At 37.6% G+C, this 60,948-nt stretch overlaps 3 protein-coding genes across 4 annotated transcripts; all 3 read right to left on the bottom strand.

The window, feature by feature from the left end:
- Positions 1 to 10,970: 10,970 nt before the first annotated feature.
- LOC109076261 (gastrula zinc finger protein XlCGF8.2DB-like) lies at positions 10,971 to 22,631 on the bottom strand. The gene is made up of 3 exons (XM_019091992.2): positions 22,462 to 22,631; positions 21,927 to 22,072; positions 10,971 to 13,013 (listed from the first exon to the last, which is right to left on the bottom strand). Exons 2-3 carry the CDS (start codon positions 22,009 to 22,011, stop codon positions 11,929 to 11,931), a joined length of 1,170 nt encoding a protein of 389 aa, XP_018947537.2. The 5' UTR covers positions 22,012 to 22,072; positions 22,462 to 22,631; the 3' UTR covers positions 10,971 to 11,928.
- Positions 22,632 to 23,538: 907 nt separating this feature from the next.
- Positions 23,539 to 29,408, bottom strand: LOC109076260. Of its 2 annotated transcripts, XM_019091991.2 has the most exons (12): positions 29,331 to 29,408; positions 28,408 to 28,814; positions 27,880 to 27,994; positions 27,535 to 27,739; positions 27,158 to 27,434; positions 26,865 to 27,042; positions 25,547 to 25,614; positions 25,200 to 25,380; positions 24,778 to 25,026; positions 24,482 to 24,653; positions 24,225 to 24,373; positions 23,539 to 24,000 (listed from the first exon to the last, which is right to left on the bottom strand). In XM_019091991.2, exons 2-12 carry the CDS (start codon positions 28,690 to 28,692, stop codon positions 23,822 to 23,824), a joined length of 2,058 nt encoding a protein of 685 aa, XP_018947536.2. In that variant the 5' UTR covers positions 28,693 to 28,814; positions 29,331 to 29,408; the 3' UTR covers positions 23,539 to 23,821. The 2 variants fall into 2 exon arrangements, with proteins under 2 accessions (XP_018947536.2, XP_042578764.1); XM_042722830.1 differs by lacking the exons at positions 28,408 to 28,814; positions 29,331 to 29,408 and having other exon boundaries at positions 27,822 to 27,961.
- A 10,767-nt stretch (positions 29,409 to 40,175) lies between these two features.
- On the bottom strand, positions 40,176 to 48,342 carry LOC109076257 (gastrula zinc finger protein XlCGF8.2DB-like). The gene is made up of 3 exons (XM_042722988.1): positions 48,240 to 48,342; positions 43,817 to 43,970; positions 40,176 to 41,266 (listed from the first exon to the last, which is right to left on the bottom strand). Exons 2-3 carry the CDS (start codon positions 43,899 to 43,901, stop codon positions 40,176 to 40,178), a joined length of 1,176 nt encoding a protein of 391 aa, XP_042578922.1. The 5' UTR covers positions 43,902 to 43,970; positions 48,240 to 48,342.
- Positions 48,343 to 60,948: the final 12,606 nt, after the last annotated feature.

Below are 60,948 nucleotides of genomic sequence, written 5' to 3' on the forward strand. Positions count from 1 at the left end.
GTGGCACTCTTTGAAAAGTGACCTGCACTGCAACCTGTCTAACTACGCCTGTGTCCAAAGCTCTTTGTGACATATACGACACTCCAGGAAACACTTCTTCAACTGGCAGAATAAAGTTGCCCGACTGAGTGAAGTATTTAATTTGCTTGACATGAGTTTGAGATCTTTAAATGGTTCAGAGGCTATATTAAATTCCTCTCTGAGGACTTTTACCTCTGGAAGATCTTCCTGTCCTATCCTTAGTCCAGACTTAGTTTTGTTTTTCAGATCTGTCACAATGTCATGAATCAAAGATGAGGTTTCCTGAACCACATAATTTACAGAACTAAACGAGATGACCTGGGCCTCAAACAGTCCAAGAATGTGGCAACCCTGTTCGTGACCCCTTCAGGGCCAAGGTCATCCCAATTATCATCTGGACCATCTTCACCTGCGTCCAAAACAGCATGCTCTGCTGGAGTTCTGAGCTGTTCAATTATAGGAGCACTAGGCCCATCTTTGTTACTACACATCTCATGCTGCAAAAGATGTTTGTATGACCTCATATAATAAAATGTCCTTCTGCGTCCCTGCTCAACACACTTAAAATGTGTACATGAAAAGGATGTTTAAATCGCCTTGTCATGGGCGTCGGACTGGGGGTAAAACCAGTTCACCCCATTTTGAAAGCATGTGTATTTTACCCAGGGGGGGCATGGGGAAGTCCGACTTTTGGTATGAGCCCCTGCTCTTCGTGGTACTTTAGGAACTTGACACGAAGTCCGACTTTTGGTATGAGGCTCGTGATTGTACAGTTATCGAGTAGCATGAAACTTTCCTCATCAATTTTTTCATCTAAGAAAAAAAGAATAATACAATTTAAAACAGACAGAGCAGTAGAGCAAAATCTAAAATCTGCATTAAAGTTAAGAATTTAAGGGTAAAATCTGTTAATATATAATTTGTAGTTGTTATGCTCCTACACCTTTGGCGAGTCCAAACAAAAATTTTCAATCTATCACAACATATAAACGTCACTATCAACAGTGCTACCAAGTAAAAAAGTTAATTTTGACCCCTGATACATACATTATATTTAGATGTTTTAGCCTAACGTTACTCATAATTGTTTAAACTTTGGATTAATTAATTAATTTTTGTTTTGCCATTTCTATCATTTATTATTTATTGCTATTTATTCAAGTCTGCCCTTTCCATGGGAAAAAAAAATCTGATCTATGATGAAAGGAATATAAAACCATTTTTTGATTACCTGAAGTTTATTGGTGTTGCTCTCTTATTCAAATTATAAATGATATAACTAAACAAATTAATAATTAATTAGGTGAAGAAGCTGTGCACTTGAATATGTCATCGGATTCTCCTGTGCAGTGTGGTAAATTATATTGCTCATTGTCTATAGGCTATTTTAGTAATTTAAATAAGGTGTTATCTTAATGTATCGATTAATGACACTATTATAATATTACACCACCCAAATATGTATTTACCTCCATCTAATTCTCTTTGTCAGTGCAGGCTTGTTTAGCTTATATTGATGGTAATGAAAAGTGATTAGTGTAGCCTTGAACATAAAATAACAGGACAACGAATATAGTAGATGACTAGACATAATAATTTCATGACTTTAGACATTTCTTTGTGAAGACAGTGGCATAATACAGTGAAATAATCCATAACAAAACAATATCAAAATCAGTATTTAAATACTTACCCAAAATCTGACCCACATTCAGCATTAAATCAAGTAATTTAGCAGAGGCTTTTGTCCAAAGCGACTTACAAATGAGGACAATGGAAGCAATCAAAATCAACAAAAGAGCAATGATATACAAGTGCTATAACAAGTCTCAGTTAGCTTAACGCAGTAAACATAGCAAGAGCTTTTTAAATAATATAATAAATAAAAAGAAAACAGATAGAATAGAAAAAGAATAGAGCAAGCTAGTGTTAGATTAGTGTTAGGTTTTAGGTATACAGCGGACCCTAGTGGTTCTAGTGTTAAAATAGGTCAAATAAAAACACTTAAGAGGTGTACCATTGTAATTTAGGACAAGTTAAAACATGATTTGGAAAATGGATTCATGATGTATTAGCTCATTTTATAAATTCTGTACATTCTGAACACAAAACACTTACACAATAGCATACAGCTTTAACTAACGTTACAGCACGAAACAAATTTATGTGTTTAAGTTACGTGAGGCTGAATTGATTTTCACAGACCCAGACAATCAATCATGTATGTAAAAGCTGTAAAAAGTATAATAAACATGAACTTGACGTTAAATGTCTCGAGGAGACTGGGTAACTGCCACTCGACGAGTTTTCCCCTCACAAATGCATCCATGTGCTTTTCTGACTAGAAAAAAAAAGGACATTTTGAATTACATTACTTAAAACCTTAATTTATGTGCGTAAAAAGACATTATAAATCACACATCAAATCACCTCATGTAACACGTTATTCATTTACTCGAGGCCCTGAGAAGTCGATTCCTTTCCGGCGCGAATCACTTTGTTCGAGAATTGATGAACCGGTTCATTTGTTTGTCGTTTCAATTAAACCCGAGACATTTTACGTACTTTGTATCAGATTTACATGTTGATATGGACAATTGTAGGCATTTTACATTAGAGCTGTGAAAGTCATTGTGAAATACTCCTCACTTTTTTAATTCATTTGACTCACATTGTTCAATTCACTTTTCGGTGACAGAAACAACACTTTCCTCTATTTTCACAGTTATTCACACTTATTAACACGACTATACGAGTACATGTAGAATAGCCTTCTGAAGTAAACTGTTTGTCATTTTACATAACTAATGGCTTGTATAAGTTTAACAAAATTGTTGCCGTGAAAAATGTTATAATTCTGCCAATTTAAAACAATTATTAATGAAAACATTTTATAAACGTACCTTAAAACAGTTGAAACCAGTGGCTTCGCCCCTTTGTCCTTCCAAAATGACAGTTGGGGAGCAATTTAAACATCTTCTAGGCGCGTTAAATAACCCAACGTTGGCCTGAAACAACCCAGTGTTGCAACCCAGCAGGTTTAACTCAGGTTTATCTCAACACCTGGTAAATTGAAACTACCCAAAAGTGTTTAAAAAGTAATAAAATAACCCAACAAAATGACACAACAGACTCAACCCAGCATTTTGGGTTAAAAAACAACCCAGCTGTTTTTAGAGTGTAAAAAAAGTTTGAAAATGAATAGTCTGTTAAGTGTAAATATTTAAGTATTTGCCGCTGTGATGAACATCATAGCAAATCCACAAATCTGAATGGCTGTTTAAATCTAATTAAATACGTTTTAGAAAGTAGTGCAGCTGCTTTATTTATGGGGTTTCCAGGGTAAGGGCTGCAGTTTAGCGCCATCTGCTGTCAGAGAGTGAATGTGCTTTCATTCAGCGCGTTTCTCACGCATTCCTCCAAGTGCTTCTCATGCGTGCTTGTTTACATCAGAGCACACACGCGTCTTTCAAGCAGCATACAGCGGTGTTGTGCATTTTGACCAGTTGATGGGAAAAGTATTCTTAAAGTCCCTGTAAACCAAAAATTAAATAAAATAACTGAGTTTGTCATTCCACAGAAAAATGTGTTATTAGCCACCCAGCAAAATTTGAATGATAAAAAAAGCCAGTAAGTATATAAAATAAGCTATCAAAATCTCGAAAAAATTAGCAGTAGTCTCAGCTCTCAAAAGCTGGGGGCGTGTCCGCTGGCTGCGCTGAAACCACGCCCACTCGCGGGAAAGCTGCAGTCGCCACACTCAACTGTCACCACTACAGCCGGAATGGATGCTCCTAACAGCTTAATTGGTTGTACAAAACCATATATGTTTGAGCCTCCAGAGTAAGTAACAGTATGACAAGAAAATCGCGGTTGAGCGGCGAACTGATGTGAATGTGCTCTATTTATACTGTTAGGTGCGGGCCAGGAGCTCAGGGGGACGCAGTGCGTCATCAATCCCCCGTTTTAACCCTGCCCAAAAAATCCGGATCACTGCAATGGTGAGAAACTGTTTAACGGTCTAACTCCACAATTCAGTGTTTTACAGTTCACAGTCTTTGTAATATGTTTTAGCAATACATTTCTAACATGTATAATGTGTTTATACATTTTTTTTTAAATTGCCTTTACAGGGACTTTAAAATGCATCCCAAATTCTGAATAATTTGTAATGTATAATTATTCACGGTATTTAGAAGTGCCCATGATAACAATATCGTGCATATTCATGACCGCGATATATCGCATTACCGAATACCGGCACATGTCTACTCTCATTTATATTTTACAGCATTAGTGGAGATTTTTTTTCCTTGAGAAAAATGATTCCAAAATAATTGATATTTAATTGAATCAGTAATCGAATTGAATTGAAAGCTTGTGAATGAGAATCGAATCGTGAAATTTGTCAAAACCCAGCCCTATTATTCACCACATCCAGCATCAAATGACAGTGACATTTATATTTCATTGTGTACAGTAATAGCTCTGCTGTAAAGCCATTCAAACCTTCATAATTTTTGCTGATAATATTCTTCTGTTTTATGCCTGCGGTAATTATGAGTGAAACATCACATCATGATTGTGTATCAAACAGTGCCACCTTGAGGAATAAAGATGCACTGCACATATTGAGTCATCAGATATGTAACTATAGCTGCAAAACATTTACATACCTCAGGTCTCTAGTGACCCTATACACTACAATACACAAAAAATTAATCAGAAAACAGGTATTCTTATAAATGTATTATTTTCTTTCTTGTTATATTAATTATAATGAATAGAATGAAGAATAATAAGAAAGTTTTAAAGTTGATGTCCAACTTAAAAAAAAATGGAGGGAGAGGTTAGTGAATGTCCCGGGTCCCTAAAGACCGGAATACTGTGTCGACTTTTATCGTTTCTGAGTTATTGGTTTTTTTTTGTTTAGTTTTTTCTGTTACACCCTTAAAATATGAAACAGTAAGTTCAAGACTGAGCAAATCCAAAACAAACAAAAGATACAACAGACTAAATCCACAACCACTATCTGACCTAGGTGAAATGTAAAGAAAATACATTAAAGTGGACTTCCCTGACTTCCTGTTTATACCAAACACAGGAGAAAAGTAATAATTGATAACAAAAAGGCAACCGGATCCCTACTGCGGTGGTGATAATATTTACACTATTTATAGTGAAATCAAAGAGCAACACACCTTCAAATAAATGAAGAAAGAAATAGGTCAGATAAAAAGATTGATTAAAAAAAAAAGACCGACATACAAAAACTAGAGAAAAAAATTAATCACTCCACACAAGAATGTAACAATTTGCTAACTTTTTCTACAACACACAGATTCACTAATTCAACTACGCCACCTCAACACTCTCCAGTTTCTGTGGAGCATTTCAAAGGACACCAGTCTTCAGATGAGAAATCATATAAAACTGTCCTCTCAGGTGAATCCTTGTGTGGTTATTAAGCGATATTTTACAAGTGAAACTATTTTCATACTGTTAGCAGGTGATAGATTTCTCTTCGGTGCGAGTTCTCATGTGGGCATTACGTGTAAAACTCCTTCCACACCGAGGGCATGTGTATGGCTTCTCTTGAGTATGAATTCTCATGTGGCTTTTAAGTCCCCCTTTTTGAATGAAACTATTTCCACACAGTTTGCAGGTGTAAGGTTTCTTTCAAGTATGAATTTCAATGTGCCTTTTAAGAGTTCCATTTTTTTTACTTTTTCCACATTGAGGGCAAGTGAAAGGCTTCTCTCCTGTATGAATTGTCATGTGGCTTTTAAGGCTTCCATTTTGACTAATACTGTTTCTACACAGTTTGCAGGTGTAAGGTTTCTCCCCAGTGTGAACTCTAGTGTGCCTTTTAAGGCTTTCTATATAAATGAAGGTCTTACCACATTGTTGGCAGGTGTAAGGCTTTTCCCCAGTGTGAATTTTCATATGGACTTCAAGATTTCCTTTTTTAGTGAAACGCTTTCCACACTGTTGGCAGTCTCTTGAGCTTTTTTTAGTGTTGTCATTTTAATCTGTGGGCAACTAAAATGTTCTCCAATTATGAAATCATGATATTTCTCATATTGAACTTTGTCTTCAATTTCATTCAGTTGTTGACTCTCCTCTTTCAGCGGCATCAGATCTAAAGAAAAAAAAGACCAATTCAAGTTAACCTAATTTAAATGGCACAAATTAACAGACATCTGCCAGTGCCAAATGAACTGAGAAAATATACAGGACAAAATAGTTCAGATTTAAGAATGAAAACAAACATTTTTGTTCAAGAGTGTCTTCATGTTTGACTCTGAATGCTTCTTCAATCCTTATATCTTCACTCTCCTCTTTAATAAACGCCATTCTGGGTATTTGCAGAATTTGTCCTGCTTAAGATCAAAGTAAAGCAAATCCCAACTAAATCTTGCAGATCTTCCCAATATAACAAGAAGAAAAAAAAGCATACACTTGATGTAAATAAGAGATTCATTGGGTAGTTAGTCATTGATTATATCAAGAATTTTCATGTGAGTGAGTTCGGTCAGCAAGTTTGAAGAAAAGTTTTGGTTGTCTAAGAGGACCCAACATCAGCAGAAACAAGTCTGTGTTGGCTGAAAATATTTAGCAGCTTCTACATTTAAAGATAAAATATGTAATGCATTATTATTTAAATTTATAATCCTACCACTAATAATTAACTTATTTCATTTTTAGTTAAGGAGTTAAGTATTTAAATAATTAACCCTTCTAGGGTGTTGGTTTCTGTGTTTATTTCTTTTTAAAATTACATCAACCTTGTGACTTCCTGCGCTTGCTATGCTTTATATTTCAGTACAGTAAAAATACTAACATTTGTTTTAATAGTCAATTTACAATAACTCCAAAAGCAAGATGTCAGAAAAACGGAGTGGAAATAGTAACTGAGCTGCTCCACTGCTACCATCTACTGGTTACACACTAAAAATGGTTTTAAGTCAGTTAATGTTGCCTTTTTTCTTTCTATTACTTTCATTTATTTTATCTGTATATTATGGGTATGCTGTGCTGATTTACAACTAGAAGTACTTACTTCAACAAGTAATACTACAAAACAAGTCCTATATCTCCAAAACATGAGTTCTCCTAGTGATGTTATAAGGCTCAGCTCCTGGAATGTCAAAGGGCTGAAATGTAATAAGAAAATGTCTAAACACTAAAATTGCTTTCCTCCAGGAAACTCATCTCCAACCTGCAGCTCACCTTAACATTTCACAAGGGATGGGTGAAAAAAATACTTTCTTCAGTCAATTTCTGACCGTGCTCCAGAGTTGTATGTCATCATGTCATCATATATATATTAGGGCTGTCAACATTAATGTGTTAACGCATGCGATTAATACAAAACCCTTATCGTGTTAAAATAATTTTACGCAAATGAAATATTGAAACACACAAAGGTGCATCATTAATGTAATTTGCGTCACGCAGTTGATACTGGGGGTCGGGAGTTTATCACTCTTAGCATCTACAATGGCGCCAGCACTAGTAACTCTGGTAGGTGGAAATTTCTCTTTTAAAAGAAAACTGGATGGCACTCTGGATAAACGCAAAGTTGTGTGCAAACACTGTAACGAAGAACGAAGCTCATCGAGTTTAAAATATAATTTAAAAGCAAAACACATCACAGGTTCTGCTAGCAAACCGATGAGTAGTGTGAAACAACCCACAGTGGATCAGTGTATACGGAGTGTGAGTAAACAAACGTCAACCAGGCTTACTACTTCCATAGCAAATTGGATTGCCAAGGACTGCCGTCCAGTCAACATCACTGCTGACCAGGGCCTGAAAGAAGTGATAAGGATTGCCACTTCCGACCCATCATTTGAGCTTTCGTCAAGATCAACAGTCATTTCCAGGATTCACGAACTGTACATTAATGAAAAGAAATGCAAAGTAGAGCTGCTATCACAAACAAAGAGTGTTACAGCTTTGGCTGGGAACCACTGGACATCGGTAAACTCACATAATTACTTTGGTACAACTGCACATCTCATCGATAAAGAGGCACATGCATTAATTTGTAAATTAGTCAGACATTTCAAACATAGCCCATCTAATATGATAGACCTGAAAGCACACCAAATTGCTCATGGCCTGGGCAAAGAGTCTCTAGTGCAAAACGTTCTCACAAGATGTCATTCCATCCTCGAGCTTGTCAGCCGGATACTACGCAACGAAGACCCCCTGATGGCAGCAAAACCACAAGCTATCCATTCTAACATCTGCAGTTTGATAAACTTGCCAGGCTGGAGAAACTACTGGAACCATGCAGGTTGATACTTCAGTTTATTTGGTGATGTTATTTTTTAGCCAGTATTTATTGGTTTTTATGATTGCTATTAAAACAAGTCCTGTATATATTTAAAATAGCTCATGTCAAATCCAACGTGTATGAGAGAGACCAAATAAGAAAGTAAAGCCGGAAAGAGAATAACACTTTACAATAAGGTTCTATTCATTAATATTATTGTGAGTAATGTTAACTAAGTAACTACAGTAATCAAATACTAGCAAACTAGTGTTTAGTGTATATTAATCTTTGATTATAGTTTAGAAAAAATAACTAATACTAGCAACATTAATTTTAAAAATGTATTAGTAAATGCTGGCATTAAAATGAAGACCTAGTAATAGGTCATTGTTAGCAAATGCAATCTTTTAATTGGATGTGTGTTTCTTATTCAGATATGTCATGAAACAACTTGGGGGCCGTTTAAGAAGATGACCCTGCGTATGTTGTGCGCTTTAAAGGGGTCATGAAATGAGAAACCAAATTTGCCTTGATCTTTTGGAATATAAGAGGTCTTTGTACCATTAAAACGTCCTGCAAGTTTCATAGCTTAAGACGTCCTCCCCATTATAAACGAGCCATTTATTTAATCAAGCTCTAAATACAGCTCGTTCTGGATCCATGGTAAGAACTGACGTCACGGTGCGAAGTGACGTTCCAACCATTTGCATATGACCGCCTCCAGCACAAGACAACTACGCTAATTTCGTATCGTTGTCGCGCTGCGCGCCTCACAAGTGTTCACTCGATGGACAGCGAGTGGGTCTGTGTACAGGAAAATTACAATGCCACGCAGCATGGCGTTATTTCCCTGTCAAATGTCGAGAGCGCATTATTGTAGCACGAAAGTACATTAATATAATGTGCGAGCGCGAATCTCTCTGCTCGCGCGCGGAATAAAGATGGCAAAACGCGAATCTCTCTGCTCGCGCGCGGGAACTGGTCGCGCGCTCTCAGATACACGTTGCTCTTGTAAGAATTTTCTCTGGGCTCGCTCAGAGAGTATGCCTGCACTTAAACCGTGTTCAGTGCAATCGCGAATCTCTCCTCTTCGTTTAAAGTAAGTGTGTATGTGCTTAGACTGTGTCCCGTGCGTTCGCGCATGGCCAAGTACACACTCTTCTCTTCGAATTCTTTCTCTTTGCTCTTGGCATAAACGCTGTCAAAACGACAACAACCAATCAGAAATAGGCTTCAACGACTGACCAATGAAAACGCGACATCGTACATGGAATCACCCGCTACTAAACAGTTACGCTCAATCCACAAATGTTCTGAATGGGGGTGTTAATAATTGATCCATAGGCACTGTCGTTAGCCAATCATAACAGTGGGCGTTAACACTGAACTCTTAAAGGGGAAACAACCCAAAAACAGACTGTTTGAATCAAAGGATGAGAAACAGGGTGGGAAAATGTCATAATTCACTACATTTTAAAAGTTTTTTTTCTTTTAAAAACTATAGTAATACTATAATTGCACCTAGGGAACCATAATAATAAAATAAAAAAACCCATGTCATGACCCCTTTAAGGATTCCATTGCATGGAAATATCTAGCAACTCCTGCTTCAACTATGCCATGTGAGAGACTATTTTCACTTACAAGACACAAGAAGAGGGCTGCTCTGGCACCTGAAAATGTTAACAACCTTATATCCCTTAGCAACTGGTTAAATGCTGACTAGAAAAATAAGCTTCTGTGTTCTGTTTTAGTTTGGCAAGCAGGAAATTGAATTGAGATTGAAACTCTTCTGATGGTTCTCTTTGCTGGGTATAGCAATTTTGTGAAATGATGACAAAAATAAACATGTTAAAAAATAAATAGTGTCTGTTTAATTTCACCATAAGTATGTGATTAATCACAGTTAATCACAAAAAGGGTGCGATTAATTGCAATAGAAAAATATATATATATGATGCGGTCTAGGAAAACCCACCACATGGTGAAATTTTACCTTTTTAAGTTTTGATACAATATGAAAGCTAGGTTCAAGGCTTTTCCAAAACTACGGCTATCTGAAGTTGGCTGATAGCTTTGATTTTCAGGAATGGAATTTTGAGAAAAACGGGTTTAAAGGTGAGGCAATGAAAATAGAAACACAACAGGCAAGTATCACAAGTAAAAGTCACTTTACTGTGGTAAAATAATTATTTTAGTCACTGTACATGATGTAAAAGATACAATATGACCTCAAGGAGCACAGAACACTTGCAAACATTTGAACTTTAAGTGTATATATCGGTTCATAAAACATCACAGATTACAGTGTGCAGGCTATCTCCAATTCTTCTCCTGTTTTACTCTGGACTTAATCCATAAGTAGACATAGTTCGGGATTGTAACTTGCAGTTTTGTGTTCTAAACTTGTAGTTTTAGTTCATGCTGTCACCATTTGAACTAAGTGGAAGTAATGCATAGCGATATGAAAATGGTGCTGGGGGCCCTTTAAAAACAAGAGCTGTATGTCAGGAGTGCTATACTGCATCATTACACAAACAGATTAACGTTACCCTGAAGAGGACAGTTGTCTGTTGTTTATCATGGGCATAGTTCTTTATTTCTTTTTTCCCCACCCTGATTGTGGAAATAACTGCTAAATAAATAATAAAAGAACCAAACAGGATCAGTTAAACAAAATTTTATTTCAATTTCTTTTAAATTCATGTAAGGAGTCAGTACCATAGACCTTCCATGTTAAAATGCTTAACTTTACAGCAGAGAAAAACTGTTTACAGCCTGGTACAAAAAGTGGTTTTGTTCTGTATAGCTAATTTTGCCTCTCGTCCATTTAAATTATATTAAGCCTTATGTTTCTGCATAATTAAGGGCGTGGCCACTTGAGTGACAGGTGGATTGCCTGCTTGTTGAGCTAGGCGAACGTTTTCAGCAACCAGGCACCTCAGCTCCACCCACATCCCAACTTTGTGCCCATTTTCGATTATGCAGTAGTGACACGTGGCCACAATAGCGATGGCCGGCTCCGCCCACTTTGGGCTTCAAAAAAATGCTCTTCACAAACCTTCGGGTAACATCCCAGACACTACGTCCATGTTTTTATACAGTCTATGGTATTTATGTGTTTTTGAAGCAATGAACAGTTTTTTAATCACAGACATATCTGCTGAGCACAAGAACACAATGGCCAATCAGAGGTGTTTAAGAATCTACTCAACAGTGCTCAAAATGTTATGGGGAAAGGCTGGTATTGTCACAATTTTTTTTTTTTTTCCTTAATTTCAGTGAATACTTGGTACCTGTTGGTACTTTTGACAACCTTATATTGACAACAGGAGGTTGTTTGAATTGTCAGTGTTGATATCAGATTTCTATTTAGAATTTCCATGACAAGTCAGGTCAGTCAAGTCACCATTATTTCTATAGAGCTGAGAAAAAAATCCACATTGATAACATTTAAAATTGTTCTCGCTTGAGCGAACTGCCATGTGTTACTTAAGGTTTCCTTTTCAGTTGAAACAATTTCACACTGTTGGCAGGCTGAAAGAGTTTCCTCCAGTGTGAATTCTCATGTGAATTTTTAGGTTTCCATGTTGAGCAAAACTCTCTCCACATTTATGGGATGTCTAAGGCTTCTCTTCAGTGTGAGTCCTCATGTGCCTATTAAGGCTTATTTTATGATTGAATCTTTGTCCACACTCCTGGCACATGAAGGGACTCTCTCCATTGTGTATTCTCATGTGGACTGTAAGGTTTCCATGTTGAATGAAACTTTTTCCACACTGAGGGCATGTGTAAGGCTTTTCTCCAGTGTGAATTCTCATGTGCCTTTTAAAACCTATTTTACGCGTGAAGCGTTTTCCACACAGCTGGCAGGAAAAAGGCTTCTCTCCATTGTGTATTCTCATGTGGATTTTAAGGTTTCCATGTTGACTGAAACTTTTTCCACACTGAGAACATATGTAAGGATTCTCTCCGGTGTGAATTCTCATGTGAATATTAAGGTTTCCTTGTTGTGAAAAACTCTCTTTACAGTGTTGGCATGTGTAAGGCTTCTCTCCAGTGTGAGTTCTCACATGCCTGGTAAAGTTTTCTTTTAGAGTGAAACTTTTTCCACACTGAGAGCATATGAAAGGCTTTTCTCCAGTGTGAATTCTTATGTGCTTGTCAAGACTTTCTTTACGAGTGAAACTTTTTTCACAGTGTTGGCAGGGAAAAGGGCTCTCCCCAGTGTGAATTCTCATGTGAACTTTAAGGTTTGCTTGTTGAGCATATCTCTTTCCACACTGAGGGCACGTGTAAAGGTTCTCTCCAGTGTGAAGTCTCATGTGAGCAGTAAGGTGTACTTTTTGAGCAAAACGGTGTTCACACTGAGGGCATGTGTAAGGCTTCTCTCCAGTGTGAACTCTCATGTGCTTGTTAAAATTTCCTTTTTGATTGAAACATTTTCCACACTTTTCGCAGGTTAAAGTCTTCTTTGCAGAATGAACTTTCATGTGGTCTCTGGAGTTTCCTTGTTGACTGAAACTCTTTTCAAACTGAAAACCAGTAAAACTTCTAGTTTCTGTCTCTTGAGCTCTTTTTCGTGTGGAAGGCTTTTCAGTTGGAGAGCAAGATTTTTCTCCAGTTTTGAAATCATGAAGATTCTCACATTTATCTTCCTCTTCATTTTCATGAGGTACTACTTTCTCCTCTTTTGGTGCCATAAGGTCTAAGGTGAAAACACAAAGAAAAGTTTAAAGGCACAAGACAACAGATATCAAAACATTTAGATATGTAATGCATCAAGGCCATATGGCAGAGGGACATTGGTGGAAAAAATTGACTCAGAAAAATTGTCTAGCATTTTTTTGGGGGGTGTGGTTAATGTACAGTCGTGGCCAAAAGTTTTGGCAGTGTCATAAATTTAGTGTTTTGCAAAGTTTGCTGCTTATAGGGATACTCCACCCCAAAATGAAAATTTTGTCATTAATAACTTACTCCCATGTCTTTCCAAACCCGTAAAAGCTTCATTTGTCTTCGGAACACAATTTAAGATATTTTGGATGAAATCCGGGAGGCCTGTGACTGTCCCATAGACTGCCAAATAAATCACTGTCACTGTCCATAAAAGGCTGTTTTCTTTCAAATCAAAGCTAAATACATGTAGAAACAGCGCATCCTTGTGGCGTGGAAGATACAGAAGAGCATACACAGCATACAGTGATATGGAGAGACACAGAGGAGATCATTGACAAAGGAATTATTGAATTATTGTTTTCTTCGCTTACAAAAAGTTTTCCTGTCGCTTCATATAACCCAGATTGCACACCTGATGGCAGATGGAGTATTCTGATGATGACTTTCATACCTTTTATGGACCTTGACACTGCTATTTATTTTACGAACAAAGCTTTTATGGGTTTGGAACGACATGGGGGTAAGTGATTAATGACAAAAAATTTCATTTTGGGGTGGAGTATCCCTTTAAGCTGTTGTGGTGTTCATTCACATTGTTTCTATATTGTTTCTAGATTATTGTGTAGAGTGATCAGATGCATTTCAAATGATTGCTAAAAGATTAATTGGCCAAAAAATTAACTTTTCACAAAAAACAGATGTCACTGTTTTTTGATCCTGACACAAAATGACCAGCTTACATTAACTGACTCATCATATCAGCAGCACATGTGAAAGTGTGAATGGGTACTAGTCAGGTGAAATCACTATCATACCAATTAGACTGATTGAGCAGACTGATTGCTATAAAAGGAGGGAAGAAGCACTTCCAGTCATTGTGTTCTTGTTAGCAATGGTTACCTCCAAAGAAACACGTGCAGCCATCATCGCTTTGCCTCAAAAGGGCCTCACATGCAAGGAAATTGCTACAAAGAATATTGCACCTGAAAGAACCGTTTACCGGATCTTGCCAAGAACTTCAAGGAGAGAGGTTCGACTGCAGTGAAGAAGTCTTCAGGACGTCCCAGAGTGTCCAGCAAGCACCAGGCGTCTCCTCCTGTTGAGTCAGTTGAAATCGTGTCTCCACCAATGCAGAGTTTGCTTAGGAATGGCAGCAGGTTGGTGTGAGAGCATCTGCATACATAGTGAGGCCAAGACATTTGGGCAATGGCCTGTTGTCATGAAGGGCAGCAAAGAAGCCACTTCTCTCCAAGAAAAACATCAAGAACAGACTGAAATTCTGCAGGAAGTACAAGGATTGGACAGCAGAAGACTGATGCAAAGTTATTTTCTCTGATGAAGATCCCTTCCGACTGTTTGGGACATCTGGAAAATCGATAGTTCGGAGAAGAAAAGGTGAACGCTACCTTGAGTCCTGTGATGTACCAACAGTGAAGCATCCTGAAACCATCCATGTGAGGGGTTGCTTTTCAACCAAGGGAGTGGGCTCTCTCATAATTTTGCCCAAAAACACTGCCCGGAATAAAGAATGGTATCAAAACATACTGCAAGAGCGACTTCTTCCAACAATCCATGAACAATTTGGTGATGATCCGTGCATTTTCCAGCATGATGGAGCACCATGCCACAAAGCAAGAGTGATAAAGAAGTAGCTCGAAGATCAATACATTGAAATTTTGGATCCGTGGTCAGGCAAATCCCCGGATCTCAATCCCACAGAAAACCTGTGGTCAGTCCTCAAAAGGCGAGTGGACAAGCAGAAGCCCACAAATTGTGATCAACTCCGAGAACTAATAAGGCAAGAATAGATCGACATCTGTCAGGATTTGGCCCAGAAGCTAATATCCAGCATGCCAGAGCAAATTGCAGAGGTTATGAAGAACAAGGGTCAACACTGTAAATATTGACTCATATTTTTTTTTGTCAATAAAAGCCTTTAAAATGTATGATATGCTTATCATTGTTTTTCAGTATACCATAGAAACGTGGAAAATACGTTTGGCCACGACTGTATAAAAGTAGCAAGGGGGAAGTTAACTCAGTATAAGATTCTTTACAGATACTACCACACTCTGGTAAGACATTACAGGATTAAACTGATGAAAGACAATTTATGTTAGAAAAGCCAGCTGGTAACAGGTACCTTTTTACATTGTATTTGGGAATGTAGTCTTGTTAAACCATTCTGGAAATGAGTTATGGATATCTTAAGTTGGTGGTATGACTCTAAAATATCTTAACCCTTAAGCTGTTAGGTGACAAGTCTTAAATACATAATCTTTCAAACCATGCATTTTCTGGTATTATGGTGTGTATTACATATTATGGTATGTAGTACAATGGCCAGTAGGATTATTTTGGGACACTGGAAGACAGTGAAAGCTCCAAAAGTGAAAGAGTGGGCCAGTGCAATGGTAGAAACATCGACTGTAAAAAAAAACATGGACGCAGTGTCCGTGACATCACTCATAGGTTTCTGAAGAGCATTTTTGATGCCTAAAGTGGGCGGAGCCAACGGCCACCATCTTGGCAGCGCATCACTCCTGGATAATAGAAAATGGGCAAAAAGGCGGGACGTGGGTGAAGCTGAGGTGCCTGGTTGCTGAAACCACACCCACCTAGTTCAACAGTAGTGACAGCAGTGCTGCCATGCAAAGACAAAAAAAACATCACTTAATTTTTGGTTGAAAATGAGTTATTGATATTTTTAGGACATTCAAGACCTCCTGTATCATGTGTATAAGTATCTTGGAGAAAAGACCAGGAGAAACCAAGGCAGAACACAATATAGCATCAGTTACCGCTCTTTGACTTTGTTTTGGAACTAGGGCTGCATGAGAAAAAATCTAAATGAAATCGAAATAGCGATTAAACAAGCTGCAATTGTCATGCGTATCTTTCAGTGAAGCATTGTTCTGTGATCAGTAGTAAATCTAAATCCGAAGGCCAGAGGGTGCTTTTGCACAGAAACTCCAAATACGTCCCACAGAAGAAACCCAGGAAATCCCTATAGCAGTTGCTGAATAAACAGAAGATTTAACTACTTTCATTAATTCAACGTGACTAATAAACACAGGACTACGACAATAGATGGTTTATCTGAGTTTGTCTTATTATAATTGTTATACTGTCATATTATAAGTTTTATTATAATAATGCATATAATAATGCAATACTAATCGACATAGCCTTTATCACTGCTTAGAATACTGTGAAATATGTTGCGTGCCTTATTCTGTGTAAGCCACATCATCTCACAGAAGGATTTATTTCAAACACTCGACTGACGTTATGAAGTGAGTTTGGAGTATTTACTAGCATTTACTACACAGAGCCATAGTTTACTGAGAAGCTACATAAACAGCTGTCATTATCGTGAACGATTTCGATTTCATACTCGTATGAAATCACAGTCGTCTGTGATTTTTTTTTTGCATAGCTTGTCAGAGAACTATGGCTCTTTGTATTAAATGCTGCGCCATCTCAAAGCAGATGATGGAGATTTACTTCTAATCACAGAACTGGCTTTACTGACAAGATGTGCATGACAATCGCAGCCCTATTTGGAACGCTCAAATTAAGTTACGGTGCTCTGCATTTGTTTAGCCATTCGTAAATATTACTGCGCTGCCCTAGAGTTATACAGTATTTTGCCTTTGTTTTACTGTCCATTAAAGTCTGCCATGTTTAAATTGCAGTGTATTTTGTATACTTTCATACATCTGTCAGCACTTCATTAGAAAAACTAATTCGTTAGATCGCAGTCTAACAAACTGCTCCATGTAACAAAAGCACTGTAAACAAGCAACGACTAGATAACTTGGCAACAATAATTAAATGTAAATAATCTTTAAAGTTTTTTTTTAGCTTTTTATAATGCATATTATTCACTCAGTGCTGCCCACTTCTGCACATTTAAAGACTTGAATGTTGTGACAACGTAGCATGTATCACACATACAATCAGTAACAGCTCGCAATTAAATCCTTTTCCTACCTTTTCCTGTAACTCGATAAAATCCATGGCAATAAAAGCCATCGGAGATGTTTAATTCACAAACATTTTGAGCATTATTCCTGCTGGTGTTCATATCAATCCACAAGTCGTTCTTATAGGTTGAGCTATTTTCATTCAAATCGATGTAAAAACAATAGGCTAAGTATGTCTTGCATCCTTAAATGTTAGTGAACATTGCAAATAAATTGGTTGCAAATGGTATCTACTCGCATTGAACTTTTTGTCTGGTTGTTAAAATGAAAAAAAAATTAATCAGATTACTATATGTTATAGCCTATGAGATAGCCAATGATCATTAGACTTTATACAGATGTTACTAGAATGATTCTGTAAATGGTGATGTAAACAGCACCCAAATATTGTATATAATATGGAAGTTACTGCCTTTTGCCTTGGCGTGAGATCTCACTTTTTGCAGACAATGCAAAGGCAGAGTACAATAACTTCCAAATAGCAGTAAAAATCAAGTTTGAGATCATTTTCATTAAAGCATCTTATTACCAGATTTCCAGTGGCCTACCTATAATGAATTTTTCTGGACAAATAAAAAACCTGTAAAGCCATTTTTCTCAGTTTCACACTCTAGTGAGTTAAGGTCTTTTGCCTTTTGTATGACAGAGTGGCTACCCACGCGCATTTTGACCATGAAATAATATATAGTGCAAGACAAAACACAAAGTAGTTGTCTATTCATTTCGAGATATTACCGTAATATGTCCAGAACTCATCCCAAGGAGACACCCCTTCCTCTTCAACTCCATTTACTCGATTAAGCATGGATTCATAAGACTCATAAGCAATTTCTACTCAAGTGGCAACCTTACGGAGTCTCTCTTGAAAACTAACATGGAAGTGACTTAAACTGCAATTCATCGACTGGCCGCTAGAGGCTGGCTCCAAAAGGGAGTCAGTCCCATAGACCTCCCATGTTAAAACGCCCAACTTTACAGCAGAAAAAAAAAAGTTTACAGCCTGGTTCAAAAAGTGGTTTTGGTCTATTGGCGGACAGTAGTGAAGAATTTTTACTCTGCTTTAAAAGTACTTTTTAAGTGTCTGTACTTTATCAGTGTTTTTCTTCAGAAAAATTTTACTTCACATCATTTCAAAGCATAATATCATACTTTTTACTGCACTAAATTTCATGTTTGTTTTTTTGTTTTTACCCTCAATACTTAAGAACATTAAAGATGTAGTACTTTCTTGTACTCAAGTAAAACTTTTAATTACTTTTACTAAAGTAAAAATAAGAAAGTACTAGATTTCTAATGAAATTAAGTATTAAATTATATTTATTAGTCAAGTCAATTGAAGTCTGCTTTATTGTCAATTCTTCCACATGTACAGTACATACATACAGAGAATTGAAATTGCGTTACTCTCAGACCCTTGGTGCATACAGATAACACTAACAGTAGAACATTAAATACAGATAAACTATGAAGAAAAACTATACAAATAGGTCATGTAAAAAGAAAGATAAGTAAAGCAGCACAAGGCACATGGCAGATAGAGTGCAAACCAGTGAAGTAAACAGTGCAGATATAATGATTGTATTGCAAAGAGCTTATTCAGTCTGATTAAAGTGTCAGAAATATCAGAGAGCAGTTCTTTATTTAAACTGACAGAAGAGGTAGTTGAATGAGGTCAGTTAACTGCTGATTGAGGTAGTGAGCAGACCAATGCTGCATAAAGTGACTGGTGCAGGTCCCAGTTTGCAGTGGGGGCTGGAAGAAGTGGAGACTGAGGTTCAGAGTTCAGTGGTGCATGGGGAAAAAAGAGGGGAGGGGAGCAAGGTCGGGAGGGAGTTCAGCTTCCTGACAGCCTGATGAATGAAGCTGTCCTTCAGTCTGTTGGTCCTGGCCTGGAGACTCCGCAGTCTCCTCCCTGATGGCAGCAGACTGAAGAAACTGTGCGACTGGGTGGGTGGGATCACCTGCAATGCAGAGGGCTTTACGGGTAAGACAGGTTCCGTAAATGTCCTGGAGGGAGGGGAGGGAGACACCAATGATCTTCTCAGCTGCTCTCATTATGCGTTGAAGAGTCTTCCTGCAGGCGCCACACCACACAGTGAAGCAGCTAGTCAGAATGCTCTCGATGGTGCCTCTGTAGAAGATGCACATGATGGGGGCTGGGGCTCTGGCTCTTCTCAGTTTTTGGAGAACGCAGAGACGCTACTGTGCTTTCTTGGTCAGTGCTGCGGTGTTGTCGGTCCAGGAGATGTCCACTGTGATGTGCACACCCAGGAACTTGGTGCAGCTTACTCTCTCCACAGTCGCACCATTGATGGTCAGAGGAGCATGCTGAGTGTGCACGCTCCTGAAGTCAACAACAATCTCTTTTGTCTTCTCCACCACCCGATTGTTGTCACTGCACCACCCAGCCAGGCGGCTCACCTCACTCCTGTAGTTTGTCTCATCTCTGTTGCTAATGAGACCCACCACAGTCGTGTCACCCACAAACTTAAAGAGTCATATGATGCTGCTAAAAATTTCATTATTTGGTGTATTTGGTGTAATGAAATGTGTTTATGCAGTTTAAGGTTTAATGTTACACCTGTTAATATGTTGTGATGCCTTGTCCGGCCGGAGCGACAAGACATAAACATAAAACCCATTATAAATGTGATATTAACATGATTCTTAGTCGTGTGTTCTTTTGGAAGGCAAAAACAAAGTAGTTTCGCTTTCTCAACAAAACAGCATCACACACCGCGGCTTTGCGTGAGCTAAGGCCGGAGGCCTAGAGTGAGCCACGGTCTAGAGTGAGCTGTGGTTGGCTTGAGTGAGCAGCGGTCTAGAGTGAACCGTGGCCGGCTTGAGGCGGATCCTACGAAGGAGCGTACCTTGTGTGTGCAGCAACCACATGTGATGACCCCAGGCTGGACTCCGCTTTGTCCACAGTGAAAGCCCAAAGGTCAAACAGAGTAGTTTCGCTTTCGTAGTACAGTAAAAAGTACAATATTATGCTTTGAAAAGTTGTGAAGTAAAAGTTTTCTAAATGTCATGACAATTTTCATCATTTTAGCGCTGTATGCCACCAGAACAGAATTAAAAATAAAACAATCAAGATGAAATTGAAGTGCAGACTTTAAGCTTATGGGGTTGAACAATATAACAAAATGCTTAGGAATTACAACCATTTTTATACACGGTCACCCCATTTTCAGGGACTCAAATGTAATTGGACAAATAAATAAAATCATAAATAAAATGTTCATTTTTAAAATTTTGTTGAGAATCCTTTGCAGGCAAAGACTGCCTTAAGTCTGGAACACATGGACATCACCAGAGACTGAGTTTCCTCCTAATTTTTGGGCCAACAACCTGAAGGATCTCATTAAATTCCTCTCGTGAGACCCGAAAATACTCACGGAAACCTTCCCCGTTAAGACGCAGCTCTTGCACTAAATGGTGATACTCACCAAGATGTTTCCTCCGAGCCAGATAAAAGACAACATTAAAAATAATAAAATATAAAATTAAATTAACCATTTATTTTTCATCAATAATCATGCATTTTAAAATGTTTAAAACAAAATAAAATGTGATAAACAAAAAGAATTATAATTCTCAACTGATTTGATTGGACAACTTTGGAATACACAATATCTGATTGGCGTGTCACATACGGTGTAGTCGCTCAAGTTCAAATATTTGAATGTATCCGAAGCTCAAATCTGAATCAAAAATTCCGCATTCGCAGATGGTCGACACCCCACGCAGCCCCTGTACGACTCTCCATTGACTCTCCAATGACTTCCGGTCTAACAGCTGTTGTTTGTCCTGTGCAGTGGAAAGGCGGCTTCACATTGAAACTCGCAGGCCGCTATGGTAAGAGGCATGACATTTCCTGATCAGGCGTCGAGTGCTGTCAATCACAACACAGACTGGCCCAGCTAACCAATCACAGCACATTTCGTATTTCAGAAGGTGGGCCTTCATTTGATACAGGAACTATTTGAGCTGTTCATGCCAGACTGGGGAGAAAGGTGTTGTAATAATGTAAAGGAGGAATTGTTGAATAAAGTCGTTATTTTTGTTTTCTTCATGTACAAAAAGTATTCTCGTCGCTTCATAACGTTACAGTTGAATCACTGATGGCAGATGGACTATTCTGACGATGCTTTTCATACTTTCCTGTACCTTGACACTGTTATTTATTTGGCAGTCTATGGGACAGACTCAAGCCTCCCAGTTTACATCTAAAATATCTTAAATTGTGTTCCGAAGATGAACGAAACTTTTACGGGTTTGGAACGACATGGGAGTAAGTGATTAATGACAAAATTTTCATTTTGCGGTGGAGTATCCCTTTAAGCAGTGCATAAATACTGAATGAAAAAAGTTTTTTGCTTTATGAAATAGTCTGAAACGCCTGGCAAATATTGCATCTGTGACAAAGTATGTATGTGTTGCAGCTACGAGTTTCTAGTTTTCTACTAGATCAACTTCTGATGCTTCATTTACAACTGGGCCTTAGAAAAGATGTGAAAGTCACAACAGATGTTCTTTAGAGATTTTTAGTGAACCATTTGACTCACAAAGATTCAGCTGAAATCATCAGTTATAAAATAAGTGCCTGCTGGTTGTTTTACTTGCACATTAAAGCCCTTTAAATAAAGAGCAAATGTAGACAACAGTTTATCTGGTCATGTGGCATTTTAATAAGGATCGAATGACTGAGTTTAGCTTTGAGAATGAAAACCAACCTGTTTGTTCCTTGGCATCTTCCTGTTTCACTCTGAATGTTTCTTCAATCTTCATTTCTTCACTCTCTACTTTAATGACCAGCATCTTTTTAATCGTGGATGTCCGTTGCTTCACCAGGAGTTTTTCTGTGTTTGGACACTTTGTCCTGTTTAAGATGAGAATTATTATCAGAGAAAAAATTAAATGCAAACTAAATCTTTGGGTGCGTCTCAATCAGCTCCCTAGATCAGTAATCAGTGCACTGGTAAGGGAGGGAGTCAGTGTAATAGTTAATGGACTTAAATTACCTGATTAGTCAAAAAAAAAAACACACACAAAAAAAGACACCAACTAGAACTACAAATGAATAAAAAAATGAATTAAATAATCACACAAAAAGAAGCAATTCATTTCATACAGTATTTTAGTTTAAAGGAGTCATCGGATGCCCATTTTCCACAAGTTGATATGATTATTTAGGGTCTTAATGAAAAGTCTGTAATATACTTTGATTAAAAATTCTCATTCGTAGTGTAAAAAAACCACTAATTTTACCTTGTCAAAAACAGCACGCTGTTTCAGTGCATGTTGCTTTAAATGCTAATGAGCTCTGCTCAACAACACACAGGTGGAGTGTTGCCTTGACAACAGTTGAGGGTATAGTTTGGGGAAAGTACAGCAGCGGGAGGCTCTGAAGACACATCTGTGCAACCATATTGATTTGAACCACAGTTGGACCCGACAATTAAGGCTTGAACTGGACGTTTCTGAATGGTTGGTTGATTTAGTTATCACTGTACTGGCAGGGTATATTAACTAGAAAGATAAAAAACTTAAAAACATATTAACTTTATGTGTTTACTGAAGTACAGTTCATTGACAGATAGGATACATGTCTATATGTTAGTGAGTGGTCATAAAAAACTTTTTTTTTTTTTTCGGTAAATGTAGGCTTGTCAGTGATGCGTAACGTTACCTAGGCAGTGCTACGTACTACTCTAGCTGTAACACTGACCTTAGGTCATGGCAGGAATAATGGGTCTAGCAGGAGTTGAAGGACACTTATTGTTTGAATTATGCATACAGTGCAGTACTTATTAACAAAACTTTCAAGTACATCTGCAGTGCTGTCACTACATTGATATTCCTGTTATAGGTGTCTTTGTGTAAATTGTGGCCAAATGCCTACAGAGGCTGAGAATATATGCTGCAGGGAGATACCACAGGTACAGTATTTTCCTAAATTATATTGCTATTATGCGTTCATCTTTCAAAAATCTCAGGTCGGTTACCTTTTTCATATTTTGTAGGTTTTAAGAAGATTACAACAGCTGGAAAATCCACCAGAATGTATGGTGGATCATCCTGGCCTTGAACCTGTTTGTTTAAATGTGTTCTCCCTTCAGAATGCATTAAACATCTATAGAGCAGACTATTGGCCTTTAGATCCAAGGGGAATAGAAGTGCAAGTTGTGTTCTGATGCATTTGAGTCATCAGTTTCTATTGTACCATAAGCGACTGCGGAGCAAACCATAAAGATCCCCATGGGTCACTGTTCACCTTTAGTGAAATTTTTTAGTATCACATACCATTCTATATAAAATACTAAGTACTGAATAGACAACACTGTTTTACTGAATACCACAGAGGTTTTTAATCAGTTATTCCACAGAACAGCAAAACTGATCGTCTAAAGACAAACATCAAGTTGCAAATAAAAAAAAAAAAGAAAAGAATAAAGTAATGATTAGACTAGATTACTTTTCCCAAAAAATAATTGTTTATTTGTCTCAGCTGTTACAGGTTTTTGTCCAACAGAAGCTTCGTCAGCCAGTGTTGGGGCTTTCTGGGATGGAGAATCAGGGTGGTGTGACCCTGATGAGTTCCCTGATGCTCAGGGAAGGTATGTGGGGTTCAGACCTGCCCTTGATTGAACCTAGACACATAGCTGGCTATCACTTCCAGTTTGTCTGGTTTCTCAAACTGGGATGTAAGATTCTCAGGTTTGGAGATCTTAAGGATATTGTCCATATATGGGGTTGGGTCCACAACAACTTTCTCAAAGATAAGGTCCAACAGGTTATCCATGTAGTCTGTATAAAAAAATAAATAAAAAATAAATAAATAAATATTGTAAATCGTTTTTATTTTCAATTTTCGAATGACTCTGAAGCAGTATTGCACACTTGTCACTTCATGGTTTTATATATGAAACTGTTAGTGATTTAATTCAAAAGTTATTTATCTTCTGCCTCTGATATTATGTCTGTACATACAATGTTTATTTTGCATTTAAAATAAAGCTTGTTAAACTCACGGAAGGTTGGATCTGCTTTCACTGGCTTTGCAGAGCATTGTCCTTTCTTGCATTTTGGAAAAACCACCTTAAATAGTGGCTCCCCAGCTGCTGTTGTGGCCTGGGGACGCCCAGCATTCTCATTAAAATGTAGGGCTGCCAGGTAGAGTCTTCAGAGGAGAAGTAATGGTTAAACATATGCTAGGTCACACTTGCTTATTATTTTGTGTGTTTGGAAATGTGAATACATTCCTTTCCGAATTATTATATTAAGTTACCTGCATAACATTCCAAGAAAAGAAAAGACAACATTCTTTGGCACAAAGTGCAGAATTACGCTGCGGAACGCCTCCAGTGATGAGGTCTGATGGTGAGGGCTCAGCTTCTCAACGTCCTTCAGAATCCTCTTGTTTGTGAGGACCTTCTCTAATCGACAGAAGGCAGGTGTCCCTGGTGGGAAAAGTAGAACTTATTAAACTTTATGTTTAAAAACAAAAAATAATAATAATTGAAATAACAGGGAATAAAAATCACGGCTTTCATATTCACATAGACATGATTTACAATGACACACCAGCTCTCAACCACTTGCTCTTGTCCCTTGAAGTGCGTTGTGGATGCAAACACCGTGGGAATACAGGATCTTCATGTGTGTGCATGTCTTGGACATGATTAAGAATTGAAGTCCACTTTGCGACTCGCTCTTGCCCCGAGGAAGAAGTCGTCGCTGTCCAATATATGTGGTTTTTTATACTGCGAAGCCACTTCTGCAGTTTTTCACTGTCTTTGCTCTGAGCAATCCTCAGCAGTTTCTTGGACACTCCTAATAATACAAACAAACCGTATTTCAGAGATACAGTATGTATTGAACACAAAATAATTAAAAGAGACATTAGTTATGCCATTTTACTGCTGTGATTAAAAAAATAACCAGTCTGTGAGACTATGAAAGTGATGAAGCACATAAACCCCACCTACACAAACAGGAGCGAATACCTTTTTCTATGTGCCATACATCGTTATACTGTGTGATGTTGGCCTCCCGCAGGTATTTTTGTATTTGAGGGTGCCGGTCTGTAACAATGCTGTCAAAAGTCACACAGTGTGCCCTCAAGAGATCAAGGCTCCTCCTCAGACCCTCTTTCTCCATGTTATTGCTCCCTCCAACTTCATTACTCTGATTACAAAAGAAAGGGCAGATATGAGCATGGTTGACAATGCCTGTTATGTTAGCGCAGAGTTAAACCACAAAAAAAATCCATGTGCCTTTTTATTTCTGTACATTTACATTGTTATATTGCATATGCCAAACATTTCACAACAGTCCATATTTTTAGACTCACCTGAACTAGCTGCAGATCAATAATAGTGCTGGTCCTTAGGTCCATCACAGAGTAACTGCCAAACTTGGCTGAATACATTTACATTTAGACATTTAGCAGACGCTTTTATTTAAAGCCACTTACAAATGAGGACAATGGAAGCAATCAAATTCAACAAAAGAGCAATAATATGCAAGTGCTATAACAAGTCTCAGTTAGCTTAAAGGCCTTTCCAAACTGAGTGCGAAAAGCGGAACGAATATCGGACACGCTGGAATAAAACAATAGATTTTTATGGATGCTTCCACATAGACCGCGAACATTCGTGCGACGAAAAAATGTTTTCGAACCAGTCCTAATTAATCTTTTCAGTTTCACAAAACGACAACACAGGCCGTCCAATAAGATTCGATCAAGGATCAGGGGACTGGAACAGCACAAAAAGGCAAGAGTGGTGGCGCTGTTTTGAAAACAAACATCGAAGAAGAATATCCTGGATAAGAGAAGAGAGTGGATGCTGAGTTCTTGTTATCCTTGGTATTTGACAACAGATTTATTCTCACATGTTCTTTATACAGAAAAACATTTCTATTAATTGTCCACTGAATTATGTGATGTGTAGAGCACCGTCCGTTTTCTTCCACGTGTGCGTGTTATGAGTCAGAGCACGTTCACTCTATTTCTATACATGAAATATGAAAGCAAATAGACATGATTATGACGATATATTTTCTGTATATGTTTTGTATGCAGCTCATGGTATTTTTATAGCAATAAAGGATGTTTATGACATATTAGCAGTGTAGCGTTATTAAACATACAAAGAGTGCACGTGTTATTACAAGCACTCGACGAAGGTTTAAAGTGGGTAAGCAACTACATTAATAATTACAAGCATTTTCAAGTGTAGCTTGATGCTAATTGTACTTCTAATTATATTTTAGTATTTAGCTTATTCCTGTAAGCATTATAGATAGTTTGTTTCTGGTGTAGAACCTTGTTTATCTTAATTTAATGCTGTATATTAAGCAGCGGATGATAAGATACATATCTGAGGAAAAATGCATTGTTGGTCGCCGTCACCTAGCATGCAGGTGTGAATTAGCAGAAGGCGAATAATCGTTTCGCGACGATTCGTTGACGATTTCGCATCGCGCGCAGTGTGGGAAGGTCTTAATGCAGAACACGTAACAAGGTTTTTTTTTAAATGAATGACCTTCACAGATGAAATTGTTGTGTTTACTTTGTATTACATTCTGTATTTCTTTTTTATTATTATTCTGTATGTTTAACTTTCATGGTAATATCTAAACCGAGACAGTCGTTCAGCATTTAGTACCTGGTGAATATGCCCTAAAGTCACCGCCAAGGACAATGTTCTGCTTCTGTCTGAGCTGCTGCAACATGCCATCCTGTGCTGTCTTCCAGCTATGTACAATCGCAGGCTCTATGAACCTCCGGGCATGACTTCGAAAGGTGCCGTAGTGGATCATTTTCAGTTGCATCGCCCGGAATAACTAAGGTCAGAAAAAGAGGAGTCCTTCTTCATTTCTTTAGGTCCAGTGTGGTTCTCAGTGATATTAATCGCAACAGTAAATTATAGGTTCGACAGTGAAATCCTTACAAACCTACCTTTTCGAGTTTGAAGAAAGAGGCACCAGTGGCATACACTGCAACAGAAAGCTGGAGGTTCCCTGCAGGAGTGCTTCCTACAACTGGCTGACTATTCCATTTCCTGAAGAAGTCACAGTGCGGGCAGCGTTGCTCCACAGCGAGGAATGTGCCAACCCTTTTTCTCCGCACACTGGCAACACCTTGACACACAGGGCACTGCTCAAAGAGCTGCAGCAGGCAGTTTTCATAAACGATGTACGCTGCTGTCTTATGAGCCGGCTTTGAAGATTCAGTTCTATTAGAACAATAAAGACTTCATTTAAAAATCACCAAATTTCCACATAACATATTAAAAATATCTTGATGAATGCAATCCTAATGAATGCATCACTCACGTCACATCGGTTGGCTCAGTGGAAGCTGTGACAGAGTCAGCCGGATCCATAGGCTCTTCCACATTCATACTTGAGCTGGCTCCAGAAGGGTCCTCCTCTAGCTCCGAGCGAGATCTCTTATTTGGCCTCTTTATTGGTGTTGACAATCGCAGTGGATTTGAGGAGCCAACACCAATATCTGGGCATAACATAGTTGTCTGTGTGCCTGTTACATAATAGTAGACATCATTTTACAAACGTGGAAGACTATACAATTAAAAAAAAAATGAATAAAAATCACAACTTACAAGTATCACAGAAACTCAATAGATTGCTTCACACTATAAAGGATCTGGATCAGCAAACCTGTGCTTCTGTAGAGCGGATATAGAGTTTTTATTGACAGCTGGGAGCCACATTGTGGTGCGTCCATCTGGCAGGCCACATGTTGCACCTTGGACAACTCTTCAGATGTGCTTGACTAAACAAAAGCAAATAAGTGATCAGGTAACATAACTTACCCCGTCCTAATATTGAAATACAAATATGAGTAGTTATGGTCTTGAATCATATGCATTTGCAGGCATTGCATTAAAGTTACCAGTCATCTTCATACACCTATAACTGCATATATATATATTTTTTTTTTAACATGAGTTATTAAACCATCTACAAAAGTAAGCCTAATGTAGTGTCACCATGTTATCTTTACCGACAAGTACACAGTATGCAATAAGACGATCATCTAAATGCATGGTTCATTATAAACTTGGGATTATTAATTATATTGAGAAGGTTGCACATAGAAAAGATGACATAAGTGTACAACTTTTGCACATTATTAGAAAAGGCGATTTGCAAAGATTCGTAGAAGAGTTAGAAACAGACACTCACTTCTTCTGGAGGTGCAGCAGGAACACGAATAGTTGGCACCGATCCATTTCTCAGGAGCAGCTTCTTAGCAAAGCCTGCTTTATACTGACCCTCGTTTACAAAGCAGTCTGGTGAGAAATGATTCGCGCAAACATGAACGCATTTAGGCAGGTCCGGGGGCACGTTCCCTTTAAAAACGAAATTCAGCCACTGCGTCTTCAGCGGCTCGGAGGTCGGGACTAAGTGACGACTGCTCGTTTCGTTATTACACCCAACAACCGCGCACCACAGTCGCTTTGGGGCCATTCTCCTCCAGCGTGGAAACACGGGTCTGAGGTGAAACACGGGTCTGAGGTAAAACACGCGCGCGTCAATCAGCGGCGCGCGTCCGTGTGACGCCACACAGACAGACAGACCGGCTCGAGCATCTGACGAGGTTTAAAAACAAACACACACACTGGGTAGATTCTTATCATTATATGGTGCTTGTGTACACACACTGCCAACACACATCCCAGTTCAAACCACTTGTAAAAGTGCATGTAGCATCCGATGACCCCTTTAAACTCTGTTTCTCCTTCATTAAGTGAATCGTTAATTCATTTTACTAGAAATAAAACAAAAACACCTATAGTTACACAATCGTTAACACAAATCAACCACGGTTTTGCTGCACTAACCGTTATTAAACATGGTATTTGTTGTGAAACTGGTTATTAACATGGACAAAAAAATAATTTTAATACATTTTTACTATAATAATGCCATGGTTCATCTTTAAAGCGATCTTTCGTGCGCTTTACACATGTAAAAATAACGTATGCAGAGATAAGCATGACAAGGCATTAACGACGTTACGTTGAATGATATTTAATTCGCTTGTAAAGGCTATACAATGAATGCTTTGCATCAGTTTAAACACTATAAATGCTTAAAAAACAAACCTTTCTTCAGCCGAATCACGGACACCGGAGCGCGGCGCACCCTTATGACGCCACACCGTCAGACCAAAATACAAGCCCTGTATGAGTGCAAATACTGAGAAATAATAAAAACAAATACTTACATACATATAAAAAAAAAATAATAATACACATAAAAAATATATACAAAAAACAAAATGATAAATAAATAAAAAAACAAACAATCAAATTAATAGCAGAATTTTAAATACAAAAATACAACAATAATACTGTGAAAGTATTTTATTCATAAAGGTGCAAAAGAGATAATAAATAATTACACTTCACAAATAGCTATAAAAAAAAATCAAAAAAAACAAAAAAGATGACTTCATTCACACTCCAAGCATAGAAGAAAACTTGTATTACGGGAAGTATGTTGCTGTGGATGAAAAGTGATGAAGACAAGAGGAGAAGTACTCACCAAGTGCGGAGGAGAGGAATTAAGGCGGGGCATTTTAAAAGGGGCGTTCCCAGTCTGGATGACCTCATTAGGGGAGATCACTAATTCATCTTTGAATATTCATGACGATAACAGTGACATCAGATGCTGCTTCTCGGGCACCTGAAGAGTGGACCATCGCTGATTTCCTCCTCTAACTAAAAAAATATAAATAAAAATGATTCAAAATTAAAATGAAAGTAAAAACTAAAATAAATCCCAAGATAAGTGAAAATGAGGTGGAAGAACAATGGAAGTATCCATAGTAATATTGTGATGTTTCCTGTCATTTTAAATGATCAGACTGTGTCTATGACAAAGGGTTCTAAAATATGACTTCTTATAAAAAGGGTTCCCATGGCTCAGTTTGCCCCAGGCTTTAGGGGTGAGTTGATTCAAGTCAGTGGATAAGATGCACCATCATAGGCCTGCTGCACAGAGCGGGTTTCAGTAAATTTGCGTTTAGTTTGACCAAAACCTGAAATTACGAGCTCAAGAAGGTGGGTTTTGAGCAGGTTTTGCATTGCTTTCTACTCAGGGCCAGAAAGCTCTCAGATTTCTGCAAAAATATCTTAATTTTCTTTATATAAATAATGTAACAAAAAAAATGAGAGTAATTAAATAAAGAAATAAAATTCATTTTTGAACTAAACAATCAATCTAAAACACAAAAGAGAATTTAACCAAACCAATGCTAATCACAACTCTGGATCAAACTCTTGAGTTTACTGAGCATGTTTATAGCGAGCCCGCTGAACCTGATCTAAACCAGGGGGCTGTTTCATAAAACAAGTTTACAAATAAGCCAGGTTTATTTCAGTTAGTCTGGCTTATCGTCACTTGATTTGGTTTCAGAAAGCAAAATTACCATAACTCAAGCTCAGTCACTGTGGCAACTAACCTGGTCTGGAGCAGGCTAACTGTCAGGCTAAGCTGAGTTCTGAGTTGAGGAACGCACTGATAGCACCACTGACTTTCTCTCACATGCAATTGTTTTAATTTATCATCAGACCAAAAATAAAAGTATACAGAAAATGCAACTTAAATAAATAAAAATATAGGCCTAGGCTACAACCTACTGTATTTAATGTACTCTGGCCAAAATTTAATGACCTTTTTTTAAGAAACATGAAAATATTTCAACATAGTTGCTACTTGTGCATTCAGTTGATCAGCAGTTTCTAGCCATGCAGCCTTTCTCTTGGGTTTCATGACAGCTGTACCTTTTATGGTTATAGTAGAACATAAAAACATTAAAATCTAAAATCGCTCTTTAAAGCATTACAAACCCTCAATTAAAAGTTAAAATCACTGAATTAAAAATGAAATAAATAATAGAAAACAGACTAAATTTTAACTGATAAGAGGAACACACATTAACTCATTTGAGCTAGTAAATAGTCCCGTATTAGCAGCTTACATTTGATTTACAGTTACTGCTATCATAAAAATACACAAAAATCTAAAATTAAAACACTAAAAGTCAAACAACAAAAACAACAAAAATTTATACAGCAAAATGTAGATTTTACTTAAAATTAATGCAACATTATTCTAGTGCATTGTCTGTTTAACGAGCATGCGCACAGCAGCGCCCCTTCACTTGTCCACTCCTGACAGCAAAATGGATCTATTTGCATGACTTTAACATTTACAGATGAAGAATATAACTGTGAAATGTCCGTTATGCACTGAGGAAAATACGTCTCAAATGCAATAAACAGCACAAATATATTCGCTGGTTGCCATAGTGGATTGATTGATTAAGGGCTGCTTAAGAATAAGCATGCACATCAAATTATCCTAACGTCCATCAAAGTTAATAAAAATAATAAAGAACTTTAAAAACCATAAATTAAACTTATTAAACCCCTATTGATTTTTTTAGACCATTATTTTCCAATTATTTCAGGTCAGGTTTTGGACTTTAATCCCCACTTTTCTTAGCGTCTTTTATGAAACAGCCCCTAGGTTGTATTTGTTTGTTTGGTCTAAACCTACTCTGAGTTTGTTCAGTGAGCTTCATGCAACAGACCACAGATTGTAAACTGACAATATAACTGAATCTGATTTAGACACGTGAAATTTTAAAGATGATTTACCTCTTTTAAAAACTATTTTACTTTTACAAAAACAGTCATATTTTTTTCAAAGCTAACTTGAACAAAATAAAACCCACTTAATGAAGTTTACATTTCATTATTTTTAATTGTTTGCATTTTTGAAAGAATGTGTTGAACACCAAAGTTGCAGCCTTCCCAAAAACAGACTAAAAATAGTGTTTGTTGAGTAAAATAAAATTAAAAACTGAATTAGTATGAAGGAATAAATATCACTTAAACTAATAAATATTTTAGTCAAAAGATTCTTTGCATGGTAGCTTTTTTTGCAATTAACTAAAACGGATACCACTAATCTGCTTATTTTTAACATACACATACTACATTAAAGGAAAATGCCACCGTTTTTCCACATTCCACTATGTTCTTCCCTCAATTTAGACGAGTTGATACGTACCTCTCCCGTCTCAGTAGGGCCTTTCCCACCACAGGAACCTTTTCATACTACCAGAACTAACTAAGGAACTACCCACTTTTGGGCGTTTTTGCACCGCAGGAACTGGGTGCGATTTTAGGACTTTAGGATCGGACTGCCTTTTTCGAGAACCAAATTAGCTCCTACTCCGGAGCAGGGTCTAACCAGCACAACTGGTACTACCCGTGATGCAAGTAGACGTTGATTGGCCAGACGCATTCAAAAATGCCCTCACCCGCCATTCTCACTCTTGCTTTGTGACAGTGCACTATCATGCTGGAAAATGCACGGATCATCACCAAATTGCTCATGGATTGTTGGAAGATGTCGCTCTTGCGGGACGTTTTGATACATTTCTTTATTCATGGCAGTGTTTTTGGGCAGAATTATGAGAGAGTCCACTCCCTTGGTCTCAGGATGATTCACTGTTGGCACGTCGCAGGACTCATGGTAGCGTTCACCTTCTCTTCTCCGAACTATTGATTTTCCAGATGTCCTAAACAGTTGGAAGGGAGCTTCATCAGAGAAAATAACTTTGCACCAGTCTTCTGCTGTCCAATCCTTGTACTTCCTGCAGAATTTCAGTCTGTCCTTGATGTTTTTCTTGGAGAGAAGTGGCTTCTTTGCTGCCCTTCATGACAACAGGCCGTTGCCCAAAAGTCTTGGCCTCACTATGTGTGCAGATGACCTTTATTTAAAAATCACATTTTGCTGTGGTATGAAAGTTCAGTTTTATAACTGTAGTATGTGGAAAAACAACATTGTGTTTGTTTAATAAAGCAGTCTTTATTGTAAAAGTCAGAGCTATACAATGTAAACGGTATCAAAAGCATCTGGTAAAACTTCCTGCCATTGTCTCCACCTTGAATGATTCCGACATGGCAGATGAGCACTGCTTCTATTTAAAAAAAAAAAAAAAAAAAACACTCAAATGTAACTTGTTACCAAACATTACTTGTGTAAAATGAAATTTTTCACATATACGGTACCTTCCATGTGTCATTTTGTGTAAGAGCAGATTCACCCACCAACTCCTCATATGGGTCATATCATGCTGAAAAGCTAAAGAATAAATTAGGAAATTGTTTAAATGTCCAAAAGTAATACCTTTTATCATAACAGAAAAATATAGGTAAAAATAATCACCTCCTTTTCAAAGACATTTCCAAAATGTATCACATTATTTGAAGACAACAACAATATACACACAGCATCCAGGAACTTGACTTGCATCTAGGAAAAAGTAAGCAGTCTTTTGAGGATGCATCAGCCTGTTGGAGTAAACAGAGGCATAAAAATATAGAGCCCTCTCTGGACTAGATGTGGGAACAGGAGCCCTCCCTGGGCTAGACTCTGGATCTGAGGCTCTCCCTGGGTCAGACACGGGAACAGCAGCCCTCTCTGGGCTTGGCGTGGTAATGGAAGTGAGGGTAATTAACAAGAGACACCTGAACCACAATCAAACAAGAGGGAAAACTAAGTCAAGGAGTGCACATGGGGAGAAAACCCAACAAAACATGTCCATAAGTCTGACAGTATGATTATTATAATATGACAACAGTTGTCTATGGCTAATTGAAACTGCCATTATAGACCCTATATAGGCATCAGGCAATATGAATGGCAGTAAAACAACTACCTTCACTCCTGAATGTCAATTTTCCCATTACTCAATAATCCTTTTGTTATGAAGATGAAAGTACAGTCAGACAGAGAATATATAATGTTGATATTTAATTTGACAAACATAAAGTACACAAGGACAGAGTACAAGTACAAGGTACAAGTCCTTGTAAAGGAGTAGCTTCTTAAGTCTGTTTAAGTCAGTGGTACTACACACATGAGATACTCCAAGGGCACTGCAGGCTTTTCTGGGTCCATGGGCATCTTTTGGGAGACAAAATCCCATTTCTCTCAACAATTCAAATGGCAGGTGGTTCATAAATATTAAACATTCAGAAATACCAGTATCAAAAGCACATACTCTGGCTTGTTGGTAATTTTGCTTGTAACTGTAAGATCTGCAAACACTTCAAAAAGATAGGGGAAGTTAAACTTAACATGGATGAAATCAAAATGAAACGACTTCAAAATCTAACTAGATACATTACACATACCATGATTATGGAGATACTTTTTAAATTCAGGGGCATGACACAAGATGTGCTGGAACTTAGGGAAATGACAATGGCACCTCCTTCGTTGTTGGGAATTCAAACAAAAGCAAGGAGCACAGTATTTTTTTCTAGAAAGAAAAAAGCAAGTTAATACATTCAACATGAAGAAATGTTAAATGAATATGTATTTTGTACAATGCTTATGAATACCATTGTCCTAAAAATATATGCAATGTTTTAAAAGCTTTGCCTGAAAGTGTTCAGGACATGACATTTTTGCATGTTCTGTTAAAATGAACTTAAGTTGGTAAGATTTTGGAAATGCAATGGCTTCTTACCTGTCATAACTGATAGCCAGGTACACAAAAAGTGAAGACAGAGCCAGAGAAAGAATGGTAATATTAGTTCTTAAAAGAACTGTAATAAAAAATCTAAAAAAAAAAAAACAAAAAAAAAAACAATGAAAGAATAATCATATAAAAAAAACACAATAAATAATACACAAAAAAGATATGGTAAGTGTTGCATGTGTACCTTGTATAATTCCAATCAAACAACATCAGTTTCAATTAGGGTTGCCAACTTTGTCACTACCACTAAAATGAGGGACAACAGGTTGGGCTGGTAAAAAATACCGTGTATGCCATTTGTACCTAATGATAGCTAATTTAGGAATAGTTCATTCCAAAAATGAAAACATTCATCGTTCTACTCACCCTCAAATTGTTTCCAAACCTGTATAGTTCAGTTCTTCTGAACAAAAAGGAAGTGCTATCTGGAAGAATGTTTGTAACCAACAATCTCGTATTTACTTCCATAGTATATTTTTTTTTCTACTCTGGAAGCAATGGGGACCAAGATCGCCATTACAAACTTCTGTCCAAATATCTTCTTTGTGTTCAGTCAGAACAAAGGAAGAAAACTCATAATTTCACATGATTTGGTTGACTTCCACTTTATAAAATACTAATACAGTAACTCTCATGCCTGGACACGCAAAGTACAGTAGGCGTTTAAATAATCGTTTTTCATTTACAGCAGCATTAACACAACAAATAGAAAGGTAATAGGTAATGGTTCAATAAAGGACTGAGATCAAAACCCTTGTGACTCCGGCACTGTAGTTTAGTAAAATTCATGTTAAGCTTGCATGTGACAAACTAAACATAACATAGCTTATGTATGCTGTAGTTTTTGTTGGATTCAAATAGCAAAACTCAGACATGCAACCTTGTGCACACAAATAGTGGTGGGGAATAAAATTCTAACACATTCTAAGTCACCTCAAAACTATATATAAGTTGGAAAACAAAACTTGACAAATAAAAACATTAAGTGCAAAAGAAGGAACAAGAGGGGCATGCCTCTGTAAACATGTACTTTTTCCATGGATAGTTTTATGGCTACCCCTTAACCGATTCAAGCATTCTTTTGTCCTTTGGTGCAGCCAGAGCAAAAGTCCTTTACTTGAACATTTCCACCGTTATTGAAGTTCCTTTTTGCGGGGCATCTCCGTTTATCCTGGACAGATAATCACTGCGATGAATGATGAGGTGAGATTTTGGTAGTCAAATAATTTAAAAACTCCGATATCACATATCTGAAGTTTGTTCTGAAATATTGATTTATTATCCTCATTTTGTCATGAGGTGGGACTCAATAGTCCATAGGGTGAACAACATCCCGCTGCTAGACAGTTGGACATCACTGTTTTGTTTAATTTTACAACCCCAACCGTATGTGTGTGTAAAGCTACGTTTGACTTTGTTATTATTCCACTAACCTACTCACAAATAACATCAAAACAAGGCTGCAATAAATTTCCTGTGCAAAACGCTTTTTACTACATAACACTGCAACACAAGACCATTGTTATCACATAAGAAACATTTTGATAGAAAAACAAAAATATTTAAAGTAGATAAAATTAGAATAAATAAAATGGGAAATGTCTACAATACTACATACTATTCCTACTGCTAAACTTTGCAAATGGCTTCAGCCCTTCAAGTCAATGAACTTAATAACAAAGTGGGCTTGCAATGATGTCCTGTGCAAAACAGCTTTTGCAGGTGAAAAATTTCCCTATACAAGACCAGTCTCACAAAAGAAACATTTTTTAATGTATTTAAAAGACACCAAGTTTTAAATGCACCCCGTCATTTTTTTTTTTTTTTAAACTGGAGTAAGCATGTGACGGCAGTGTGCACACGTCATGGCTCCGCTCCTACCCAATTCAAACAGAGCTGGCTGCCGGGGTTTTTTTTCCACTGGAGTACTCACGGTAAGGATGCGTGCATGAGACTAATATACGTAATGTTGATCATCACGAAATAAAGGGTTGGCCTGCGCTGGGTGTGCCCCTCACTTTTAACTGTTCTGTCTCGGCGGCGGAGCTCATTTGTGTGCGTCTGTGTGTGAAAAACGCATGAGGAAAAAAGAAAGACAGAAAGAACGGCTCCCCTCCAGCCGCGACTCGGCTTCCATTGTTCATGTTATGAGCCGTTTCCAAAAGAATTGGTGTTCCGCGTGAACGTCCTCTAGTGGATCATTCTCCCCAAAAAAGTGTATGATTAGCACTGTGTTGCAGTGGTTAGACAGCGCAGTAGTCAAAAAAACGGGCAAAGTGAGGGCGGGTTTTCCTAGATACTTTGAACACGTTAGTATTTAATGGTACTATTTGAAGTTAATGGTAGCCCCGCAAAACAAGAACAACAATAATTAAAAATTTAAAACATAAAACAACCACCACATAACAACAATACGTTAAGGAGCACCGCAATATTTATTATAAATGTAACACATACTATGTTTCTACTACTAATTAAATTATCCAATCAAACTAAAGTAGGCAAAGTTACACAGAAAATAAAAAAAAAAAAAAAAAAAACAAAAACAAAAAACATCAATCACTAAAATCAAAAATTACCAAACCAACAACCACAACAATCACCTAAATAACTAAAACATTTACATCTACAATAGATACATTTCATCCACTTCTTCCACGTTGGTCGATACTGATTGGTTGCCACTAATGGTGCAGTTTAGTATCGCTCTCGGCTCGGCTCGGCTCAGTACGGTATGGCTCGGCATGGTTTGCATTTCCACTGCAGTTTAGTATCGCTTTAGAGTTGGGTTGGGATTATTTTACATGTCATTTCCGCCTTTACTTCCACGACCCTAAAAAAAAACATTTCTTTCATTTTGCGTCGCCCCATCCGGAGATCTCGCTTTATCCGCTCCTCTGTGCTATCAACGAGAGAATGCTTGTACTTCCGCAACAGACAAAACAAAACTTTATGAGAATGCGCTCATTCGGTTGCATTCGATCATTGGAACTGTGCATATAACCGCGGTACTTATGTGTTTGGTTACAAGTTTCAGTGACGCAAGAGACGATAATCCGTGATCAGCAGAGCTTAACGTCAGGTAATGGTATGGTGTACCATGAGGAAAAAAAAAAGTTTACCCCCCAAAAAACCCCCCAAAAGTGAACTGTACCGAGCCGTACCATGCAGTGGAAAGGCACCATTAGTGGCAGGTCCCTTCTACCCATTGGCTGCTAGTTACTGGCTTCCGGTTGTCAATGGCAGGTACTTCCTGCCGCCAGCTTCCATTTTTTTCTGAACCTCTTCTGCCATGAGAACACCATTCAAGATATCAAATACCAGTTCACAACTTTGCATCTTCAATATATTGGCATCATGTTGAGAAAGTTTGGTGTGAATTGTTCAATGGCCCTTGGAGCAGCAGTTAAAAATTCAGAGCTTGATTAAAACAAAAAACATTCAAACAAAAATAGCTGGCTTGGTCTGAGTTAATGACTGTAAATTAATGTAAACTGTAAATTAGTCTCTATGAGAACAATATACAGTGCCATTTTGGAGAATATCCACTGAACATAAACGGCGTATGCTGTCGATGTGACATTTTTTTCACATCATTTCTATGTCAACGTGACGTGACTTCACATGAGTGCTAATTTGCAGAGCTCGTGCAAACATACCAATGTTGATATGATCCAATGCTTTTTTTATATATAGAAATACTTGCTGTTTTCTCCATTTTGTTATTGAGAGGAAAGCGTGCAGCATATATTTACATATTCATGTTAATGTTGCTTTCATCAGAGTGGGATGTTTGCTAACAGTATGCTGGTGGTGGAACTTTGAGTAAATCAGGGCCTTAAGAAAGAGGGTAGTAATAGTAGAAGCACAAGAAATGCAGTAGGTGGTTATTGTAGGATTGATTATCGCAGAACTTTACAAGGTTTCCAACTCTGGAACATGTTACCTATTGAAATTAAAGCAGAAAATTAAATAAAGTGTTTTACAATGATGGTTAAGCGCTGGTTAAAAATAAATCAGCTGTAAGCATGCTTATCAAATATTGAATTTTTAATTTTAAAGGTACACACACTAAAACAGCAAATTTTTTTCCCCCACCAAATAAAAAGAGGCACATACTCTATGGTTTAAATAATCCATGGGGTATTTTGAGTTGAAATTTCACACATTCTGGGTATACGTGAGACTCTTATTAAATCTTGGGCCAGATTTACTAAACAGGGCAAATTAGCATTAGAGCGCAATTCCATAAAAGCGTTTACATTAAAGAACACAGATGCAATATCTAATTTCCATAAAGACCAGCGCAATCTACCAAGAGCAGCACAAATTACTGCCTGCTTTAAGACATGCTTTTTTGGCGCTTTAAATAATGCTGCAACTACCAGAGAATTGACAATGCATATTCTCTAAGGTGAGTCAGAAAAATAGCGGTTCACACCTTTTCAACACTAATTTCCCACTGTGTGTTTTTAGTAAATCCTGACAAATGAGGGTTTGCACTGGCACAAGCTGATAGTAAATCTGTCCCCTTGTAAAAAGGGGCTTAATAAGTCACCTTTAAAGGGATACTCCACCCCAAAATGAAAATTTTGTCATTAATCACTTACCGCCATGTCGTTCCCAAACCCGTAAAGGCTTTGTTCGTGTCTTCGGAACACACAATTTAAGATCAGTTTTTGATGAAAAAGGAGGCTTGAGACTGTCCCATAGAGCCAAATAAATAACAGTGTCAAGGTCACAGGAAAGTACCGAAAAGCATCATCAGAATATCGATGGAGTATTCTGAATAGTTCAACATTTTTATTTGCGTACAGAAAGTATTCTCATCGCTTCATAATGTTACGGTTGAATCACTGATAGCAGATGGAGTATTCTGACGATGTCTTACATACTTTCCTGGACCTTGATACTGTTATTTATTTGGCAGTCTATGGGACAGTCTCGAGCCTCCTTGTTTTCATCAGAAATATCTTAAATTGTGTTCCGAAGATGAACTAAGCTTTTACGGGTTTGGAACGACATGGGGGTAAGTGATTAATGACAAAACTTTCATTTTGGGGTGGAGTATCCCTTTAATACATCAATACATATCCATATTAATATAGTAAAATTCCATATACATTTCACATTTCTGCCGCAATACCATGGAGCAGTTTGTGTTACTATAGTATATCCATGAAAAAGCCTTCTAACTCTATTGTTCATGGCAAAGTATTTCTCCTGTTAAAAGCGTCAGCACAGATTTTAAAATAAATCAACAAGAAATTCAATGTTCTTCACTATATTCAAGCACTTTTTTGGATATGTTTGTGTGAGCAAGACCGATCAGCAAGTAAACTGCTGTTCAAGAAAGAAAAATCATATTGTTATCATTATCGTTTTATTGCCTTTCCACAATGAAGGCATATAAGTTTACAATAATGATCCAAAGTCTATCCAAAATCTTAACACAATGAATTCTCATGATGTAAGGCTTCTCTCCAGTGTGAGTTCTCATGTGCCGGTTAAAGCTTCCTTTATGATTGAAACTTTTTCCACATTGGTGGCAGGTGAAGGGACTCTCTCCATTGTGTATTCTCATGTGGACTGTCAGGTTTCCATGTTGAATGAAACTTCTTGCACATTGAGAGCATCTATAAGGCTTTTCTCCCGTGTGAATTCTCATGTGCCTTTCAAGACCTATTTTACGGGTGAAGGTTTTTCTACACAGCTGGCAGGAAAAAGGCTTCTCTCCAGTGTGAATTCCCATGTGCCTGTTAAGGGTTCCTTTTTGATTGAAACTTCTTCCACAAAATTGGCAGGTGAAGGGAGTTTCCCCATTGTGTATTCTCATGTGCCTTTTAAGACCTAATTTACGAGTGAAACATTTTCCACACTGTTCACAGGTGAAAGGCTTTTTTCCAGTGTGAGTTCTCATATGGACTGTAAGGTTTCGACGTTGACGGAAACGTTTTCCACACTGGTGGCACAAGTAAGAATTCTCTCTGGTGTGAACTCTCATGTGAACAGTAAGGTTTTCACGTTGAGCAAAACTCTCTCCACAGTATTGGCATGTGTAAAGCTTTTCTCCTGTGTGAATTCTCATGTGTCTGTCATGATTTGCTTTACGAGTGAAACTTTTCCCACACTGTTGGCAGATGATATAGCGCTTCCCAGTGTGAATTCCCATGTGGACTTTAAGGTTTCCACTTTGACAGAAACTTTTTCCACACTGAGGACACATGTAAGGCTTTTCGCCAGTGTGAATTTTCATGTGCCTTTTAAGACCTATTTTAAGAGTGAAACTCTTCCCACACTGTTCACAAGTAAAAGGCTTTTTTCCAGTGTGAATTCTCATTTGGACTTTAAAGTTTCCTTGTTGACTGTAACAAGCAAAATAACTTCTAGTTCCTGTCTTTTGAAGATCCTCATGTTGATCTTCCTCTCCAATTTCATTAAGTACTTCTTTTTCCTCTTTCAGTGCCATTAGGTCTAAGGTAAAAAGCAAATAAAAGTTAATGCCAGTTTAATGGCACAAGACAACAGGGATCAATACATTTAGAATATGTTTATAAGACACCGTCAATTAAAAATAAAACTTTTCATGAATTCTCCAAGTAGGGATTAACTGCAGGCTGGAGCAATGGGCATGGAGAAAGGTTTGGGAGTGCAGAAAGGTAGTCTTTATGATTGGTCAACAAAGCTGTCTGTCAGGGTGTGGGGGTAGGGTTAGGGGTAGTTTCTGTTGTACCGATTCACCTTTAGCATGCCCAGTGCTCCAGGCTGCAGCCATTGTGTATTCCCCGCTGTTCATTTACATGACAACCTTGAATTTTGGCTGTTCATTTACATGACAACCTGATTCTCGAGGCCTGAAAACACAAGCATTTGAAAAAGAGTTTCAAAGTGAAAGGTTTTGAAAATGATGCCTTTGCTGTCTTCATGTAAACAACAAAAACGCAAATGAAATGATAAAGGTTGGGAGCTAAACTCTGCAGGAAAGGGGGGTTTAAGGGCCAGAGTATAGAGCTTAAACTTCCAGCAGGTGTATTGGGGCAAATTGGAGCCAAATTCTGTAAGAAATGCTTCCACCAACCAGGAGCACACAAGAGGGTGATGTGTTTTAGAACCACAGCAGGCCTTTGTGAATTAGCTACGGATTACTTTTTTTAGGTGGCACAAGCAGGCCAAAAGCTGTCAAAACACATTCAACACAAAAAGTATTCCAGACACATTAAACACGAATATAATTTGATATGCTTATTTTATTATCCTATATTTACTTAAAAATGCTGTACTTATGATCCTATATTTACACAAAATTGCTGAACGAAGTGAAAGTGCTGTACCCACATTGACACAGAGTGGTTGAACTAGGTACTGCAGTCCAAATTCAAAATATTGGAGCGGGTTTTTTCACCCGGCCCCTCCTCCTCAGACTTGATGCGCACGCAGGTTGCCAGATTGACGGCACTCTATTCCGGGCTGGAACGCACATTTTCAATGGAGAATACCTGACTGTAGCATTGTTTTTTCAGATAAACAAGTATGTTAACTTCACATGTTTCTTAAATATCTGCAAACATATTATGGTATTTTTATGCTTTAGTAGAGTCAAAATCTTACATACAGCACCTTTAATACCGCTCCCGCTGAATCTCTGACCACTGCCGCTTGCTCCCGCAACGTGTTTCGCTCACGCGATTTTTGTGTCCACACCTTTAAACAGTCTAATATTGTATATAATTTTGACACATCAGGGAGCCGCTCTCAGGATACAGTGTATTTAAACCTTTTTGAATGAGTGTTCGTGCTGTTTACTTTCACATTCGGTCGATTTTTTTTTTTGCGATCACACTCACGAAGCAAATACTCAAGCATGATCTTACAAGATCAGATATTTGTCAAACTAAACAAACACTCAAGAATCAAATACTCAATCATCTCTCCTTATTCCAAACCTCCTAACACTCAAACCTTAATCATTCAAATCTTACTGTCCATCAACCCTTGCCAGATGTAGCGTTGCCAAGTCCGCGTTTTTTCCACAGAATTAGGCTGCTTTTAAACTGTTGCCATGGGTTGATTTTAAGTGTTGTAATGGATATATTTGAGTGGGTTCATGTTGTAAAATTAGTCTAGATATCTTGGTAAACTGCTAACTAGTACTTAGCAACTGCTACGTACATTTTAAAAAGTTAGCTTTTAGTACAATATACATGTTTATTAATTAATGTTAGTTTAGCTAGCGGCTTTAGTTGGTAACATATCCCCATTGACAAAATGGTAGTACCTGACAGGTTGGACCCCATTAGCCTTCAGAACTGCCTTAATTTTTTATGTGGCATGTGATTCAACAAGGTGTTGGAAACATTCCTCAAAAGATTTTGGTACATAGGATTGACACAGAGTAGCATCACACAGGTATGCTGCAGATTTGTCGAGTGAGTCATTGTGCTTGAACCGAACAATAAAAATCTTAAATTAAAAATTAAAACTGCCAGTAGCTGGCAGCAAGTCACTGTTAAGTGAGTCATTGTGCTTGAACCGAATCATTTAAATGGTTGATTAATTCAGAAACAAAAGTGTCCAGTTGCTCAGACACAAAACAGCGCTGTGGCTGTGTTTGAAATGATTTTTGTTGGAGAAATAGAGCAAAAACAGGAAATATAGTGTCTAAAACGTAAAACTCTTAATATTAACTTCTTGTTGATTGAACTGTTGTATAAAATCAATATCACATTTCTAATCATGTGATAATTATCACATATATATGTGATAATTCAAAATGCATTTTAATGGACTGATTGATGCAGTGAAAACACACTAAAATGCTCATGCACACTAATCTAACCTGCTAGACTTTATCACATAATGTATGCGCACACTCTGTAGGTGTGTTTTGTTTGCTTTTGGAGAAAACCAAAAACATTTGTTATATTTTTGAATTAAAATGTAAATCAATTTACTAAATAATGTAAACTTGACTGACTGCTTCACTTCCACTTCTAAGAAGGGTCAGCTTTGAGAATAAAAACCAACCTGTTTGTTCCTCAGTATCTTCCTGTTTGACTCTGAATGTTTCTTCAATCCTCAAATCTTCACTCTCCTCTTTAATAAACACCATCTTTATATCAGATTGTCACGTGGATCTCAGTCGTTTCTCCAGGAGTTTCTCCTGTGTTTGGACACTATCCTGTTTAAAATGAGAAGATGAGAATTAACAGAGGAAAGAAAATCCAAACTAAATCTCTGAGTGTATCTCAACCAGCTTCTTTTTCAGCAACCTAGTTCACTGCAGATTATTAAAGAACACAATTTAAATTTAAAAGTTCATATTCAGGAGTTTATGGTTTATATTTGGCATTTAGTAACTTGTAGATCACATTTAAGCCTAACCGATTAGACATTCTGTGATTTGTTTGTAAACGTTTTCATTATAGTTAGTTGCAGTGTTGGGGGTAACGAGTTACAAAGTAACGGATTACAGTAACTATATTACTTTTTTGGGTAACGAAGTAAAGTAACGCATTACACTAATAATATTGGTAACTACACTACTTTACTAGACTATAGGAACGCGCTTTCCTGCATTACACAAGCCGTGTTTGCCTGTGTGTAAAGATCTGGGCCGGGTTTCCCGATAATGATTGATCTTAGCGCTTAAGAACGTTTTCTACGAGTAATTTTACGATCGTTCGTTATTGTTTCACGTGCGTTTCCCAACAATGCACGTAAAGCAATCACACATAGCTGTGCTTTAAGTGCTACTTAGGAGACGCTATCCGTTTGTCAAGTGCTGAAACGTCACTAATTGTAGTAAACGATAGTTTATTGACGTTAACCTAATGCTGCGTTCCAGACAGACAACTTGGATATAATAACTATAATACAATTCAATATCATGGGCCCTATCATACACCCGGCGCAATGCGACGCAAGGCGCAGCGCAAGCGTGTTTGCTAGTTTCAGTCCGGCGCCGACCCACCCGCAAATTATTTCCGGGTCTAATACATACATAGCTGGTTTTCGTGCACTTCAGCAAGTCATTGACATTTTTACATGCATTAAAATAAGGCTATTTTAAGAAAAAAAATAATAAATTAAGTTGTTTTTATGCATTTAAATAATTAGACATGCTAAAACACAGAATTTGGTAACAATAAAACATATGAAGAAAAAATAAAACATTTCATAGGGCCCTAAACATGTAATTTTTCTTAAACTTTTAATAAATTGTTGTGTAAATGTATAAGTGTTATGATTTAAATTAATTAGACATGCTTTTTGATTAATACAATTAAATTGAACCATTAAAAAGGAGTTGAGAAAAAATAAAACAGAAAAAAATTGAATCCAGAAAAATTAAAACGGAAAAACGGAATTTGGAAAAAATAAAATAAAACGGAATTTGGGAAAAAATAAAACGGATTTCATAGGGCCCTAAAAAAAGGAAAGTAAAGTAATAAGTATTGAAGTTACTTTTCAAATGCAGTAACTAGTAAAGTAATCTCATTACAATTTACAGAAGTAACTAGTAACTAATTACATTATTTGAGTAACTACCCTAACACTGGTTAGTTGTCATTATATTGTTAGTGTTTGTTTTCATTGCACATACACTACTGTAGGGCTGTTCGGTTCCAGGTTTTTCGGCTTCGACTCCGACTCCCACCACAGGACTCCTCGACTCCATTTAGCTTGACTGTATAAATTACTCTAATTTAGCTGTGACATTACCTTTAAATGAGCTCTGAATTCATCACATTATAATGGTCAGGGGGTGGTGCTATTGTCTTAAACAGCACTGATATTAAAATTAATAAAATAGCCTATATAAAATCCATACGGATGTAAACTTATTGATTTGTTTATTATGTGAGTTTTTAATTATTTAAGGTTAATGATTGAACACAAATAGCCTAAAACTAAACTATATTGCATTAAACATAACATCACATAACAAAACATCAATTAAACTACAAAGCTTCAAAGAAGCATGTATAATTACAAACTAAGGGCCACGCCCTTTTATACAGAACTTTAAGGGTGCTTTCACGCTAGCACTTTTGGTGCGCACCCGGGTTTGATTGACGTCAGAGTTCGTTTGTTTGGATGATGTGAATGCTGTCTTCTGAACTCGGGTGCGCACCCGCATACTGTACCCGAGTCCGCTTAAAAAGGGTGGTCTGGGGTACGGTTCATGTGAACTCCGGTACGGTACGCTGCTGATGTGAACGCAATCGTACCAAATCGCGGAAGTGAACCGATATTAATGACGTATTATGATAAAAAAAATGCATGTTTGTGTGTGTTTGCTCACTTTCCTGATGAGCGTGACTGACGCGCTGAAAACAGAGGTGTATGTCTTATTTCGGTTCCCCTTTAGCATTCTTTAGAGCATTTGCAGTACATTTGTAAGACAGACGTTAGTGCCGTTATGTACCAAAGCTTTGTACACAAAATGAACGGTTCAAAAACGTAAATATATAAAAGTGCAGAGAGCTTTGTTAACCATTTGCCGCCTTCTCCTGCGCCGTCGTTACTAAGCAATAGGCATGAGCGTATCGATCCTAAGTATTGATATATCGATACTGATGCAAGTATCGAAAGTATCGATTCTCCAACAAAAAATATTGATACTAAGGTGTGTTTTATTTACCAGTATTTTTGTTTATTTAAAAAAAAAAAAATGCGTACAAATGCACTGAATTGGACGAATAACCTTTGTTTGCAAGTAATGTGTACGATAGAACTATTTTCCTGCTCATCTGAACACACGCAAATGATGCAAGACAGAACCAATCCATCACAGAGAGCGTTCACTCACTAAAGAAACATAATAAATCACCCAAAAGCATCACAAAAAAATCATTTAACAGAAAACATAAAAAAAAAACATAAGATAACAGAAAAAAAAAAAAAAACATATGTTTGAGTTATTTCACAATAAACAAATTGAAACCGTAGCCTACATAGTTTGTGCATTTACATTTACTTAAATTGAACGTTGAAAGATAATAAAGATCATGTTCTATTCTGTAATTTTAATAGAAATAATACACTGTCAGAACAAAAAGGTTGCATTTTATGCATGCAACAGCCTGTCACTGGCAGTCCCTTATGATAATGAACCATGATTTTACTAAAGTGACCATAGTAGTATTTTTATATTTGAATCATGTGTAAACAAAAAACACATTTGAACCATATGCAGACAAAAATATAACCTAATAAATTTAAATTAAGGTGTACCGAATGTTAAAATGTGTTTTAAACAAAGTCAAGTGGTTATTATTACCCATTTTACTCTTAGTAATTTAATAATTTAATAAATTTCATCATTTAAAAGTTTAGTTCAGAAGTATCGTATCGGTATCGACAATACTGCCTTGAGAAATATCGGCATCGTATCGAAAACAAAATAAGTGGTATCACCCATCCCTACTAAGCAACGGGGTAAACAGCTGCTGGCTTGACGACGCAAACGAACTGCGGTTTGGACCCAAATAAAATAATATGAACGCAGTCCAGCGGGGGCAGGGGGAGCAATCGAACTCGGGTGCGGACCAGGCAAGCGAACCGAGTGTGAAAGCACAAGTCTTAATAAAATTTAAACGGATGAGTTATATATGTATATATATAAAAAAAATTATAATAATAATAATAATTCACCCCCCTCTCAGTTGTCATGAGGTGCACAATTAGCTATATAGACCAAAACTTTTTGTACCAGGTTGTAAAAAAAAAAAATAATAATCTGCTGTAAAGTTGTGCATTTTAATATTGCGGTCTATGGGATTGACTCCTTACGGCCAGTCGATGAATTGCAGTTTTAGTCACTTCCGTGATGCTTTCATCAGAGACCGGAAGGCTGCCGCTTGACTCAAACGTCTTATGTGAAAGCACAATGAGCACGTGCTGCTGCTTCTGCACTACAAACGGATCCTCACGTAATTTCGTTCACTCTTTGCAGATATAATGAACTCAACTGCCAGGCACTATTATGGAGGTTTGAGATCAGTGAAGATTTCGGAGTCGACAACGAGAGTCGATTCCAGCGCTGGAGTCGACTCCGTCTCTAGACTCGAGGAATCGACTCCCCATCGATACACTACGATCAGCATGCGACGTCAGCGCGAGGTAAATCGAGCGCTTTGAATCATTTAGCGAAATATTTGGTTTAACTGACTTTAACGGAGTTTAGTGAAGTTCAGTTAAACTGTCCAGTAGTCTCGAGTAGCCAGTAGTGAGGCTGAGTCTACTGTCCAGTGACTGAATTCGTGTCAAAGGGAGCGAGATGAGACTGTTAACGTTACTCATGTGTGGATGTCCTTTACACTACATTATTAAAAATAGATAAGGTATTACAATGTTACATTCGACATTTAGTTAATTTTACTACTTTGAGTAGACCGAATGCTTTGAATCGATTAAAACACTATACATGCTTGAAAACACAAACCTTCCTTCAGCCGAATCACAGACAGTGGAGCGAGTCGCAGCCTTATGGCGTCAGATCGCCAGCCCAAAATAAAAGTAGTCTTCTTCTTCCCTTTTTTTGGCGGATCGCACCAATTTCGTGCATTACAACCACCTACTGTGAATTCGACCCAGAGACTCTAATTACTACCATGTATATGATTTGATAGGTATAACATGTACATGTCAAAGGTATTTAGTGGTGAAAAGATATATTGAATATACATATTGTTCAGTTATGTATTGTAAATAACAACCAATGAAAGAGTAATATGTGTAATTCTATCTAAAACGCAGAACAGTCATTTTTGCGTGCAGAAACCAACTAGGGCTGGTAAGGATTTTCCAGTAACAAGCCGTTCCTAATTAATCCAAAGTAACATTAAAGTTTATATATATATATATATATATAGTTTTTATGTTGTAATCATTTCACATTTAATCTTCAAATTACCTAATGTAGAAACAACATAAAGACAGCATATTTTTAATATTCGTTTAATGGCTTTCTATGACTGAAGGCGAGTATCAATGACACAAATACTACTGATGTCTCTATGATTTTTTTCCCCCAATATTTGACTATAGCTATTCAACTTTACAGTATAATAATTAAGAGCTACCAATTTTTACATTTATTGTACTTACAAAAATAACAGCTTCTTATTTACGTGAACTTAAAACAATCTTAATCCATTATAATAAACGTCATAATTATTATTTTCAGGACTTATGTTTTACTTTCATTATATATTTTCATAATGAATTTATTAATTATTATTTCAGATGGCTGATTTTATTTGTCACTGTTCATCGTTATGGGAGTCCTCTCTCTCTCTCTCTCTCTCTCGGGTGCACCTTGAGTATGAAAAACACTTCCTACAAAGTGAAGATATTATTGATAATCATATAATCTAAGTAAGGTTAACATTACAGTAATATGACTGTACCTTTGTATTGTTTTTAAGCAAATGTAGGGGAGAGCGGTGACGAAAGTAGCATTTTCCTTAAGAAACCTAATTTTAAAAGACAATGTTTTAGACAGATATATATATATATATATATATATATATATATATATATTATATATATATATATATATATGCGCTGTGGTTATTAACTCACAAGTGTGGTCTATCTGTACCAATCAATTTCAGTATAATTTCACTGTAAGAGGCTTTAAGAAACCATGGCATATTCTCAGAAGACAGTGGAAAAGTTTGAAACCACACTATATGAGTCAGAAGTGTCATAACAAAAGGCATTAGCCTACTCATGTCAAAGTTGTGACAGATATAATGTTCTGCACCCTCGGTGCCTCATGTGACCAGAGCTGCACCCAAACTTCCCAGACAAGGGTGAGTTGAATGTTTCCCCACACACAAGACATCCCTCATCCTTGTCCTTGGAAGCTGTGGGAGCAGGAGCCTTTTCTTTGGAGCTCTTCTGTTGCTCCTCCTCCAGAGCGGCCCTCACCGGAGAGTCAGTGAGGATCGCCGTTGTCCTGCAACATTCAAAGTGAGTAAAGTTGTTGTCAACATTTGTATAAATTTACAAGCAGTTATTGCTCATCCTCTGTCCACATGGTAGCAGCATGCATAAAGAAAATACTCAGGACAAAGCAGAAAAACCAAACACCTCACCTCCTTTTAACTCTTCTTTTTGTGTCTACCTCTTCCCCCTTCTTCAGCTTCTTCATTCTTAAAATCACACACAATTATGTAAGATACGATATGATGTCACTTTCCCTCACTGATAAGATCTGATGCACTGAAAAGTCTGTGCTCTCTCTGAGAAAATATTTTAATCTTAAAAGTTTTTACAGCAAGAGTTATTTTGTAGAACGTCAACACTGTTACGAAAATATCAAAAGCAAAACAGAATTTATTACTGATCACACACTGGGCTATTGAAAGGTCTTTTAATCATGATTTCATTAGTGCATGTGGTCTAAGCATTTATGCTAGCAAGTGGAGTTTTTGGCAAAAATAAAATAAAATAATTTTACCATCAAACTCTGATACAAAGGTAGAGTAACAATGCTGACAATAGTGTAACAGAATTGACAGTCCACCAGATAATTCTGACAATTCTGTTACTTTACAATTCTTAAAGGGTAAACTCTGTTTATGAACAATTTTCACACACACACACAAAAAAAACAGTACAATTGTTATTTAAAATCTCAAACATTATTGAGATGTTTTGCACACTTATAATATTTCAACAATATTTTTTTTTTTACTGGATACTGTATATAATACACTTTCAGATGAAACATCTTTGCTCCAATTGGACGGTTAAGGTATGCATAGGTGAAATATTATCTCAGTTTCAAGTGTTGAAATGTAAGGACTGTTTGTATAATTAAACAAGAAGGATATTTCCTCTTATGACTTATTGTTATTTCTACATGTTGCCCAATTTGTCCACAACAGAGTTAACAAACAATACCATAAAGACATCTGTTTTTTTCTTTTAAAGTAAAAAAAAGAAGTAACTTGTGTTTGGCAAGCACTGAATTATTAAAATTTAATATGTTTTCTAAAAGATAGTGGAAAGAATTTCTGTTCGTGAACAGTTTTTTTTCTTAACTTTCTGAAATGCCAAATGTACTGTATTTCCAATTCTAGAATCACCCAGCACATCTCTCTCAGGGTGGTATGATCTAGCTCTGTGACGGCCTGTATTTGTTTGAAGGTGGAATTCCATCATGTTACTGGAATACTTTTGCCAAAGACTAGCTCAAACTTGACTTTGAAAATCGTGCCGCTATACAGTAGAGCTGTAAGCTTTGAGACTTTGGAGATTGCTTGAGAAAGGTTCTATACATCCTTTAATCCATCCCCCACTACTAGTTTAAAGGTGGGGTAAGCGATTTTTCAAAAACACTTTAGAAAACTGATTCGGGCTGAGTAGCAAAACAGACTTGTAGCCAATCAGCAGTAAGGGGCGTGTCTAATGATGCGGAGGAGAGAGTGCTCAGTCTACAGGATTAGCTGAGCCGAGCGACAGAAAGATAGTGATGGCGGATAAAAAACACAAGAGGAACAAAAACAGAACAAAAAAAGGCTTAAGGCAAGAAGTAGAACCCGTGTAAATATCGAATCAGTTGTCCAGCGCTGAAGAGAACTCAAGGAGCGGAAGGCCTGCAATCGGACGCCGAGGTTGTTTTGTTTCTTCTCGATAGGTGAGTAACACCTTGTCTGCACTGCAATAGCTAAAGTCTGTCTAGTAAACTGGACGCGACAAAGTGAACGTTGAAAATCATTTGAAATTTGTGTCAATACGTCATAAATAGAATGCAGCAGCAGTTTTTTGTCAGGGATTTGTCGTGTCGTGCGGCACCGCATCCAGTGTAGACCATAGATATATATATATATATATATATATATATATATATGGTGAAGACAGTATCACTGATTATAATGAGTTCGCGTCTGGTGTAGACACGGTGTAACATTGGTTTTGCTTTGTTTCACAGAACTAATCGTTGCCTGGGTTGCATATGTATATGTGGGGCGGAGCTATCAAATAGGGGCAAGACCCTTTTGGGGTAGGGGCATGTTTGTTTTGGTGTTTTCAAATGTCAACATTGGCTACCAGAAATTGCTTACCCCACCTTTAAGACAAAACAGGACAGCTGTTGCCGGGAACCTAGATGAAAGTTCCTATCCAACGGTTCATCAACCATGTCCTCCTCAACCTCACTATCATCGGAGTGGTCTTCTGCCATCACAACTTTAAAAGCTTTTTTCATGATAGATGCGTTATCTGTAATAATAAATTCTACCTTATCACTTATATTGTATTCTTCCAATACTTCATCAAATGCAGCTACAATTGAATCTTCTGCAGTCAAGGAGGAAGGACTTCAGAGTGTATTCATTAGTTGGAGTTGCAAACGTGAGCTGTTACTCCTAGGTAAGACCTGAATGTGCGATCTGACCACATGTCAATCGTTACAGAGATGAATTTCTGATCTGCCAGACTGGATTTGATACCTTCTTCGACTCTGGTCACTAGTTAGGCTATCTGTTTGAAGGCTATGTGAAGCGGCGGCCAGTATCTGCTAAGAGACAGTGTAAATGAATCAGTGAAACGAATTGATTTTATTCACAATGATGACATGAACAACAGGGTCTAAAATTATGACGGCAAAGTATAAAATGGAAAATAAACAAAGTGAGCACTCCAGCTACTCACCCCCTTCCTCTATACCGTTCACGGGCAAACTAACAGTAAATATGCACCTGTGTCCATGTGACGTACCAAACCGGAAATGAACATTTCACAATGAAAGTCATCAAACCTTTCTTGCACCTACACTATGGTTGATCTGGCGATTGGGGTGTACCTCATAAATGATGTGTAGAAAATGTAGGAAATGTTGATTCTCCACTATTGATAGGGGCAGGCAATGATGTGGTCATCGATGATGGCTTGGTTGATGGCAATTTGCCTTGATGAAGAAGCAGACCTATACACTGATATGCAACACAGACTGCCTTTCTGCACAATATGAGGAAATTCTGCGATAACAATGTTTTTTGTTGTTGTTGTTGTTGTTGCAATGATGAATTTGTGATAAACAAAACAAATAATTAACTGTGCATATTAGGGCCAAATCCCCTCTTCTTTTTCCTAAATTGTGCTCATGATGGCTTACCCCTGCCCACCCTCCCTACTTAAGTCACCTTAATGAAAGTGACACATTTAATATAGTAAACCAAGTGAAAATGAAATACTCATGCTGCATCATATTTTTTTTTATTCGTTTTTTTCACTGCAGCACGCATTATAACCAATCACACACGATTCCATTGAGTCTATGAATGCAATGGCCAATCAGAGGTGTTCAGATGAGACAGATGAGTTGTTGATTGCACTCTCGCGCCTAAATCCACCAAATCTGCTATTTCATAACACGTTTCGATGCCCATTGCTAAATAGCATGTTCATACTGCAATGACAATGAAAATACAATTCATCTTTCAGCCCTATTTCTACCTTCATAAAAAGAGTCAAATGCAAAGACTAATTCTTATGTTCAGAATGCCTGCCGTTAGCTAGCTTCCGGCTTAACTTATCTCTTTGTGGTGCCTCTGCAGGCGTCTTATGAAATTGGATGTTGTCCCACATGTTTCTGGAATAGTTTTGTTTCAAAATTTTTAGTTGGCCTTGTGTTTTCTCTTTTTCAGTGCACTGTCGATGAATTGTCTTTGGTTTGTAAAACCATACTGTAATATGCCGCTACTTGCCGACCATTGTGTCTGTGGCCAAAATGATTGATGCCTCCACATAGCGCGCACACGCGAAGCCCGTGGATACAACTTATAGTAAATAGTACACCAATGGTATTTTGTGTGTTAATAAGCAAAAAGTTTATGCATTTTTCTGATCATTGTTTACATTGTAAAGTTGCAAACCTTTATGAGAGATGTCGTTACGGCACTCAGGGACTACATGTTCTGTTCGGGGTTGTACATAGCTAATTCAGTGGCTTAAACATGAGTGTTTTGAACATAATCCTAAAACTAAATCAGTGTGTTCCTACCAACAATGGTTCAGTTTCCACCACCTCCCAAACAATGACAAATGAAATCAAAAAGAATATGGCTGAAGAACCTAACCTTTAAAACGCCCCCCAATGAACCCAGCAGTTTCTCCTGTCCATGAGTCTATCCCAGAGGTCTCCCCTGTCCATGTTCAGATCAAAGCGTAAACAATGTGTCCACGTACATACGTTGCTGTCCATCAAAGGAAATATTGTCTTGGTGCTAGACAGCAGTGACAATTTTGTAGCAGCTTTTGCAATACTCTTTGCAAGTTACTACATTTTTTATAATCGAGTAGCAGGAGTCTGCTGCATGTACACTGGAGCTTGTTCAGAGGCAAGTACATTTCTTTCTTCATTTGACTTTTGTATTGTAATTACATCAGGTGTGCAACCACTGAGTAAGAGCTAAGAGTTGCAGGGTGGGAGTAATTTGAGACATGGTTGAGTGCTTTAGGCCTTGTTCACACTAATAAGTTTTTGTTTGAAAACTCTTCTTTTTCTCTCTGTTTTGGCCTTCCATCCACACTGAGATGGCGTTATTAATCAAGGAAAATTAAGCTTTTTGAAAACGCTCTCCAAAGTGGATAAATTTGAAAATGCTGTTTTCGAGTTGTAGTGTGGACTGTGAAAACGGAGGCTTTTGAAAACGATGACGCAAGTTTAGCCATGTGACGCATATTATACCTATAGATATTCGTGTTTATACTGGTATTGTGCATGTTATGTGCTATGCACTTTCACACTATTGCTACAGGTGTGTTACTTTGTACACTCTTCAAAGCAAATTTACTGACGATTGCTATTTGCGGCAAAACAAGAGGACAGTTGCATTTTAGATCAGACATACAATTGTGTGCGAGTGCGACCTGGATGCGTCAGTGAATGGTGAGTTATTCTCGTAAATTTAATAATCCTGTCAGAAGAACTGCATGAAAACGTATCATGTCTGTATCATCTACAGTGAGCTTTTTTGAGGCTTTATGCATACGCAGAAAGCGAATTTAATGTTTTCTGATGTTTCAGTGTGGATGAGACACTTTTGGAAAACGCTAGTGTGGAATGAACGTTTTAAAATGAAAACTCTGTTTTCAAATGCATCCGGATGAATGTAGACGTAGCCTTAGAGTCTTTTTGGTAACACTTTCTATGAAGCCCTTGCTCGTAATGAATCATAGCTCCATCTACTGTTGAAGTCAAAAGTTCACAGACACCTTGCAGAATCTGCAAAATTTTAATTATTTTACCAAAATAAGAGGGATCATACAAAATGCATGTTATTTTTTATTAAGTACTGACCTGAATAAGATATTTCACATAAAAAAGATTTACATATAGTTAATAAGAGAACATAATAGTTGAATTTATAAAAATTACCCTGTTCAAAAGTTTACATACACTTGATTCTTAATACTGTTGTTACCTGAATGATTCACAGCTGTTTTTTTTGTTTTTGTTTTTTTTAGTGATAGTTATTCATGAGTCCCTTGTTTGTCCTGAACAGTTAAACTGCTGCTGTACTTCAGAAAAATGCTTCAGGTTCCACAAATCAATTTATTTTTCAGCATTTTTTAATTCAAAATTGCAATCTCATCCTATTGATCGTGTGTGTGTGTGTGTGTGTGTGTGTGTGTATTTGAACCCCTTTGAACAATGACGGTATGATTTTGAGATCCATCTTTTCACACTGAGGACAACTCAGGGACTGCAACAATTGCAGAAGGTTCAAACACTCATTGATGCTCCAGAAGGAAACACATGCATTAAGTAAACAAAAACTTATTTTGGATACAATTAATCGTGATTAATCATTTGACAACACTACTATAATTTAAGCTTAACTTTAATGTGCTTCAATAACATTTTCAGTAGCATTTTAGCTCATTAGAAATGCATTACCAGTACACTATTAACTTGTTATTTTAGTATTCTAGTATGGTTTAATACAAAGTACAAAAAAAAAAAAAACATTAAATTAAAATGACACATGTACACACACTTTCAAATCTAGAAAACTTTAATGTACTTTACAACAATAAATCTTGTGTACATTACAATAAGTACATTATAAATAATTCAATAAATTAATCGTAAATTAATTTAAAGATCAGTGAAATGATGACAATATACTTAAAATACTCAAATACTTGAATCAATTTGTAGAAAATTCTGTTATACCTATATACACTGAAAAGTACACAATGAATATTCTATCGAGTAACGATACATAAAGCCATTTTCTGCACACATACACAAACATGAAAAATAATAAAGCACAGAAGTGAATAAAGTGCATTTTTTACAAACTCAAGCCTGCAAATGGCTGAAGCAAATAAATAAACAGAAAATCTGAAATGCCACCAGCTTCATTAAGTTGAGGTTCACTTTTCTTTGAGTTAAATTTTTTGCATTTTCTGCATTTGAGGGCTTGCAATTCAGGGACTGTGGTATTTAAAATCTGCTTCAACACAGGGTCTATGAAAGGAAAAACCAGTCTTAAGTCATTCGGTTATATTTGTAGCAATAAACATTGTATGGGTCAAAATCATATATTTTTTTTAATGCCAAGAATTATTAGGGTATATTATGTTCCCTTAAGATATTTTGTAAATTTCCTACCGTAAATATGCCAGACCTAATTTTTGATTAGTAATGTACATTGCTATGAATTTCATTTGGACAACTTTAATTTAATTTAATTTTTAATTTTTTCTTATATTCCAGTTTTTCAAATAGTTGTATCTCGGCCAAATATTGTCCTATCCTAACAAATACATCTATACATCAATGGAAAGCTCATTTATTCAGCTCTCAGATGATTTATAAATCTCGATTTCACTCTTATGACTGGTTTTGTGGTCCAGGGTCACATAAAGTTGTGTCTAAAATAATGGCACAAACTTATGCCTCGAGACAGGAGTTCTTCAAATGGCTTCAAACAGCAGAATAGATTTAATGAACTTTACTGAAATATTAATAATACATTTTCTCATCATCATTTCTTGACTCTCTGTCAATGTCTCTTTGCTTGTTGCTGTATTTGTCTTGACACTTATGGATTTAGTACACTGGTCAGTTCCAATCTTCTTGGGTGCAATTTGGAGAATATGTTCACAGCTTCATCCAGGTTGACTGCCATGTCATAGTGTGTATGGATGAGGGCCAGGGATGACAAGCGGTCCTCTCCCATGCTGCTAAGCATGAATGTGTTCAGTCTCCGGAGAGTGCTGGCCGACCGTTCACATTCACATGAGGTGACTGGCAGAGTACAAGCTATTTTGAGAAGCTTGAAGATGTTTGGGTAGATCAGAGCATCACATTGTTTGATTGCCTCAGCACATGAAGTTGGCCTTTGTTCTGATGGCTTGTTGTGTCCAGCGTTTCAGTTCCTGGTCAATCAGCTCTGGTGAAGGTAAGTCATCTTGGTAAAGTTGGACTACTTCAGAAATGTCCACTGTCACACCTGAGTTGCACTGTATAGACGGAATTAGACCCAGGAGCCTTGATGCGGTTACAGATAGAGGACTGAATCTGGATTCAAAATCTCTTCCATCTCTCCTGCTCTTTTCGCCCCATACTCACTATTTGGTTGTACCGCCTGACATAAAAACAGTCAAAACACCTTTTTTTGAAGCTTTGTCAATGACTAAGCACTCCAATTTCATTCATTAAATGTATGTACATCCAACTTCAGATAGATTGGTGTAAAAAAAATCTGAACATTTTAGTAACTAAGCAGAATTGTATTAGGTTTAGTAACAACATGTTTAATTGTTATATTGTTTACATGGTACAATTTCTGGTTAGCCACGTTTTTTGTGCTTGACAAATTTCAGTTCAGTGCTTGTGATTTGATTCAATATTGACTCATTTGGATAAATATTAGGTAGGCTACACAAAATATAGGCATTCATTTTTCTCAAGACAAAAAAAAAAAACCTCACCTAATCAGCCCTAGCAGCTGGTAGTAATTTTTAGGTTACATATAACTAAATGAAATATATTGCGTTTTATTATTATGACAACAACTGTATTTAATGATATAAGTAAAAATATAATAAATATGTAATATAGTAGGCCTACAGATAATTAGCTAAATATTCTCTATTCTGCACAATTTGAATGTTTCTGAATCTGACACACTCAGTTCAGTTCATGGATCTCTCTCCTAATGAGCTGATGATCTGAATCAGGTGCGATAAATAAGGGAGACAAACAAAATGTGCAGAGCAGTGGGTCCCGAGGACTGGAGTTGAGAACCACTGCTCTATAGCTCTTTTTTTCTAGCCAACTAACGTGCTACATATATGGTGCGTGAGAGTTGGCAAGCATCGTAAATCAATTAATCATTCCAGATAATTTACCTCAAGCGGTCTGCTTTGAAGTTCTCAGAGGAATAAGACGCGCACGGAAGGAGAAGCATTTCCATTGTCTCCGGTCTTGTCCAATCACAAAAGTCGATATTGCACAGCCAATATCACTGAATTTCCCACTATGTTTTATTATTATAATTACGCTACGTTTACATGGCTATTATATTGTAGACTATTGAGTGGATAAAATATAGAAATCCTTTTAATAAAAAAAAAATATTCAGAGGCGATGCTTCTTCACCGTTGCTTTGAAAAGTGTATTGCGAGAAGAACTCTCTCTGAACTGCTCGCGCGGCACACACACACACACACACACACACGTCCAGCTACAATAATCATATTAATTTGAAACAGCAACCATATTTGTCACAAGCATTGATTAAAACAATGATGACAATAATCACATGAAAAAATTAAATTAAAAATTAAATTAAATTCTGGACCTTTGGCAGTGAGGGGGGTTCGTTCAAACCACCAAAACCCCCCCTGCCTACAGACATGAATGGTCATACATTTACCCGACTTAAACTTGACTAAACAAAAACAGGACAAGGTTAACTAAATATGAAATCTAAAATGTACATTTCAGTAAGACTAAGACTAAATTAAAAGTGGTTGCTAAAATTAATACTGCTGTAAAGTTAATTAATAATAATCTTACTACTAAAATGTCAAGGTTTCTTTGACTAAAACTAGACTAAAATGTTGAGACTTTCAGTCGACTAAAACCAAATAGGATAAGGTTGACTAAATATAATAAAAACTAACAAGGACATTTAACACGCGACTAAGACTAAGACTAAAATTGAAAATAGCTGACAAACTGAAAATTATGGGTACTTACCATAGCATGGTTTTTAAAAACACTGTTACTTAAGCTGTCATTAGACATGCCTAGGAACCCTATATGACTGAGGCACACAGAGGGAGTGACAAATCATTTCAGCAGGAGACTGCATGCTCAGAGCACATGTAGACTGAAAAGGCGTATCTCAGAAAAACCCTCCATGTAAGGGGAGTATCGGCAAGTGAACCATAGCAGTCACAGAACAGACTCTGAAGAGAGTGGCGTGCTCGCAAGAAACCCTTCATGGTGAGGGGAGCACAGCTAGCTTACTCAGTAAGCAACCTGGCATGACTGCTATCTGGAGCTCAGAAGAGCAGAGGCCCAACTTCAAAAATAGAAGGGGGGACTCAGACACTCAATTAGGGAGCGGTGTGCTCTTAAGAAACCCCCAGGGTGACGGGAGCACTGCTAGGCTCAACCAACAAGGAGAGCAGTTTAAAAGGGAGGCAGAGAGAGGCCTAACAACCTGAGGCTGCTGCTCAATCAAGCTTAAAAGAGAGGAGGACTTGATGAGAGGAAGCCTCAGATGCTCAATTGGGAGCAGCAAGCTCAAAGACAACCCTCCGAGGTGAGAGGAACACTGCCAGGATTGTCCCAAATAGACTGCCATGAAGCTCAAAGAGCGGAGGGTTCAACCCCTGGTGAGGAGAGAGAGGGACCCAGCTTGACCAAAGCGATCAATAACCCAGTGGCAGAGTACTTAGCTCTCAAGTAGAAGCTAAAAAGGACCCTCCCGCAGTGAGGGCAGCACAGCCATGTCCGGGGGGCAGATTGCAAATGAGACATCTGAAATGGGATCCAGCTAAAACGGGATCACACATTTCTACAGGGAACAACAGGATCCCAACATAGAGGCAACTGACCAAGGAGGTGACCGAGAGGGCCTAAAAACTCTAGCTCAGAGAATGTGCATGAAGGTCAAAGGAAAGACTCAAATCCCAGGAGACCCCTCAGGGTGAGAGGTGAGTAGCACACCCTGGCCAGGGCAGCTTCCTGAAGCAAAGCCGAACATAGTCTAATGCTCTCAATAGAGAGCGGGTCCCTTTTAACCAGACCTAAAAAGCCTGTAGCACAGCAGGACCCAACAACACATTCATGCATAAAGAGTTACCGTCCCTCAGGGCCAAAGCAGTCAGGAAGGATTTCTGCGGAAATACATCTCACTCATACCTCAGGGAAAGCAGTGAACTCAAGCCCACTCCACAGAGGGTTGATTCTGTGAAACTGCAGAGTGGAGTTAAAGAGTGAAGCCACTCGACGCCTCAGCGAGAGGAGCTCTAACTCAGAGAATGTGCATGATGGTTGAGTGGACGATTCAAATCTCAGGAGGTTCCTCGGTGGCAAGACATGAGTAGAGCATCCTGGCTGGGGCAGCTTTTCGAAGCAAACACCCAGCCAGGATGTCAGGGAGCACATACGAAGCATTACACTTCAAAAATGCTCAATCTGAATGGAAGACCCGCAAGTCCTCTGAGGTTGCTGCACTATACTGGGGACCTGATGACCAATGAGGCTCCCGCAGAAGCCTAGCGACTTCGCTACATGATCCAGCAAGCATGAGGCTGAAGATATAGGGCTATCATCCAGCCTGAATCCAGTACCGACGGGTGAGACCACCACCACAATCTGTCGACAGCGAGGGGCTCTGACTTCTACAGGGGAGGTGCTCGCAGTGGTCCTAACTCTGTAACAAATTCAGAGGTACAAGGACAGGACCAAGTAATGCTTTAGAGAAAAACTAGTTAGTGAGACCACATAAAACTAGCAATAGAGAGAAGAAATGGATAATACTCACACTTTGGTCCAGACCATCAGTGGGATGGTGGCTTCAGCGGACCCCAGAGAGCATGATACTCTACCACACCCTACTGTGGGTACAGGAGCATCAGCTTAGTTCAGGGCCAAGCATCAAGGA

Source organism: Cyprinus carpio, chromosome B4 (assembly GCF_018340385.1).
Source record: "Cyprinus carpio isolate SPL01 chromosome B4, ASM1834038v1, whole genome shotgun sequence".
Lineage (NCBI taxonomy): Eukaryota > Metazoa > Chordata > Actinopteri > Cypriniformes > Cyprinidae > Cyprinus > Cyprinus carpio.

Excerpts from the sequence above, each read along its gene's own strand:
- LOC109076261 (XM_019091992.2), bottom strand. The coding sequence starts at position 22,011 with ATGCTGGTCATTAAAGTAGAGAGTGAAGAAATGAAGATTGAAGAAACA. Across the intron at positions 13,014-21,926 it reads AGATGCCAAGGAACAAACAG|ACCTTATGGCACCAAAAGAG; the intron begins GTTGGTTTTCAT and ends TTTTCACCTTAG.
- LOC109076257 (XM_042722988.1), bottom strand. The coding sequence starts at position 43,901 with ATGGTGTTTATTAAAGAGGAGAGTGAAGATTTGAGGATTGAAGAAACA. Across the intron at positions 41,267-43,816 it reads AGATACTGAGGAACAAACAG|ACCTAATGGCACTGAAAGAG; the intron begins GTTGGTTTTTAT and ends TTTTTACCTTAG.
- LOC109076260 (XM_019091991.2), bottom strand. The coding sequence starts at position 28,692 with ATGGCCCCAAAGCGACTGTGGTGCGCGGTTGTTGGGTGTAATAACGAA. Across the intron at positions 27,740-27,879 it reads TCCGCTCTACAGAAGCACAG|GCACACAGACAACTATGTTA; the intron begins GTTTGCTGATCC and ends ATTATGTAACAG. Across the intron at positions 24,374-24,481 it reads TTTCTTGGAATGTTATGCAG|ACTCTACCTGGCAGCCCTAC; the intron begins GTAACTTAATAT and ends TCTCCTCTGAAG.